Raw genomic sequence first — 72,089 nt, 5'->3', positions numbered from 1 at the left:
AAGAAAACTAGATGGCTGTTAGAACATGTAAGGAGGGAACATGAGGCAAAGAGATCATGCAGTTACTCACTACAATTACCTGAAAGGATGTTGTAGCAAGGTCCTGTTGTCTCAAGCTGTGCCAGGGGAGGTTCAGGCTGGACAACAGGAAAAATTTCTTCACAGAATGGACTGCCCAGGGAGGTGGTGGAGTCACCATCGCTAGAAGTGTTCAAGAAACAAATGAACATGGCACATAGTGCTATGGTCTAGTTGTCAAGGTGGTGATCAGTCAAAAGTTGGACTCACTGATCTTGGAGGTCTTTTCCTACCTAAATGATTGTGATTCTGTGATAATTCCTTCCTGTTCCCTCCACATTTCATTCTTTCCACCCCTCAAATAACATTAGGAGTAACAAAAGGTTTTAGCACTCTTTAGAAAAGGAACTTTTTTATTCTGTGTCACACTGGCCACCTAGGTGGCCAGAAATGATAGGATAAATCAAAAATCCCTTTTAATATCTACCTATTTTTTGATAGGTATGTGTATGGTTATCTGTCTGATAGTATTAACAATGCCGAGAAAAAGTATAGTCTGAGGTTTAAAACTGGCACTTCTGCTATGTCCAAGAAAGGAATATAAGGTCTACCACTCTGAATCCCTTCGGACTAGCTAACTGCACTAAAGAAAAATCCACAAAACCCCTACAACAGAAAAAAAACCCAAGCAAACAAAACAAACAAGCAAACACCTGAAAAACAAAACCACAAATCAAAAACTCCTCAGGACGGACAAGATGCAGCAATGAGAAAACTTCTTTGCATCTACTAGTGGAGTTTGCTGATAATGTTTTCTTGAGGCTGCCCTCCTAAAATGGGCAAAATCTACCGTGTCTTCAATACCAGTTTTCAAAGCAAATAAGTTTTTGGATAAGTGCCTTAGTAGAGGATTCCGAATAAGACCTGAATTTCTTCCTTTTAGTAACATATTTTCCAGTTAAAACTAAAGGAAGAAAGTGTGAAAATATGTGTCAAAAATATTCATCCAGCTTAATTTAAAGTTGGCTTATTTATTTGATTTCATTGAGTCATCCTGGCCTAATTATTTTTAACATAGAGGCAGTGAACAATGTTTTCTGTGGAACAGCTGCTGCTGGAGTCCTTACTAGCTAGCAAATTCAACAGAAAATGTGTGTGCCAGAACTGCGCTGAGAATCTGTGTATACCACAGCACGTCCATCTGCTGTATACAGCACATGCCAATCTCTTCAGTATGCACTGGAAAGGCAAGGGTGGGGTGTAGGGAATCAGAAGGATTAAATGCAGAATATAAATAAGACATATCATACATGATTACCACATACATTTCTGTTGTTTTGGGGTTTTTTTAAGGCATCCTTTCACATTTTGTTGCTAAGGTCATTGGCTATATGCCATTTTCTAAGCACAAGGCATAAATAATAACTTTGCACTACAGTGAGTTATTCATACTATGTACGCTAGTACCAAGATTTCAAAATTCCAGAAGAAAGCAGGATTAGAGCTGTCACCTTCTGCCTTCTGTGGTCACAATTTCTGGTTTATGTTTCAACATCAGAAATCTGGCTTTTGAAATTCTGGTATTCCATGGAAAATAGGACAACTTAAATCAATCATTACATATGAACCACGCTCTGTAAAACGATGAATCCTTTTGCATCTCTATGCTCCCATTGAGGATAACTCCTACTGTATATAGCACCCAACTCTGTGTGGAGGTCAATGAAGAGATGGTGGGCCTGTCTAGAAAAAGACAATCTTACCAACCAACCAAGCAACCAACAGCAACCTATTTTTTGTTTAGACAAAGTCTGCATAAATAACACCCTAGTATCGCTTTACTGCTATACAGTTCTGCAGCTGAAATTGATATGATTATTAAGGTTTGAATTTTTGCTTTATCCATCTGGGAAGTTCTTCAATTAGGACACAATCCCTAGACATACTCAGGCAGGAAATTGCACCCCTCAGAAAATGTATAGAAAATTGATAATGCTAAATCCCAGGGAAGAAATGCAATCACTTTGAAGCTCTGTCAGAAGGGTAATATAGAGCTCAATCATACAACTTAGGCACAACCTGGTGGTGTGAAACTACAGTGTATCAGAAGCAGCAAAGGAGGGTATTCATGAGATTACCAGTTCACTTTTAAGCAGTGAGTTCCCATCTTCACTGGAGATGAGTAAAGATACCAAGAGAAGGTAAAAGATACCAAGAGAAGGTAAAGAGTTCTTGCTCTCCCTGTAATTTTTTTTTTTCATTAGTTTCAGAGTTTCACCTTGGGAGGTTAGATAAAGAAGTATATTTCAGTACTCTTATCTGAGCGGCTACATTAATTTGTCATTTGTATTACAGTAGGAAACAACCTTGATGCAGTCTGGTAGCACAGCTGGTTTCAGGGATTTCCATCACTTATGCAAATTTCTGTGCAAGAAATGAAAGACAAATTGGTTTGACCAGTGGTTTTCATTACAGTGCCTGTGTTTTATGCTGACAACAGCAGGATGCAAGAAGAGATGTAACAATTGAAAGGTATATTGCATCTAAAATTGAGGCTCATATTCAGTGTTCATTTAGTTCTCATGAAAACAGTTCTGACTGATTGACTTCATTGGGAGATTTCAGTCTAGAGGGTCTGAGTTAAAACAGAGTGATAGTTTTCTGGAAAAGTTTTTCACTTTGTGTTCTCTTGGGCAGGTTAAGTATCTTTTTGTATAAGTGTAGACAATTTGTTTTAGAATACAATTTTCATTTTATAATAACATGTTCAAAATGACATCAGTTGCACAGTTTAATAATAACTGCATATTAAAACATAATTTTTTTTAAACTAACTTTCCTGTATACGCTCAAATAAAAATTCAGTAAAGGGAAATCTGAAGTCATAGAAAGATTCCTAAAAGAAATGTGAATCATCAGCATTTTCAGTTCATACTTGAATAAATTGCCATCCTTTGCACATAAACGTTTCTTGTAGTGTAAATATGCTTTTGTTGTCTTTGGAGCAGATGTTTGTTCATGGTGTTTTCTCACTCTGCAAAAACTCACACTATAGTGGGATACTCATTCTATTGTCTCACCATATGCCCTTAAAGAGGAGAGTTTCATGTTTTGATAGCTACTTTCATCCTCCCTATTTCATAATTCACTTTTTTATTTAAGCAAATAATGTAAAAAGTTGCAAAGAAGTCAAAGTCAAATTGATTTCAGTGACAGGACCAGACTCAAAAGACACAAACTGAAACACAGGAGGTTCCCACTGGACATCAGGAAACATTTTTTTTTTCTCTGGGAGTGACTGAACACTGATAAAGGTTGCTCGAATAATTTGTGGGGTGTCCTTCCTTGGAGACATTCAAAGTCCATTGAACGTGGTCCAAGGTAATCAACTCAAGATGTCTATTTGTGCAGGGAGGTTGGATCAGATAAACTCCAGAGGTCTTTTCGAATCTCAGCCATTCTGTGATTCTGTAATACTGAGTTTGCCTTTGAAAACTGCTTAACATTCCCTTCTGGAGCAGAACTTTAAGGATTTTCTTAAATTGGTTTTCTTTCCTTGAGCTTAGCTAACAGAATATTTCTGAGCTGGAAAACAATCCAAAACAAACACATTGAATGTTTATCTTTGCTACAGAATTACCAAACCCGGAAATTTCATAACATCTTTTACATCAGTGTGATGCTTAGTCAGAACTCATATGGAATACCAAATACATATCAAAGCAGGAGAGTGTATGTACTCCGTGCATTCAAGGCTTTTCCAGCTCACAGCTATGTTGTGTCAGTATAAACGCATATACTTGGGAAAGGAAAGAGGTGGTTAAATTATATGTGTCTATTTCTAACATTCCTTCAAATCTTTAAAAAGATTGCTTATGTCTGCCTTATTATTTAAGTTAGAAACTGTACTCTGAGTCAGTCAATGATCAGGGGTTTTTTATTGCTTCACTGTATTTTTTTTCCTTTCTTTTTTTTCGGCCATCCTGTTATGTATCATTGTCCTCATGGCATCAACCCTCAGACTCTTGTTGCTCTTCTTCCCATTCTAGAGCTTTCTCTAGTGTTTTACCTTTCCAACCTCCAGTATTGCCCCCATTCTTGCTCTTCTTAAAACTCCATAAAAAGTCTATTGCCACTGCTTGATCTGGCATCAAATATTCACCCAAAATTTACACAATCTTTCTCTGGAAATGGAAATCTTGAATATGTAATGGAGGAGGCTTTAGTTAAGCTCTTTTTTGCTATTTGCAGTATCTTCATTGCATAATTTTTGGATACTTTTTTTACAACTCACACCAAACCACTTACAAAAAAGTATACTGAATAGTCTAGCCCTATCAGAGAATCCAATCTTAGAAGTCTTGATCAGTAGAGAAGAGCTATTTATTTTCAAAATATGATTTTTCTTAATATTTTCTAACTTTTAAATAAAATGAAGTTATAATGGCCATACTGGAGTATAATTAACATTTTTTATTATTATTATTTCATAATTTTAATACATCACTAATTCTTGGCATCTCTAATTAAAACAATGGAGTCCTGTTTTTCTGTCATACTTGCAAGGCAAATTATGCACTTAAAAATGTCAAATAGAAATTGTAAAAAAATATTTTTGCAGTTACATGTACCTCTTACCCACTCTTGCTTTTAATATTTTATTTTTGTCATTTGGTTTTCCATTTGGACTTTTGCATGTCTCAGATGTACTGAGTTATGTTTTCTTGCTAGAAAAGGTCAATATCTGAAAATAGGACCCATAGCGATTTAAACACTATGAACGTGATTTCTAAGAATCTTGGTATACATTTATCTTCAGCTGTTTGACATACAGTATGAAACCGCTTTGCTGTAACCTTTTTCATGTAACTTAAGGGCTAAAGTGTATTTGTTTCCCAGTTCTCTTTCCCAGCTGGCAAAGTCTAATGAGGTTAGAAACTAGCATAAAATGAATCTGTTCTCACAAGGCATTAACAAGGAATGAGACTAGAACAATCTAATAATTTCTTACAACATCCTTTCTCTTGTTATCAAGATGCTTTTAGGAAACACCAAAAAAAAATATTTTCCAGAGCTCTATGATTGCAAGTTAGTTTAGGCACAAGAGAAAAGACTTGAAATGAAACATAGAAATTCTGAAATCAGAAGCACTTTCTGACAGGATGACCTTCACGATCTAACAAAGTATTTCAGCACATAGAGACTCCAAATATGAGTAGTGAAAATTATCAGAAGCCGCAAGGGATTGTGCCCTTCTCAGGCAATGTGACGGTCTGAATTTCTGACTCGTGAATCCCAACAATCTTGGACACTCAGAGCAGTGATGAAAACCATCAATAGTCAGTATAAGCAGGCCAAAACAACAGGACAATTTGACCTTCTTGTTTGGGAACACCTATAGGGCCTGCCCAGAAGACTCTGCCTTTGTGATCAATAGGAATGGTCACTTTTGATTGGGCTTTAGAAAAGGCAGGAAACAGGGACAGAGAATTGCTACCTTTGGGCAAGTACTCGTACACTTAGAGAGGCAAGCCCTGCTTTCTGTAATCAGAGATCATTAACTCACTGTTTTTTCCATTGCAGAATTTAGCTTTATCATCACAGAAAAGTTTAGCACTTAAAACTCCGCTTCAAAATATAATATGACTTATGATATACAACACATCAAGTTCCACATCAAATTCTTGTTGAAAAAGCTGTTATAATCGTACTATTGATTTCCATTAATTAGGAGAATTAATAGAAATATTGTCATTCTGTTTATGAACAGGTTTTTTTTGTGAAGATGTTGGGACAAATGGATGTGCTAAACATGTTACTTACTCTATTAGTATTACAACTAAAAGACAGAATCACTGACACTGAATTTTCTTATTCTTTTTCTCAATCACAGGTTACACTGACTTGTTTTAGTTCTTGTTGCTCACCTTGCCTCAGCATGCTGGAAGAACTAAGCAGTGAGAAGGTGAAATCTGGGATATACATTTCTGGGGATCTGCACATACAGAGAATTGTCTTTAAATATTGGTTCAGTTCTACTTTGTAACTGCTAAGTGTTTTGCTATACAATTTGCTAAAAGTTTAAGAATACCTATTGAAACTGTATGTGTGAAGATAAAAAAGGTAGCTGGTTTTACCCAAAAAAGAGTGAAAGATCTAAGAGGTCCTAGAAGATCATACCCTAAAAATTTTTGTCCTTTGTGTAACTGAGATTTCCTACCCTCTGACAACACAAACTATTAGGGAGAATCTAATATTCTTGAAAAGTTACTAGCAACATTCGAACAGAACTTGAATCCAATCTTTGGTAATCAGTATGAGCAAGTTGGATTACCATGCAAATTTTTTCACAAAAATTATAAGTAAAATATAAAGTTTTAAAGTGAAGGATTTAATTTAAAAATATTTTGCCTTTTCAGTAATAATCTGAAGGAAAATAAAACCTTTGGCTGAAAAATAAAGTTAGTTATTTATTAGAGCAGCTATTTAACAACCTGCTACGAAAATATCATCTAAGCAACAGTTTTGTATCAATATTTGTAAATCTTTGATATCAACATATATTACTATTGAATTATGGTTTTGTTTATATTTCTTAATGATTTATAAACTGAACTAAACTGAATGATAATTGTGGTTCCAGCTCTACTCAGATCCATTCTAATTTCAGAAAGTCTTTAATGTTGCAGTAAAATGGACACAGAAGTCTTATTTGACAGTCACGAGTGTCTTATGACTATTTAAAGACAATACAGATAGGATAAAGTGAGATATCCTATGGAAAAGGTGAGACTAGATATTACCATTATAGAATTTTTTCTCCATTCTGACAAAAGTGAAATGTGATAGAGGATATTGTTGAAAAACAGAGTGAGTTTGAACACATTTGTGTTCTGCAAAATCTTAGCACACGTGGTCATCTTGGATCCTAAAAATCACAAACCACACCTTTGCGCAGTTTTTGGGCTATATATCTCCTGTATTATCCTTTTTCCGGATAATGTACGTGCCAGTAGATCCTTTGTCTCATTTGAAAAACAACAAATTCAGCCTACTCTCTCCAAAAGTCAGCAAACCCCATCTCTGTACAAGGCTGCAACTCTGGACAAGACCATTACTGATAACAGTCCTGGGAGAGATCAGGTAGAACAACAAACAACTGTAAAAGTGCCAGGAAAGGTTGGCTGTGATGCTATTGGTACAAGGTACATTATCATGTGTGGTGTACTAAGAGAGAACTGTATAATAGCAGCTCCAGTAAATAGTTATCTTTTGATAGATGTCAAAATACTCTTGTCTCGAGATTGGCAGCCGTCTTGACCACAGTGACCATGAAGCAATAGAGTTTAAAATCTCTGTCGACAAGAGGAAAAGTGCCAGCAAAATCTCAACTCTGGACACAAGAAGAGCAGAATTCAGGTTGCTCAGGGAAACAGTAAGTAAGGTCCTTTGGGAAAATGGTTTTGCAGGTGCTGGGGTTCATCAGTGCAATAGACGGTATAGAAACATCATTGGCCTGTTACAGGATGAGGATGGTCACCTCACAAACAGAGCCAGAGACAAGGCAGAGGTGTTTAATGCTTTCTTTGCCTCAGTTTTCAACACAGATGACAGACCAAAGGAGTTGCAGTGCCCTGAGCTGAAGAACCATGACTGTGAGAATGATCAACTCCCAGTTAATCCTGACATTGTGCAAGACCAGCTGCTCCAGCTGGATCCCTACAAATCTATGGGGCCTGATGGAATTCATCTGAGAATCCTCAAAGAGCTGGCTGATGTAATCACAAAATCTTTCTCAATTATTTTAAGCAGTCTTGGGAATCTGGGGAGGTCCCAGCTGACTGGAAGCTGGCAAACCTTGTCCTGATTTTCAAGAAGGGAAAGAAGGAGGACCCTGGAGACTACAGCTCTGTCAGTCTCACTGCAGTGCCTGGTAAAGTTATGGACAAGATTATTCTGGAAGGCATTGAAAAATACCTAAAAGACAACTCAGTCATTGGTCATAACCAGCATGGCATCATGAGGGGAAAGTCCTGCTTATCAAACCTGATTTTCTTTTATGACAAGGTAATCCACCTAGCTGGTCAAGGAAAGCCAGTTGATGTAATCTTTTTGAATTTCAGTAAATATTTCAATACTATCTCTCACAAGATCCTTCTGGATAAAATGTCCAGCACACAGCTTGATAAATACATCATGGGGTGGGTGAGCAATTGGCTCACGGGTTGAGCACAGAGGGTAATAATGAATCAGGTAACATCTGACTGGTGACCTGTCACTAGTGGAGTTCCACATCGTTCCATCTTAGGCCCTGTGCTCTTCAACATCTTCATAAATGACTTGGACATAGGACTGGAAGGGATACTAAGCAAGTTTGCAGATGACACAAAACTGGGAGGAGCTGTTGACTCCCTTGAAGGCAGGGAGGCCCTGCAGAGAGACCTCCACAAATTAGAGGACTGGGCAATCACCAACCGTGTGAAGTTCAACAAGGGGAAGTGCTGCATTCTGCACGTAGGATGAGGCAACCCTTGATGTACCTACAGATTGGGGAATGAGATGCTAGAAGACAGTGCCACGGAAAGGGGCCTGGGGGTCCTGGTCGATGGCAAGTTGAATATGAGTCAGCAGTCCCCTGCAGTCAGGAGGGCCAGCTGTGTCCTGAGAGGCATCAGGCAAAGCATCAGCAGCTGGTTAAGGGAGGTGATTATCTCGCTTTCCTCTGCACTGGTGCAGCCTCACCTTGAATATTACGTGCAGTATTGGGCACCACAATATAAGAAGGATATAAAGCTATTTGAAAGCATCCAAAGGAGGGCAATGAGGATGTTGAAGGATGCTGAGCAGAAGCCATACAAGGAGCAACTGAGGGTTCTCGGTCTGTTCAGTCTCAAGAAGAGGAGACTGAAGGGAGACCTCATGGCAGCCTACAACTTCTTTGTGAGGGGAAGAGGAGGGTCAGGCACTTCTCTGTGGTGACCAGTGAAAGACCCTGAGGGAATGACTTGAAGTTGTGTTGAGAGGTTTAGGTTGGATATTAGAAAAAGATTCTTCACCTAGAATGTGATTGGATACTGGAACAGGTTCCCCAGGGAAGTGGTCATAACACCAAACTCGATAGAGTTCAAGTGTTTGGACAATGTTCTCAGGCATATATGGTGTGACTCTTGGGGATGGTCCTGTGCAAGGCCAGTAGCTGGGCTTGATGATCCTCATGGATGCCTTTCAACTCAGCATATTTTGTAATTCTATCATTACAGATTTATTTTTAAAAGGTATAAAAATAAACTGAATAACTTGAAAAAACATGTTCATTGATATCTAAAATAGATTACATAATTTAAACAGAATATCTGTCTATACCATGCATCCTGTATCAAGTAGTCATTCCACTGTGACTAAGTACTTGTGGTTTTGTGTTCCCAGACACCTTTATTGTGGAGGTCAGATGTGAAATGGTGGTCAAAATCATGCTTCTGAAATAAATAGTGAGAAGCAGAATATAATTCCTGAGAAAATAAACTAAGAGATCTGCATGGCCGTTTCCAGACTTCCTCTTTCTCTTGGAATAATCTCATCATCAAGAAATAGCATTATATTTTGACAGAGTATAAGATGTTGCCTTACAGCCATATTATGGATTAGAGAATGGAGATAGACAGAGATATGGAAAGAGAGAAGTATAGATAGATAGAGATATAGGTAGCTGTAGTTAAAATCTCTTTTTTTCAGGCTCACTTCAGGATGTGTATTGTTATTTCACTTCTCTGCTAGTCTGAGTCAAAAGAAAAAGTACAAAGTAAAAAAATAATAACAACACAAAACAGAAAACAACAATCCACATGCAATGAGGAAGCAGAAATAGATTAATGCAATGAGACATTTCAAGAAGACACCAGATATTCAGCTTGTATTAAAAGGGTACCATGTCCTGGACAGGTGCAGAATCTCTATAAAGGAAGATACTAGCCATCTTAATTTTATAAACACAGAGTCATTTCATGTTATCAACTAGCATATGGTAAAAAAATACTAAAGTCTATTTCCTAAAAATACAAAAAAGTTTTTTTAATTTTTTTCTAATTCCTTGTTACAATGAGTACTTTGTCACAAATGTAGCTTTAAATATTCTCTACTTTTTCATATTTTAAAAGAGAAAAATAATCCCCCAAATCCAAGAATTATTTAGAAAGGAAATAAATAATAATTTAGATCATATGATCCAAAGAAAAAAAGAAAATGTAATTTTTACAGGATTGAACGGTTTTAAAACTAGGGACCGTTGTATGCTTTTTATTTTGAGGATCAGATTTATTACCATAAGAATAAAAGGTATTTGAGACAATCTAGTCCAAAATGAATAAATCTGCAATCCAGAGAGAGCTGTAAGGAATAAAAGCTTCTGCATTGATTTACTAAACTCTTTCCCTTTCTATTCAGGTCTTTTTTTATTATTTTTTTTTTTTTACTACAATGAATTAAATATATAAATGAGAAATTTAGCTGCAATGAGAAAATCAATGGGCTGCTCAGGAGGAGTCTGCAGAATTTGTTTCCTTGACCTCAGTTTTGCCTTTGGTAATCCATTTGAACAGGATTCCTGCGTAATGGCAGGAGACAATTGAAAAGTGCTAAAAGAAATGCCACAATTTATTATACGTATGAATTAAATAGACAATGCTTAATTTTGTAGATCTCCTTTCAGAATGTTTTTCAGCAACTGCTTTTCACTGAGTGAAATCACTGTAGAAGACTGTGACAAAACAAGACTAATTTATTTTCTTTTCTCTTCTTTTCCATGAACCCCCCAGCACCTTTTTTTCCTGTTTAATTTTAAATGCATTGGCAATTCCCTATTAGGCTCAGTAAAGGCAGAGTAACAACTGCTAACAGAATTCCATAAACAATAAATTAGCTTGTAGATAAAGCTCTCTTCCATTATTTTTTTAAGGCTGTGATAAGAACTGCATGGAGCTCAGAGTGCTAAAATCAAATAAAAGCTATCCTTCTTCTTAGTGCCCAAAAAGAGAACTGAAATACATTTTTCTAATGGTTTCATGAGAATACTACTCTGTTGCGTCGGCTGTGATGGAGTTATTTTTCCACATAGCAGCCCTCACAGTGCTGTGCTTTGCATTGGTAGCTAGAAAGGTGTTGACAACACACCACTGTTTTGGCTACTGCTGAGCAGCACTGGTACAGGATCAGTGATGTCTCTCCAACCTTCCCCACACCACCAGTAGGCTGGGGGTGTTTAAGATCTCGGGAGGTAACACAGCCAGGACAGCTGACCCCAAATGACCAAAGGGTAATTCCATACAATACAGTGTCTGCTCAGACATAAACACTAAGACAAAGGAGGAAGAAGGGAAGGCATGCATTATTTATGATGTTTGTCTTCTGGAGCAATCACTGCATCTACTGAAGCCCTGCTTCCTGGGAAGTGTTTGGACATCTCCTGCTGATGGTAAGAAAAGAAAAAAATCTTGTTTTTCCTTTGCTTCCCTGTGCATGACCCTTGTTTTTTCTTTATCAAATTGCCTTGATACACGGAGGGTTTTTTCCATGTTATTTTCTCCCCCTATCCTGCAGAGGAGGGTAGTGACAGAGCAGCTTGCTGGGCACCTGACACACAGCCAAAGTCAACCCACCACAACTGCTTGGAAATCAGATGCTTTCTTTAAAGGTCAGAATCTTATAGTATGGTAAAATGTTCCAGAAATGGAGTGTCCTGAACTTTATCTGTGGAAAAAGCTGTATAAGCTAACAGACTAATCTACAGTGAGCTTGTGCCTAGGTTTTATTATAGCTATAGGAGTAGAGTCTGCTTCGTGTTCAAGAGACAACCAGTCCACCTACTTGCTCAGAGCACAGCCATCTATGAGGTCAGGCTAGGTTACTCAGAGCTTTGTCCAGTCAGGTTTTAAAACCTCAAAGGATAAAGAGGATACAGCCTCTCTGGGTAGCCAGCTTCTGTGCCTGACTGTCTTCATGGGGAAACACCTTTCTTATTACAATTTTTGTTCATTGATTCTTGTTACCTTGCCAAGAATAGATGTGAAGAGCCTGTCTTTTTCTTTCCAGCAATTTAATGTACTAGGGAGGTACAGTTTTATTCCCCCCAAGCTGTCTTTTCTCCAGGATGAGTCAGTTCTTTCAGCCTCTTCTCACAGGGTGAGTGCTCATCTCTGAGTGTTCCCTGTGTCCAGTTTGCTAATACATTTCTTATCCTGGGTGTTGGGAAAGGGAAGTGTCTCTACAACAGTTAAAAGATGATAGAGAGTGATCCTGGAGGGCCTTACAAATATATATATTCATTTTAGAATACATACACACATATATATATGTGTGTGTTTAAACATCTTTCATCTGTTCCTTTCGTATGCCTTTCAGAATTAAATACTTAGGGAGATACTATAACTAGAATGGTACAAGTGATCCTGAAGGGACTTGCAGTGACATCCTGGTTTTATTAAAGGTATTTTTGTAGATAACAGACACATTAGTTTATTCTTCCTAAGTTGATGTACTACCCAAAAAAGGAAAGATTGTTTTCCCTTCCTGCTATTCTTTCTTTACATTGAAAAGCTCTTTAGAATCAGAACAGGTTCTTGGTATCTCCTAGAATAATGCCAAGCATTACATGAAATCTGAGCAACAACCTCTACAAGTTATTGAATTGTAAACAATAAAGTATGTTGACAATAAAATGAACAAGCTGCTCTGACACTTAAGACTATGTTTAAATAATGTTGTACACAACCAACTCACCGATATCAATGAAATAATGTGATATTGAAGAACATTGAAGACTGAGAAAATCTGGGTTTTTTTTACTTTAAGCTTTCTTTTCATTGCTCAGTTAACAGGGTTCCTACTGTCATATAACGGTAGACGAAGAGAAAATGCCAAAGTATTCACATAATATTATATACATATATAATTTAATTAGACAATGTTTAATTTTGTAGAAAGTCTGATAAAATAGGATTGTATGGTTGGAAAAACTGTAATTCTGCTTTTCAATAAATAAATTTTAACAATTGTTTTTGTTACTGAAAGCACAGTAAGCAAACTTGGACTGCTTCTTTAGGAGCATCTCGGTTATGTCTGCTGAACACTGTGTTGTGACATAAAGAAAACACGCTTATAGCACCCTGCATTCAGTCATATTCCACCTCTTGTCATTAAAATCCTTAATTAGCATCTGCATTATTATGTAAAAAATACCCACAAAGTTGTTTCTCAAAAACTTAGATGGGCTCAGAAAAAAAATAAAAGTAAATATAATTTTGACAATCCACACTGATGAAACTTTTTGTTTGTTTATAAAGCTCCATATACATCAGTTTTGTCCAAAGCAGAACAGTAATCCAAAGAGTTATTAAAAATAATATAACAAATCATAAATAATGTAACAACATGCAGATTTGGAGGTCATAGGTATGTAGAGGAGTATATCCACTACTCCCTTAGTTTAGTCCCTGCATGACATCAGCTACAACTGCATTTGGATGGATATGCTGAACAGTTCTCAGAGGATGAAACTAGTGTTTTGATCTAAACAAACAACATGTGGCCTGTGCAGTTCTTTGGTCTTGGACCATTGAATAATGGAACATCTCCAGAAAAACAGCACAATAAATAGGAAAAGAAGAATCCAAAGAAAAGTTTGTAGCCTCTAAAGAAAACAGGTAACTCACAGGGGAAATCTTCAGAGAACCTCTGAACAAGTCATTTGCACTAAAAAAATAAATTAAGAATATTTATTTGAAGAACAAAATTCACAGTCAACATCTAAGTGTTTCTGTGAATAAAATGATACATTGAACAAAACAAATAGATTTTAAAAAATATTATATTTGATGTATTATTTTGAACCTGAAAATTATAAAATAATTAAAAAACCCCTTAATATTTTTTAAAATAAACTATTTAATTGGATTTTAATGTGGACAAAAGTACACGAAGACTATTAGTACAAAGGTTTCTGAAATCCCAGCAGTTGCAGCAAATATTGATTCATTGTTTCCTCTCCAGTGAAGTGAATTTCCCCCAAGACACCTGCAAGAAGACACATTGAAGAAATGCCCTCCTAGGATGGTTGTTGCCATGATATTCTGATGGACATCATTGTCTTCTTCACTTTTACCATATGAAGCAACGGATTACAAAATAGTAAATACTCATTGAAATAAATGAATAAATGAGCACTGAGAGAAATTAAAAAATGTGAACTGAACTTCTAATTTGATCACATACTAACATATCAACAGCATTAATGCCTTTGGATTTTTATATTTGGTGTGTCAACACAGATCATACTGTTTCTGGAGAAGGACAAATTTACAAAAGATGGTTACTTCATGATAACTGTGATTTAATTAAACAAAAACACAAAGAAAAACCCCAGAAGTGGAACACAAAATATTCTTTCAGTATGGAAAGAGACACTATGAAAGCAGTATCATGATACCATGCTATAAACTGATATCATGTCACTGACAGCAGTGTTTGCCTAGATGATGCTTTATTAATAATCTGAGGGTATATAAGTCATGATGAATATATTTTAAAAATTCCACAATCAAAAAAGTCTCACTGTAAAACAGCTTCAGTATATATTTCAGTATTTTTTTCCTCATTTTAAACCTGTTAAATAATTATCTACAAAAAATTTCTGCACCATGATAGAAATATAATGTTACATAGAAAGCAGACAGAATTTGTATGAAAAAAAAAAGCCTCTGAAGTATTTCTTGTGCACAGATATTCTCCATTTGTTGTTCCAGTTACAGTATAGCTACTTTTTAAATGAAATTTCTTTCAAAAGGTTAACTGCAAAAGTAACTTATTTTCATTAACAGGATAAAGCGATTCTAGATACCACTTGTCTTTAGTAATGGTGTTAGTGGAAGGTAATCGGTATTTGGGGCTAAAAGATATTTTTTGACACTATTTTTGTTCTGTGCTCTGGTTTTATACTTAAGCCAAAAAAGAAAATGTTTTCCTCTCAAAAATGTTTCCTTACTAGTTCCACTTCTGAAAAAAACTGCTCTTTTTCTAATATCCAAAATTATCATGTCTAGTTAAATGTCAAAAAAACCAGCATCCTTTCAAAAAGGATGTAAATCTTGTTCTTCTCTCCAATTACTGAACTCTTACGTCTGACGTCTACAGAAAGAAAACAGCAAGTGAAAACATCCACCCCTTACTGCTGATAATATACTGCAAATCCTCTATAAGCAGTTATGGCAACCCCATTATTGCCAAGTAAATTCATCATGATTAATTTTATTATGAAGATTAGCAAATGAATTAAAAATAATTAAATGGCTTTATGATGTTAACTACTAGGCTTTAAATACAATCAGATATAATTTTAGGAAGCAATTCTGCAATAGATTTCTAGAATTAAAATCCTAAACCTTCTAAAAAATATTTTAGCTTTCAAAATAGCAATGTATTCTTATAGGATATGAATAAATTACAGTTATTAAGAATTAAGTATGTGCACCTGAAGAGTTCTTAAGTGTATTTTATTCCATGGTAACTCTGGAAATAAATTTAAAAAAAAAAGTTAATCCTCCTTTCTTTGTCTCCTGTGCAACACTTCTGCTGCATTTATATAATGGAGACTAAGATGGATTGATGTCTTTCACATGGGAGTAGTTTACACATAGAATTCACATTCCCCTTCCACTCATTTCATACCATAATTTCAACTCTGATGAGGTAATGCTCTTTTAGCCTTCCCTAGTTATATTTTCATTGTGGGTTTTTTGATTATGTTAATTATACTTTATGTCTTTCCTAAAATTGACAAATTTTTAATCTTTTTCAAGAAACAAATTCAAAGCTGTAAAGAAAAGACTATGTCTACTAACTAAAATGTTAATACTTTTTTATGTAACATTCTCTAAAATAAAGTCAGCAAGATGTTGGGAACTTTGCTCACTGGAAATGTCATTGGAGACATAATATTGTGATCAAATTTATTTCTTCATAAGGCAAGTCATATAGATCATCACAAATCATGCATTGCTTCTCTTTACCTCGAGTCTGTATCTCAAGATATGATTTTCTGGTAAATCTCACTAGCAGAAGAAGGGCTAATAAGTATTAAGAGAATCTTAACTATCTGCATTCATACATCAAACTAGCCCAAAGAACTCTCTTTTTGATGGTTTCATTGAATTTATCCAGGAAACTGCTCTTTCTGTGATAAGGGTGATGGAAGTACTGCTGTTTCACTTGCCTTATAAATCAAGATTTGGTAGAGAGACACTATTTTTCTGCAAAACAATGTGACTTCACATGTGGCATCTCCTCCTGTTTTACTTACTGATTCTTGGGAAAAAAACTCAACTTCTTGACAATTAATTCATATATTGCTCATGATACTGCAGATCTTGTAGTAAACAAGTTGACCTCCAAATGTTGAAGGCTTCCTCAACAATCTCTTCTATCTCTCCATCTTGACCAATACTCATTCTGAATCACAATGCTTCAATTGTTGTGGCTAAAGTTCCTCTGATTAAAAAAAGTGGTGTGAGACATAAGAAGAATATCTTTTTGTGTTTGTGTGACACAGAGTTTAGAATGAGGGATTAATGCAAATATAAACAAAGCATTTTCTGTAAGTGGGAAATTATTAGCAGTTTCCTTGTGACCCTTCTTACTTGAAAACTCTTCCATATTATTAAGACTGAAGACAAAACAAAAGCAAAGATCAAAACCTAAACAAGCCCACCCTCTCAATTTATTTTTGAGCCATTTCATTATTGCTAGCTGGCAGCTTCTGCTGAAAAAGGGTGAATACTCTTTGTCTGTACTCTATTTTTCTATAAAAACTGGATACCTTTATAATTATCTGAAGACTTAACCACCTGGAGGCACCTACAAAATTTGTGAGTGTATTATTCCAGTGTAAAACTTCACTGAAACTTAAAGTTCTGCTTCTGCCCTTGGCACCTGGCAGCTTGAAATCTCTCTCATCTCTAAACCCCACTGAGAACTGTAAAGTAGGAATTCCTCAAACTACCTCACTTGAAGGAATCAATCCAGCAAGTGTCACAAGGTGACACATACCTTATGCATTGTGGTCACACTCCAGAGACTGCCAACTCACCTCTGAAAGATGAGTGAGAAATGTGTTTATATGGGGTCTTGAAACAGACAGATGTAAACCTTGACTTTAAATCTTGTTTCCAGGTGATTTCTTCCACTTATCAAAGAAAGACCTCAGGAAAATTAACACCAGAAAACAGCTTTTTTCAAAATTATATTTCATATATTATTGCATACATAATTTGCAATGCTTTATAAGAATATATATTGAATGTTGTTATAGCAGGACACATATTGTATTATTTCTGTTAAGGCTGTGGGAACTATAACCCCAGGTGGAACTCTGACTTTCTAAACCACTCTGAAATACTGAATTCTAGCTTTTGCTAGAGAAAAGGGATAATGAAATGCAGGAAAGGGCTGTTTAGTCTAATTCAATGTCCTTTAGCTCCATTACACAGAAGCCCTTGACGTGCTTTAACCTGAAAAATGCTTCAATAATAGAGTAAAAATGTTGTCAGGTGTAATTATCACTCTTGAATAGGAACAAATGAGGCAATAACTGTTTCGAGGTACAATGGAAATGGACTGATTCAGTGAAGAGAATATTTTGGATATATAAAAAAATCAATTTGTGGCTTTAGAAATTCCAACTAATACTTAAGAAATCAAAAATAAATAAAGGCACTTATTGATTACTTACTCAAATCGTTCAATTCCACTGACTTTAAATGGTATCAAAATGGGTATTTTTTTTTTTTAGGTTTGGGGCAAAATAAACCCTTCATGCTCTGAACTACAGTTGAAAAAATTCCTCTGTGCAGCAGAGATAGAAACATAGACTCTATGTGACGAGTTCAACTCAATTACGCTATAACTGAGTGAAGTCTGCAATGTGGATGAGATCTGTGTGGGGTATTCAGCAGTTCAAGGACTGAACCATCCAATTTACTGAAGATAATGAAATGTGTCATAATCATTCCCACTGCAAATGCTCATGTGGAGAGGATTTTTCATTGATGACAAACATATAGACTGACAAAGGGAGCAGGTGTGAAATTGACTTAGTTAAAGCAGAGCTTCAAATCTAGGCTAACTTCCCTTTGATATGTCAAACTAGTCTCAGTTCTGCCCTAAAAAAATCACACAGTACTTAGGATCACTAATAGTCATCGTAATCATGCTTAGTCCATACATAGGACTTTATCGCTTCAAAGTATGTACACATTTGCATTTCCATCTTATTTGTATGTGGTCTTGGAATTGATACTCCAGATGAGCATTGAAAATGTAGACAGTTTTCCGAGTGAGAGGGCTGCAGTTATTTATCATTTTTTGATGTGAAAGAAGGGTGAGGAGAGGCTAAGAAGGAAAGATTGGTTTCAGATGGGAACTGACAGTCCTTCCTTTTGTCTATCATCTCAGCTTCAGCAAGAAGAGAAATATCTGGAGTAAATGCTCTTTTCCTTTTAGGAGAAAGGGACATCGGATCCTAGCTCATCCTCCTCCTAATCCTACCATGCATCCCCTAATCCATCCATGCATGATGAGGGGGATAGAGAGAGTGATAAGGAGAGGTGGTGCCATGCTAGTTACAGAGTTGAACAGGACACACAGGACTACCTGAATATCAAATATAGAAAACAAAATCTCAAACAAGCTAAAAGCGGACAGAGAAGACAACTCTAACATTCAAGAACTGTGAGGAAAATTAGGTTTACCATTGCACAAAGAAACTTCTATGTGGGTTGCCTGCTCCTGGCTATGAGACACAGATGTCATACCGAGAAAAAAAGAGGGAGAAATAAGGGTAATAGGGTTGCTCTTACTGAGCAAGATAAACAGACAGTAGGAAAAAATGCTTGTTAGTGGAAACGATCCAACAGTAGTGGATATTAATCCACCCTACCAGATGATACCCTACCTCATGTTCCTGTAAAATAAAACCTGGCATAGATAGCATAACACACGGGGCCTTTTTGATGTTTCCAGACCTTTGGTGTTCAAATTAAATTGCATATTTTTAATTGATGGATGAAAAGAAGCATAAGAGGAAATGTGTAAAAAAAACCGGGGGGTATAAGTTATATAAAGTAAAAAAAGAGTTAAAAATTACATGAGGATAGTGTAGCTAAGAGAAATAAGAAAAAGAAAGGCTAACAGAAATTTAAAAAGTAATCTGAAGATAAGCAGAATTATAGAAAAAATAAAAATCTGTAATAGAAAAGAGATGGGAAAGTTAGAAACAAGTTAAAAAGCAGTCATCTTGATCTATAATCTATAAATATTCAGAAAAAAAGGGCAAGGAAGTGGGAAAATAAAACAAGTGGCATACAATCAATAACATTAGATCATTATTGTTTTTATCTACTTCTTCAGTATTATATATTTATTTTCAATACAGGTCTTGGAAAAGGTTTCAACTCTATAATGTATTTTGAACAGTTTTACTCTCACAGAATCGTATTTGACTGGGTCAGAATAGAAGAGAATGCTGTGAAAGTCTCACACTTACAGACAGTGCCTTTTTCCACCAAAGAAGCTCCTAAACACTCCTATAAGAAGTAATAGACCATATTTTACAGAAGAATTTAATGAAATATGTGACAAAAATGTCTAGACCTAATTAGTTGTGATTTTTCTTTGTTACTGATTTTTCACTGTGAAAACTCAAATCTGAATTATGTTCACTGAGATACAGAGATGCAGAACAAATAAGTAGAATCAAAGTGTAACAATACAGAATATAAATGCACCCACCTGTGACGTTTTATCTGTCTTACATTGCTCTGATGAAGGTATTTCTCCATTTCTAAAGTATTTCATGCAGGATGAGTGATGAGAGATATCTGGAGAAAGTTTATCAATATTTTTTCTTATGTCTGCAGTGTACCAAAATATTTGTAGCTTAACGTATAATATTCCATATGGGGGTTTTTTGTACTTGAACATGTTACTTATATCCTGAGGAAGGATGGAGATTCACCTCAAACTGTTATTGAGGCAACCAGTTTGTATATGATAAGTTGATATGACCAAGTAACACAGCTACTGACTTGCAGGGTTTTTCTTTTTTTCATCCTGTACTGGTTTTGGCTGGGATGGAATAAAGTTTACTCATAGTAGCTTGTACAGGGCTATGTTTTGGATTTGTGGTGAAAATAGCATTGATCACACTGTCGCACATCAGAGCAGATATGCATCACCTTAAGTGCAGCAGAGACACCTCTCAGTAATTATAGCAATAAGGCCTACTCCAGTAAGAGATGACCAAGTGGCAGAAGGCCTTATTATAAACACAAACAACATGGTTGTAGTTGTATCAGGCAGCAGTAACACAAACTGCTGATAGGTCTCATGCGTCTGTTCAACAGAGAGGACCCTATCTGTAAGGACGCTGAGGCAGCTGGTAGACTGGGGACTACTTGCACTGCATCTGACTGTACCTCCAGCAACAGGGTTTGAGACACTGAGTTCACTTATGTCTCCCACACAGGAGTATTTTCACAATTGACTTTGAAGAATCCCCAGAAATGTTCCCTGGGCAGGTTAGATTGAATGGAAAAGCTGTTTCAGCTCCCACCTTGCCTGAGGAGGATGTACCGCTCAGTCACAGAGAATTACCATGTCTGACTTTGACCCCTTTTGTTCACCACCTCCCCTACATGACGGGCTCCTCTGCTGCTCTCATTGTCATGGTTCTTAGAGAGAATTAGGTATCATATTTATCTTTCAGGTGTTTTTGTAAACTCTTATGGGCCGAAAAATCCCCTTTTGCTTGTAATGTACGGGTGGTACCTATGTTATAACTGCATGACACATTGCAAATAATGCCTCAGATCTTTGACATAGAATAAAACTGCTAAATATTAATAAAACAAAAAGACAGTAATCTCTTTACATATAAGACACATAAAAAAATAAACACAAACAATGAAATCCTTAATCCAGTTTAATAGTTTTCAGACATTTAAAAATGCATTAAGGAATATCATACAGTAAAGTTTATGGTCAGTCTTGAACTCATAAATCAATCTGTTGGAAACTCTTCATACAATGTCTGTATTGACTCTAGGGGATTTTACAAAATAATAGAAGCAGTTTAAATAAATGACTTTCCAAAAAACCAGTTATGTTTCATATATGACAGTTGAATGAATGTAACTACAACATGTGAATCATTTTTCTTGTTTTTCAAAAAAGTCATACAGGATGCTATCTGCTTAGCTATTGACAGCTTGCCAAAATTAAAAATGAACAAACTAAAAGAAATCCAGTTGCTACCTCACTCCTTAATGTTTTCTCAGATGATAGAATCAAAGTCATTTCAGCATTTCGTTTTATAGCTGTCTTTGTTTAAAGACAGACCTCAATTACTGGAAAGGTACCATTATAGCCAATGTAGTTGAGATCAGCCTATAGTGTATGTTGAGTCTAGGGCAATCTGCAAAGACAAATCATGTGTTTTCTCCTTCCCCTTCTCTAAGTTGCTTAGCATGATATTCATGAGAAGATGATCACAGACTTCATTCTTAATAATTGACCAAAAAGCATGTACTGTTCACAGGAACCCTCAATATCTTCACTTATTTTACCACAGTAGCTAGTGTCTTGAATTATATTTCTCCTAAAGTATTAAATGTATATGTGAGGAAGAGCAGGGGTGGGGGGAAAGAGTTTGGAGTGGTGAAGAGAAGAAGTGACCAAGAATCACTTCCATGACTAGGTTTAGCAAATGAAGATTTGGGAAGAATCACTTTAACCTAGGGAATAATGAGGTCATATAAAACACAAGTGCTCTTATGTCTTCCTGTGTATTCAAATATGTGTGAATACATGACATTCAAAATAGTGTTTCTGATCATAATATTTCAAAGTAAAAACATAATGAAGAGGCAAAGAGCAACCTAATATAGAATCAAAGACCTTGAAATATTGAGTTAAACCAACCACAGAAAAATCAAATCAATTGAAAGTCTTGAGGTAACTTGCATCTCTAATGTACTGTATATGCAAGAAAACACTCTGTCTCTGGAGTCTCTCTTCTCTTTGGAATGATTCTGCTATTATAATTTATTTGTTTTTTCTAATATTTCCCTAGGCAATGATATCAGTGGTATTTTTTTTTTTCTCGGATAAGTGAATTCATTTCAGATTTTACCCCTAGAGGACTTTAAGGAATCCCATGAATACATCGAAAAGAGGCTTCAGTAAAAAATCAAACCCTGCATTCTAAAAAAAAAAAAAAAAAAAAAAATAAAAAATTTGAGGAAGTAATTGAAATAGGAAGTACAACCCCTCCCCACAAACATGACACCTTTAGATTTGTTTAAAAATTGTACTTCAATCTCTACTCTTAGCAGATAAGATGAGCTGAAATTTTCTGAAGCCATCTCAGAACAAAAAGACAACTCAGAATTTTTATACTAACAAAAATTACTGATGGGCTTTATACCAGAGTTTTTCTTTACTGTCTTGAAGAGAACTCAAACGTGAAGCTGTATGTCAGACAAGGATTTTCTTCATGATAAGTAGCCAAAATCCTCTGTAGCAGCTAAAGGGACTTACAAAGGGAACAGACAAGTCTATATGGATAAAAACACCTCAGATTTCATCTTTAAATTTACTTTTGCTTTCTTTTAGAAACGTAACAACTATCCTAACTAACAGTGCTAAAGAACCATTCCATGATAATTTTTTTTCCCCATATACAAAATTGGATACTCTCCAAGAGTTAAAACTTGGCCTTTTCCCAAGAAAGTATCTAAAATTGTTCTGATGGTTCATTTGTTTCCATTTTCAAGAGCTACATAAGGTCCACTATAAGGTCTGGGACAGAGTTTTTTGGAATCAATGGGAAAGTTCCATTTTTTTTCAGTTTTGTGTTGTGTCCTAAGATAGGATGGACCCCTGAGCAGGCAATCTGGTAATTTCTATCCTTTTGTAAAATTGAAAACTTATTGAACCACTAGTTCCCTAATGTCCATAATTCAGAAACAGACATTTTGGTCTCAATAAATCTCCTTAATCTTAAGAAGAGGCTTCATCTTGATAAAAACATTTTTATTAAAATTGACGACATGCCTGATTTAAAGTTTACTTGTACCTGCAATAGATTGAGATAAAAATGAGCACGTTTTTATTCATATTTCAAGATATATAGTAATTTGTAATTGCATTTCCTAATCTAATTCATAACCCAAATCATTCTGCTTGAAAGTGTTCAGCAGATCACTTTACTTTTGAGTTCTGATAACTCTTTTATGGATCAGAAGTTCAGAACAATGGTACAAAAACTTTGAAGTCTCTTTCTGAGCTCAGGCATTTTTTATTCCAGCTGACTTTCTGGAGTTTAACCAGTGATCTGTAAAGTAAGCAATTTGCCTGGCAGCTTCCCTTTCGGATCTGATAACAGTAAAACAATGAAAATAAAATAAAATCATAGACAACTGACACTTACTAGCTAAGTACACAAACAAATAAATAGTAATTTTTCATTTTTCAGTCCAGGTTTATTCTATAATCCATATATTTTTCTTTTCATATAGTTCAGAAATAAAGCTAAAAAATAAAATTTGGTATCAGTGTACAGTGTTCTAAATACAAATAATGAGAACTAGATCACATCAAGTGATCAAGTGTGATAGGCTAAGAAATGAAGAAACACATAGGAAAGTCTGTTAGGTGTGCCATTTTCTCTCCTACTCTCAAGTATACCTCTCTGAAGCACACTCAGATTTTTACAAGGACCTTTACCATCCTGAGAAGGAAGGTTAGCTTAAGTCATGTCATCGCCAAAGTGAAGCAATTTGTTGAAGTTGTGTCTATTTTACAGGCTGTCCTGTGTTGGAATGTGTATTATCCTTGTACTGTGCTCTGACTCCATAGATCAAACAGCTACAAGGGCCACAGAGGAGTAGAAGTGCAATAGCCTTGCCTCTAGACTGTAAAGTAATGTTAGAGGAGTGTAAGATGGCATCAGAGTGGTGAGTTTTCTTGGCATCCTCTCTGCTGCTGAGACTCATATCAAAGCCTCCCACAAGAGTATGGGTGAGAAGGGTGAAATCAGAGACACAGGTATTCACTCTGATTCTTATCTTACTTTAGTCTCCACTTTGGCTCTGAAAAGCTATCCACAAAGCTAACACTTGTGTCAAGATGTACAAAGAGCCATTCCCTTCTTTTCCTTATCTCAGGCAGAGAAGTCTGTCTCAGGGTCAGGAGCTTTATGTGCTGAAAATATTCTTGGGCTGAGCAATACTAAAGATTTTCCCTTCCAGAGGGAGGATAATGCACAATCAGTCAGCTGCAGCCAGATTACATTGCAGGTTATTGATACAAGGTACTACAACTGAGACTAGAAAATTTATGGTTCAAAAAACCATAGATTTATCTTTAGTGTCTAGGGAAAGAATCATATTATGAAATGGAAAAAAACCCCAAAACATAATTATATTGATTTTTTTTTTTACATTGAGTTTGTTTTGAAAAATTGTTTTCATGACTCTTGATGTAGCTATTATGTTGCTAATATTTTCTGTATATGACTGTGATTTAATTATGATTTAATTAATATGTGATTAACTATGTTCTGTGCAATACTCTTAGATCATGTTTTCATGTAAAGGATATGGTACTTATGAGGGCTTTCTCTAATATTAACATTACTTAGACTAACTGATCAGAATGTCTGACAGGGTCAAGTTTTACCCGGTGATCTGATATGAAGTATGAAAGCTGGTTCTTCAAGTTTTCCTAATTTGTCTTTGATATCTGGAACTTTGGTCTAATTCCTAACATTCTCTGGGTATTTCACTATGACATTGCTGGAAAATGGAAAAAATGCCATGCATAATCATGGAAAGTAACGTTAACTTAGAAATTTTCTATAGTTTTTCATTATCTTGTTGTAAAGATCATTAAGCATCAGAAACCACAGAAAACTATGAGACCAATGTAATTCAACATTTTCAATGATATAGAATGGTGAAATATATTGATAAGACAAAGATGGAAAATATCAGTACAAGGAACATGGAAAAATCATATAGAAAGATTCAAAAGACATTGATACATGAACCATATTAAAAACAATGGGGTAAGATCAAGTAGTCCAAAGTGCAAAATCATTAAACTTGGATAATATTTGAGTTAACTTCTATAAACTGAAAGCAAAAAACAGATAGGAAAAAACTGACTGAATTATGTTACTGTTGAAGATGTAGTCAGGTTGGAGAGGATTCAGAAAAGGAACACAAAGATTATTGAAAAGCCACAAAGATGACCAAAAAACAAGGATGCTTGTCATACGAGGAAAGGCTGAGACAATTAGGTTTGTTCACCTTGAGAAAGTAAGGTCTAGAAGAGATCTTATAATCATGTTCTAGTATTTAAAGGGCAGCTACAAGGAAGGTGGAGATTCTCTTTTTACAAGGAGTCACACGGAAAAGACAAGGGGTATTGGGTACAAGTTACTGCTGTGGAGATTCCAGTTGAACACAAGAGGAAAATTTTTCACCATTAAAACAATCAACCATTGGAAAAATCTCCCCATGGAAGTGGTGGATTCTCCAACCTCACACAATTTCAGCTGGACAGGGTGCTGGGACAGTTTGTCTAGACCATGTTTTTGCCAAGAAAAGTTAAACCAGATGATCCTTGAGGTCCCCTTCCAACCTGGTATTTTTGATTCTATGAATCAAACAAGATTATGGAAAAGTAATCACTCTCATACAGACATCAAAATTAATAGCAGAGTTAGAAGGATATTAGGAAAACCATCTGTAGAAAATTATATATGGTGCTACACCAAGTAGAAAGGTAAACTGGAATCTTTTCCTAACCCACTTTCTATGAGTCAGTAGTCCTGGAGAGAATTATTTAAAAATACGGAGTCCAACTTTTAAAACTGAAACTTAGAAAATTGGAAGTTTAACCTCCAGAAAAAAAAAGGGGTCTTAATATGACCTCTCATATGGGATACTTGTTCTATAACAGAAACGGAAGTTCAGCAAAATGTAAATCAAGAAAGGATTTTGTTGTTCTTTGCGAAGAAACAGGAAGTGGAAAAACACCAAAGACATATCTAACTGAAATTTGAAGTTTATTTTTAAGCATAAACTTTTAACAATAGGCTGAGAAGCCACAGGCATCAAAGCAATGAGGTTGTGGAAGATTAAGAATGACGATATACAAAAAATGAGAAATTTTGTAACAGAGGTTGGTACTTGCAAGGAAAGGATGGAACAGTATGATCATCCACAGATGATAGATAAATCAACTCATACTTAAACAGAGTCCTTTAAACTTTATTGTCAACTTTATTTGTAAGTAAGTAGATCACAATGTAAGCATCATATTCAGATTCTTATATCTATACTTTAAGCAGGGACTGAATCACTTTTCTAAAGTGAAAAATTTGAGTTCAGAAAAACATTTATCTTGAATGAACAGAAATTTTTTTTCAGCAGTGACAAGAGTTAAATTTTCTTTAAATCTCTGTTTAATGTTCTTTGAAGTTCATCCAAGTTGTGCTGAGCAGTAGAGGAGCTGATATTATTTAATCAACTAAAATATTTAATATTTTTAATAGAGAATTTGAATTTATTAGTGTGTTACAGCAATACTTTCTTTGTAAATGTATCCTTGTAATATTTCCAAGACAAGTAGATCTTTACCATTTTTGGGGGATTCTTCTTGTTGTATATATCTATTACTGTTTTCCAGTAGAATGACTGTCCCTGTCAGTTCAGTTTGCTGGTTTTTGTCAATTAATCTTATCAGTTAAAAGATAATTAAAAGAAAACTTGCACATTTTGGAACATATTTTGGAACAATTCTGATCTCAGATACTAAGCTAAAAAAAAACACAAACTGCAAAAAATATGCTGATTCACAGCTCCGTAAAGTACCATACAGATTTTATTGTGCTTTTCTGAAAAGCAGAAAAGCTTCTGTATATAGTCATACATAGTAATGCACACATAGCCCAAGCTACTACTACTTCTCAAAAGAAGAGTATGTTCAATAATAATGGAAGTGCACATTTTGCTTAATATGAAACACATTTGTTGAAACTGAATGTGGAAACTGTAACTGCTGGGTTATGAAAAGATTGTAAAATAGAACTAGAAAGTAATGGAGGGGAGGGCTAAAAAAAAAAGAGTAGATAAAAAAGCAGAACATTTGGAACAGAAAATAGCAAAGCAAAGAAACATAGAAGAATTGTGGGGAAAAGGCATTAGGCAAGGAGAGAGCTCTGACAAAACTGTCTATATTGCACATGCAAGTTAGATTCTGATTATGCCTTAGAGACCTAAACTCTAAATATCCATATACTGTACTACATATCCTACAACCTTCACCATCTTCTCTCTTGTTTCTATCCTAGTTTTTGTTGAATCCTTGGGAATTTTAACCTTATCATTAGAGTTTCAAATATATGTTCCTATTTCCGAAATGCGAAACACTGGGGAAAAAAACACACACACACAGACACAAAAAAAATCAATAAACATTAGACAGTCTCTTTTATTATGCTAAAAGACAGGTTTTCTAAACTGCTTCGGACTGCAAGATCATTTCAAGGTACCATACATCATCATCTGTCACAAATTGGCATAGCTATTATGGAAGCAAAGGAGATATGATTTGTAATGATGAAAATCTGGCCCTATGAAGTTCATAGATTCTACTTCCCTCTGAATAATATTTGAAAAAAGAAAACTCTTTATTATTTTGGACATCCGATGACCTCACTATCCAATTAAATTGCTTTTGTGCTTTTCTATCCTCTTGTCTTATTCTTCTTCCTTTTACTTCTGCAGATTAGTTGTCATCTAACTCCCTTCAAGGAAACAAAGAATTTGAAGACTGGTTACTAACTACATAGGTGTGGTGGGTTGACCTTGGTTGGCTGCCAAACAGCCACTCAGGTGCCCTCTTGTTCTTCAGAGGGACAGGGAGAAAAATAAATACAGAGAGATCATTTAGTAATTACCATTTCACAGACAAACCAAAATCCATTTAGGGGAAATTTATTTAAATTTTTGCTAATTAAAATACATTCAAATGGTGAGAAAAAAACCTAAAGCACCACCTCAACCTTTCTACAAGGCCTGACTTAACTCCTTCATTCTTGACTCCTCTACCTCATGGCCAAGTGGAGCAGGGTGATGGGAAATGGGGGTAGTGGTCAGTCCATAACAGTTCTTCTCTCCTGTTCCTTCCCTCTCACACTTTTACTCCACTCCATCACGGGTCCTTCCCATGGGATGTAGGCATGGACTCTCCACAGATTGCATCTTCCTTCAGAAAATATCCACCTACTCCAGCATGGGGTCCTTCATGGCTTACAGTGTGGATATCTGCTCCAGTTTCTGCTCTGCTCTAACCCCTGGACCACCTCCTCCCTCTCTGCCTCTCACCTTACTGTCTGCAGGGCTATTTCTTGCTCTTTTCTTTCTAACTCCTCTCTCAGCTCCGGTGCAGTGTTTTACCCTTTCTTAATTATATTTGGCTGAGGGTCTCAGCTGTACCCTGCAGTGGGTCCACTGGAGCCAGCTGGAACCAACTGCATCCAACACAGGAAAGTCCCCCCTCTTTAGCCATCTCACTGCCAAGGCATTGCCACCTACACCCATTACACTAGGTAAAATGTGGGGAGAGGTACAGCAAAAATACTGATGCCAGGATGTTTTCTTGGCCTAGTTCTTCGCCTCAGACCTTTTCTAGCTCTTATGAGTACATTTCCTTTCTCTACCTCATGCAGAGACAAGTTATGAATCTAATTTTTAACCAGATTGTCGTTTCTTTAGCTGATAACAAGAAACTGAAGATCAGTTAGAAGCCTTATGTTTTAAACATCACATTTCTTGGCAGAGCAACCAGGATACTATAAAACTGAAGATATTCCAATATTTAGGAATTAGTGCTGCTGAAATTATAGTCAGAGAAGTGCCAGTAAATTAGTGTAATTAGTTCTGAGAAACTCTCTGACCTATTTCAAACGATCTATTCCTCTCCATTCAAACTTTTTTGGAAGAGTCACCATGAATTTTTCTTCCTAATGTCAGTGAGCAAGAGAACTGTATCTTTGGCTAATTAAAATAAAATCAAAGGAAGACTTAGCAGATAGGAAAATCTAGGATGAACTTTTATGTTTCCCTAACTTGCATGCATAAATCATTTCTGGAAACTGCCTTATTTTCCGTAAGACACCACCACTGATAAAATCAAGTGTCAGGGTTTTGGTTTTCTTTGGTCTCTTTTTTTTACCTTTTCATATGGAGAAGTGTACATTTCCAGTGTACAATCCATTCAATTATCATGTCTTCAGACTTTCCCAGTCCTGAAGTGGCTAAAATATACTAAATAACAAACAAGACATCTTTCATCTTCTACCATACTTTTCCTGTTAGGTAGAGAAAGAAGGGTAAAAAAAGTTTTAACACACCTTTTTTTTTAACAAAAAAAAAGGTGATATTTGCTAGGAAGATCACATTAAGTTGAATTGTCTCTGCTAGTGTTGAACCATGATCCATAGCTTGCAGTAAAGGTCAGGCTTGGGCATACAGCTTATAAGAGAAAAAAATTCAACACAACTGTGGGATTCAGCAGGAGCTTAGACAGCACCGATGAAGACCAAACTTTCCAGTTCAATCACTGTGCTGCACAGTCCAGCAGCAACCGCCTCAAATTCAGCTTTTTCTCATAACACACTTAAATACTGCCAGAGCGAGTCTATGATAAAGTTATTCCTTCATCAGGAACTATATTGAAGAGTAATGGTTTCAAACTGAAAGAGAGGAAATTTAGGTTAGATATAGGGAAGAAATTCTTTACTGTGAGAGTGGTGAGGCAGTGGAACAGGTTTCCTAGAGAAGCTGTGGATGCTCCATCCCTAGCAAAGTTTGTTGGGGCTTTGAGCAAGCTGATCTAGTGAGAGGTGGGTGCCAACCTGTGGCATGGGGGTTGGAACTAGGTGATCTTTAAGGTCCCTTCCAACCCAAATAATTCTGATTTTATGATTGTATAGAAACCACATGAGTTATGAGGCATTGTATGCTAAAGACTAATCTTCAGTCGGCTATATAATTGGCAGAATAGGTGTTTTTGAGAACTAAAACTGAAAATATCAAGGTCTTATGAATCTAACAAGGAAGTCAGCATCCAAAAATGACAAGGAAGAAGAAAGAGGTTGTGCATGGACAAAATGGTAGTGATATAGCAGCTCAATGTATATTCTGGACAAAGAACAGTGAAAAAGCATTCTCTCATGGAAATAAAATGAGGTTTCATACCAAAGTATCATCATTCTACCTTTAAAAAATTGCCATACTCAAAGAAGCATAAACCTTCTTTGAAGATTTCATATCCAAGTGTAATTTTTCATTAAAAATTTCACCTATTAATAATCATCATTTTACACAATTTCAAAATAGCCAAAAAACCCAAAACATCCTAGAAACCCCCTTTTCAATATTAGAAATAAGTGAACCAGATGAGCCCTGCCCACACAAAGAAATTTGAAAAATCTTCATTACTACACAAATGTACACAGCATATTGAGAAAGCCTATGTTTGAGGAGCAAATTGTCCTGCTGGGAAGTAGCTGTACTAGACTTTGTAGCTTCTGTTACGGAATATGAATATGGTAAGCTATGGGATGTCTATTATTAGTGCCTCAGCACTTTGTAGGATTCCATGTTACATAGACATGATACGAACAGAAAACCCTGTGATAACGTTGGTAGCATGTGTCAAATGTTTTATATCATCAACATTCTCCTATAATGGGTATAATACACTATTCACATAATCTCACAGTGCATTATGCAATATAACCTTCCCATTATGTCAGCTGGTGATTCATCCATCTTATGTTACAGATAGTGGCAGCTGGTAAGAAATAAAGTACTAATGAACTTTCTCTAAACTGTTTGCGACCTGCAAAAACATGGTTGAACAAAAATAAGAATTTTTATTTATATATGAAAGGGAAAAAGTTGTGCATCACCACACCTGAGGGTTGACAAACTGCTTCTTGAAGTTAGTCTGTGGGTTTTAATATTTTTAATTCATAATGTGTGTCTTTAAATATTTTCTTTAGGTTTTTTTTTGGTTTATTATTTGTTTTTTTGTGATACTCTGCACCAAACTGAATTACCATAAGCCAGTTAAAATTACCTAATTTTATTTGCTTCAGAGAAGAATAAACACTAGAATATAAAGAAAGCAGTCAAAACCAGCCCTGATTTCTGTTGAAGTCATTGATACAAGTCCATTTAAGGAGAGGCTTGACCCACATAACATAAAGAGTATGCATTCTCCTAAAGCATGCACACCTTATTGGACTGCACCACAGTAGTGTGTACTAAACTATTAGAATATCAGTAATTTGTAGTAAAGATAGAACATCAATTAGAGTGATGGAACATGAGGAAAGGCTGAGAGAATGGGGTTTATTCAGCCTGGAAAAGAGAAGGCTTCAGACTGACCTAATTGCAGCCTTCCAGTACCTGAAGTGAGCTTATAAGGAAGGAGAGAGACTATTTACAAGGGCGTGTAGTGACAAGACAAGGGGGAATGACTTCAAACTATAAGAGAGTAGGTTTAGATTAGATATAAGGGAAAAAAAATTTAATCATGAGAGTGGTGAGTCACTGGAACAGGTTGTCCAGAGAAGTTGTGGATGCCCCATCCCTGGAGGTGTTCAAGACTAGGTTGGATGGGGCTTTGAGCAACCTGATCTAGTGAAAGCTGTCCCTGCCCATGGCAGAGGGGTTGGAACTAGATGATCTTTAAGGTCCTCCCAACCCAAACCATTCTATGATCCTATAGTTTCATCACTGTCACAGGAAGAATAATTTAGGAGAATGGTACATTAAATTGCTTACAGGGTGATACCTACTTACATTGCAGCGTACTTCAAGCTATTCTGTACAAACTTACTTGATACTGCTGACAGTGTGATAGGATTGGGATTGGCCCAGATGATCTCTTGAGGGTCCATCTGCTATTATTTCTAAGGTAATAAAGAAAGAGCAAATTTATTTATTTGATGTTTTCACAGATTGTTTTTTTGCTTTATGCTTAAACAAAAAACAAAAAAAACAAACCAACCAGACAACCAAAAAAACCCAACCCAAACCAAACCAAAAAAAACCAAAAAACCCCAACAAAACAACAACAACAACAACAACAAAACCACAAAAAAACCCCAGCAACAACAACAAAAAAATCCAAACAAACAAACCAAAAAATTAAAAAAATACCCTTTACTGCTCATGAAAATGTCAGTCTAGTCTCAGTGCTGGCTATAAGCTAGTCTGGACTGGTGCTGCACTGGTGTAGCCTCACTTTGAATATTGCATGTAATTTTGGTCAGTGCGATATAGAAAGTTATTAGGTTCTTAGAGAACGTCCAAGGGGGGCAACGAAGATTGTAAAGGATGTTGAGCAGAAGTTGTATAAGGGGCGGCTGAGGTCATTTGGCCTGTTCAACTTGGAGGAGACTGAGGGGAGATCTCATCGCAGTCTACAACTTCCTCATGGGGGGAAGAGGAGGGTCAGGCACGGATCTCTTCTCTGTGGTGACCAGCGACAGAACTCAAGGGAATGGCCTGAAGTTGTGTCAGGGGAGGTTTAGGTTGGATATTAGAAAAAGGTTTTTCACCCAGAGCATAGTCGGTTGCTGGAACAGGCTCCCCAGGGAAGTGATAGCAGCACCAAGCCTAATAGAGTTCTGGAGACACTCTCTGGCACATGATGTGACTCTTGGGGCTGGTCCTGTGCTGGGCCAGGAGCTGGACTCTATCATCCTCAGGAATCCCTTCCAACTCATCATATTCTGTGATTCTGTCATTCTATGATTCTGTGATGATTTCTGTTAGTTCTTGTTAAGCATCAACTCCATAAATTCTGTATTTAGCAACACATAATTAAATATAATTCTTCCTAGTGGTGTTACTTGCTTTCTCATATAACTGTCAACTTGTTTTCCAACATCAGCTATACATTAGGCAGTGTGCAATCATGACATAAACTAAACAGAAAAACATGAGAAAGCCAGTCTGATTACCTGAATTTACAGTCTTTGTGTTCTGGTAGACTCTTGCAGGTTATAGGATAGCTATATTTTCTGTAAATTTTCTATGGAAGTAATTTTGGCATTGCTTTGAAATCTGTATTAAATTTACTGTCTATACCAGACAAAATTCATATTAACACCTTTCTAAAGATACTTAGAATTTAACTGTTGGTATTACACCATATACTGAACTGTTCTTTAATTACTTTAAATGTTTGGAATTAAAAATTACATTTTTAATAGTCTTAGTTTTTTATTTTCTGGAATAAAAGCTGAAGTGTCTTCCTTACTTCATTGAATAATTAAAGTTTTCTGCTTCATGTCACCATGCACTTTGCTGTTGAAAGTTAACTTAGATCCTAAATAATTTTGGAAAAAAAATAGTATGACATTTGATTCTCCTTTACAATGAGAGTTATATATTTTACCTAAGATATCACATTGTTAATTTTTCTTTTGCATATACACAGAGAATATATCAACATTTGACAGGAAAGCTGCAAATCCTTATTGCTTAAAAAAATGTATATACTGACAAGTTTTTCAGCTGGCGTAAATCACTGCCTTCATGCAACCCATGCAGTTTCTGTGAGTGTTATCACCCAAACTACTTTTCCTAACCTTCTCTTGTTTTATCCCTGTATGGTATATGCATTAATATGAATTAAATACAGACCCTGAAAAAGAACCTGGTACAGCCAATTAGAAAAAAAGAGCACTAGAAATTGATCATGGTGTGTTTTGGATGAGGTAGTATAACAACTTTCCCTTCAAATCTCATTAGGAATTTCCTTTCTTCGGTCTGTTCTGTCTGCTTCTGCTCCTGCCAGTACAAAATGTCACACTCCTAAAGATGTGCAGCCATTTTAAAACTTTCTGTCACACGCCTTCAACTCAACACATCATGTTTTTTAAGATAACTATACTTCTCTTCCACTAATGATGGATTATACTTGTATCTGGTATAATGCTATTTTGGGTCACAAGCCTTTCTTTAAATCGAACATGCTTAAGCTGTAGGCAGAGTCAGGAAATGCATTTTATGCAAACATACCCTGAACTTGAATGCCAAGTCCTTCACAAATCTTCTCTTTGGTGCTCAGTATTACATTTATCAGTGTCCATGTTTAATATAAATATATAAATGTATAAAAATAATATATTAAAATTATGTTGTTAAAGAATATGCATAACATTTAAGAAATTCTTTAACAAAACTGAATTTCTCTTACTTCTGTGAATTCTCTTATTTTTATTTAGCTTTAAAAAAAATAAAAAATAAAAAAAAAATAGGGGAAAAAATCCAGTCAAGAAAAGAAAGACTTCTAATCTGTAATGGAAGAAAAAAATAAAAAGCTCTAATAATTATTTTTAAATCATATCAGTATACATATATATATGTATATATTTATTAATATATGTAAACACAGTTATTCCTCTGTAATTTCTTAGAGCTCTTCAGGTCCCATAACTATGGAGGAACTGTGGACTTGCCCAGATTAAAAAAAAGTAAAGTGCGGTAGGTAGAGAACATATAGCACAGAAGCTACTTTGAGCTAATTGACTATGTTCTTTATTTTAGTGTAAAAAAAATAGCGTATTTGTAAAACTAACTGACTTTAAAGTGATTTATTCAATATGTGCTTGATATTTCCACACTGGAAATGAGCCCCCATTAGCAATAACACATCAATTTAGCTGTACAGGCAAATTCTCTGAGGATATGTGAAATTAGGAGTTTAAATTATATGAGTTACTTATAAATTGAGGTCATGTACCCTATAAACAATGGGGAGTGAGCTTAAGTTTCTTCCTTCCACTAGATGTCTTAGGTTTCTACAGCTTTCCTCATCTTTTTGTTGCCACTATAGCATTGTCTATATTCTTTCTATATGTGCAATCTCTCCTTATATATATGTGCGTGTGTATGTTTATATATTCCTACTGAGTTTTGAGATTTTAGCTGCAACCATATGTGCTTAAATGAAGACGTATTTAAGTTGATGTATCCACTATTGTGTCAGTCAGGGAACTCCAGGAACACCTTTTTCTGGGAGAGATCACCTTCTATCTCAATCTGATGACAGCTGTTACTCCAGTTTCTTCAGTGTGTCAGATTTTTTATTTTAAAGATCCAGGGATAATTTTGTAAGCCAGTTACTCCTTTCTCCCCCACTGTTTCTTAGGCATTTCCTATTTTTTGAATTTTATTTTATTTTACTAAAATGAGGCTGTGACCACTCAAGTCTTATTCCAGGTACCAAACAGATTTCTGTAACATGACATCTTTTTGCAGTGGTAGCCAGCAGCAATGGTATTTTTCTGTTCAACAGAAGGTGTTCTAATGATACACAGCAGTAGCACTAGTCAGAGCCTAAGTGGCAGCCAATGTAGCATCAGTCCAGTCACTTTAAATTAAGTTTGGATGATGAATCCCTAGAACTGCAGAGCTTATGAGGCTGAGACACAGAGTTTATGTGATTACTTCTCTTTTATGTTTTTTCCCCTTTTCTATTACATTTGACTTTTTAAATCAAACCATGATATACATGGTTAACTTAAGGCTTCTAGATGGAAAGATGGAACTTAACTGGGATATAGAAAAGATACAAAAACATGTGGGAAAATTGAACTTACAAGCCTGAATGGGTAGTTGGTGGCTGAAACTCTGTTGTAAATGAAGATTCAGAACAGGAGCTACTCAGAGTTTCATTGCTACACAGAAAAAAACTTGTTTTGCCTAATGTTCAGTATCCTGGGAAAGAAACCTAAGAAAAATGAAGTTAATATCTTGTTCTTAAAGGAACAGTATTCTCTGTCACATCACTTTTATTTCTGCCAAACTTGTTAAAAATATGGTAGTCTTGTAGTAATTTTGGGAGAACTGAAAATATAATCACATTACTTCATTCAAAGAAGAACAAAAAACAGACCAACCTAACACAAAATATTTCTTTACCGTGATCATTTACTATGTTATAAAAACAGGTATAAAATACATCTGGAGCATAACCTACATCATGGTATATAAAATCTTACTTTGTGCTTCTACAGTACATTCAAAAAATCACCAAAAAGTCACAAAAGATATGTATATGCAGCACAGTTTTCTAGAGAACAGATATTTTTTCATCTCAATTTGCAAATTAAAACCTTCATGTCACAAAAGGATTTTGCTTCAACAGGAATAAAATTTGGATCTCTAGAAAACAGGCTTTACCAGCATAATTTTTTTGCTTGGATGTCTTTTCTTTTACTAGTGACATATTTTTAGGAGTCTATAATGGGTTACATTCTCACTGTATACCAGTGCATATATTTTCTGTTATTTAGATAAATACAGTTCATTTACAGGTGTTTTTTATTTAAATAACATTTTTCTGTGATATGTCTTTTTGCTTATAAAGGAAAAACAAACAAAATAAATCCTCTCATTTATAACTAGGTTTGTGCTATTGCCACTGTATTTGTACACAGAAGACAAATCATAGAATCATAGATTCTATGATGATTCTATGATTATCAGTGAGAGAACTCATATGGATCCTCCCAAAGATGTCATCCTGGCTTCTCAAATCATAAGATCATAGAATGTCAAGGAGTTGGAATGGACCTTGAAGATTATCTAGTCCCAAACCCCCGTGCCATGGGAAGGGGCACCTCCCACTAGACCAGGCTGCTCAAGGCCCCATCCACATGTATAGGTTGGGTAGAGAAGTAAGTGAGAGCAGCCGCACAGAGAAAGACTTGGGGATGATGGTTGATGAAAAACTCATGAGCCAACAGTGTGTGCTCACAGCCCAGAAAAACCAAACAGGTCCTGGGCTGCATCAACAGGACCATATACAGGAGGTCAAAGGAGTTGATTCTCCCTCTCTACTCTTCTCTTGTGAGACCCCACCTGGAGAACTGTGTGCAATTATGGTGCCTCCCAGCATAAGAAGGACATGGAAATGTCAGAGCAAGTCCAGAAGAGGCCATGAAGTTGATAAGAGGACTGGTGGACCTCCCTTACTAAGACAGGCTGAGAAAGTTGGGGCTGTTCAGCCTGGAGAAGAGAAGGTTGCGTGGGGACCTCATAGCAACCTTCCAATTTGAAGGGAGCCTACTACAGGGAAGCCCCAGAGGGACTCTCCATCAGGAATTGTAGTGATAGGACAAAGAGTAGCGGATACAAATTGAAAGAAGGGAAATTTGGGTTAAATATTAGGAAGACATTCTTTACTGTGAGGGTAGTGAAACACTACAACAGGTTGCTCAGGGGAGGTTGTAAATGCCCCAACCCTGGCAGTGTAAAATGGAAAACACAAACGAACTTAGGCTTCAAAAACCTTGCATAAAACTGTAATTGCCTCAGGATGAGGGATTAATAAATTTTGGAAATGTATATTTTCCACCAGATCAGTTCCTGATGAGTACTGTTAGTCAAAATAATAAGTAAAAAAATCTCACTGTTATTTACTTAAAACAAACATTTCCATTAAAATTCTAAGATCTCATGAGGAAGAAAATTATGGTACTATCTCTGTTATGGAGCTCTATTATGAGATTTATGTTATTCAGTCAGTTAAACAGGAAAAATGACCACGAATCATTCTTATGCAGTACAAGAAGTACAATTCTGTGTTATACTATTAAAAGTTCACAAGTCAATCATAGAATCAAATAATCATAGAATGATTTGAGTTGGAAGATAACTTAAAGATCATATAGTTCCAACTCCTCCATCTCAGGAGGGATGCCAACCCCTAGATCAGGTTACCCAGGGTCCTGTATCTTCAGGAAAAAAGTCTTTAGGAAAAGTTTCTGTAGTCATGCATTTGAGTCTGATATTTTCAACCTCTTTTGGAGATGATACAGTGTAAATGACTCCTATAATATAAACCTAAAACTACTTGAAGGTTTGATCAATTAAAAACAAAATTGGACTTCACAGTTTTTTATTTAACAGTTTTGACTTTATAATGTCTTTGTAGGGTCCTGGGCATATTATATGCAGACAAGCATCTACATTTACATGCGTACTTATAGTTGCCACACACTTCAGGAAGGAAGGTCAATTAAAAAATATCTCTGGGCTACAAAGTAATGTTAAGAATATACAAGTAATGAACATATAATAAATATTTCACTATTATCTTGTATTTTCAAATGATCAGTTTTCATTCAGGTTTCATTCAGATATAGGCTTTCATGTTTACTTTATCTGGTAAATGCCATGACTTAATGAGATATTTGTATTTCATTTTTATAATTCTCCAAATTAGTTGACACTGGAAGCATTTTTATAATACTCCATACGTCTACTCATTCTCTGTTTAGACCCTAATACAAATTGACAAGACCGAGAAAATAGTCCCACATATTATAAGAGACTAAAATTTCCAGTTAAAACTTTTTAAATTATTTAATATTATTTAAGTCTCAGAAAAAAAAATTCTCCAGTTTAATGTAAAAAAATGTGAAGTAAAATCCTGGGTTTATTTCTCTTGTCCTTTTCCACAATTCACTCTGAGAAAGTTTTGTGCATGTCTCTTGACTATCCAGAAATATTTTTCATTACTTTAAAATAATACTTGTTTAGTATTTGAACAAAGAATCTCAAAACAATCTTGTCTTAATATATTAGAACTGCAATAGAAAGATTTGAGTTCTTTTTTAATCAGGAAAAAACCCTGTAAAATAAAATTATATTCAAATTTTATCTGTATGTAACAGTAGGTATGCTCACATAAAGTAAAAAGTGATGTAGCCTACAGAGAAAACATCAGGTCTTCATTCAGCTCCAAAGCATATCATCAGTATAGCATAGCCAGAATTAAGGATATTAATTCAGAATCAGGGACATTAATGACCAATTATCAGCACTATAATACAGTCTTTTCCTCCATCCAGGAAACAGCTAGTAAAATTTTAAATTATTTTCTGCTTATTACTTGAATTGGATAGGTAGGCAATACAGCTAAGTGTACTCAGGTTAATGTTTTCGTAGTAAGTAGGATATATTTAAAGAGGGAGAACTTGCTATTGTACTTTCTGCAAAAGTTGCAGTTGTTACAGCTGTTGCTGCAGTTGAAACAACACAACCAAGAAGAATTATTTCAAGCTTTGAGCACATTTCTTATTTCTATTTGACATGGGCTCAATACTTTGTCATATATCACAGAAAATCTAGGTTATCAGCTTTAAAAAATAGCAAACAGTTTAAGGGACCCAGTGAAGCAATACAATGACTTACAATTGAAAATCTTCACAAACTTGTTTTGAAGGAAGAAAAAAGTCTCTATTCTTACTTTTTCCCCCATATTACCAGTGTTATCTTACTCAAATGCATATTCACTCTGCCTCTAGGGTGTTGGGTTTTTTCCCTTCTGCACATGAAAAAAATCAAAAGAAAGAATCCTTGCTTTCTGTTTTCTTAAACTAAATATAGATGTCTTTGAAATATTTGATTTTCATATCTGGTCTTCGGTAAAAAGATAGAAAAAATGCCAGTTATTTCAGTTCACGTGTATATGAATATTTATCCTTTAGAAGCATCTTACTTCAATAACTGGACCATGTCTTTCATGGTAGTATTTAAAAGGTAAACAGAAATGTCAGGTAGTAAAGACACAGTGTGTCTAAGGATATGAGGTGGCTGAAGAAACTTAGGTAACTAAGAGTAAAGGTGACTTCAATGTAGCCTTAGGTGACTCCAGGATATAAGGAGACCAAATCTAAAATAAAATGAAACCTTAAAGGCACCAAATTTCTTAAGCTGAAAAAAATCATAAATTATCAACAAATCTTTTAGGATTTGTTTTTTGGGTTTGGTAGGTGGGGCTTTTTTGTTTGTGTTTTATGGAATAAACTTTATGATTATTTACAAGGACTATTTCCTTTGCTAATTTCTTTAGTTAAATCTTATCACAGTCTGCCTTATGAAAGTGTAGTATCTCTTGTCAATTACTTTAGCATGTCACCAATTCTGTCTGCGGCACACAAATTTATCATAAGTAGTTTTGGATAGGGGCAGTGCCTCCTGTTCTGGAATTAACACGTTTTTGTGACACAGAAGTACTGTGTAAGATAGCCAGTCTTCTGGAATTGAAGGAGGGCATTCAGAGACGTTGTGGTCTACACTGCAAATGTGCTTAATCTTGCTGTTTCGGTGTAACTTTATATACTGAAAAAAGAACTTAAGGCACTATGTTTACTTTGGTAAAATCCTTAGGTTTTCTAAGTCAACAAGCTGTATGCATCATATGTAGTGTGAAAGCTACAGCTAGAAGTGATGAATGCTGATCAGGTTAGTGCTTTTCTATTGTATGAGACATACAGTGCATTAAATGAGTATTTTTATAATCTTTTAAAATTGTGTAAGTTATTTCCGAGTTCTTGTTAGGGCCTTTTTTTTTTTTTTTCATGAGTATCCAAACAAAATTACAGGCATTTATATTGAACACATGGATATCAAGGAAATTGGTTTCCATGGGAACCTTATCCACATGACAGTTTTCAAATGCTTTTCTGCTTTCCAGGTGACATTTCAGTAATTCTAACAGTATTAATATTGCAAGTAGACACGAAATATATGACATAAAATTATTTGTTTGCGTGCATGTGTGGACAGAACCTAAGCAAACAGCATATTGATTGAACAGCTTTTTCAGCTCTGTGACTGTGACAGTTTTTTTGGAAACTATTCCCAAATATCTCATTTTGGGACAAATCTGAATATCATTTGTTCTGCCTCTAAGTTTTAAGCACACATATACTTCTAGAAGATAGGAAATTAGTTTCAGCACAATGCATAATAAGTTTTATTACTATGGGATTTATTATTAAGGGATTGCTTCATTATGAAGCATTCACATCTGAAACCAATTTTCTTCCTGCAGGAGAAGGTTACATTAAGAGTGCTGCAGACTAACTGCAACATGGCAACAAAGCTGGAAATCTGTTCGGAAACGTGGCAATTGGTGAACCCTGCTGCCTTGATTAGCACATTAATTACAAAGCAGGTGTTAGCGGACTGTGTTAATGGGCTGTATAAAAGGTCAAGAGGGCTTTTTTCCTCATCAAATTATTGAATATTTATTTCACAACTCTTCTGATTTGACTGTGCCTGAGGAGGATGGTTATCTTCGTAAAGCAAAGCCACTTTTTCCTTTTTTCTCCCATCTCTTTCTTCTTCATTTTATTTGTGTCAGACAAGGGGTCATTTTGAGTCAAAGTATGTTGTAGTTTGTCAAAATGAAACTGTTTAGCAAAAACCAAGGATTAACATCCAAGGGGTACACGCTTTTGTGTTAAAATCCTACCAATGCATTTATCTGGCCTGAATGTACATCTCAGTGTGTTTCTTTGTAGCAAAGGAGACAATCCTGAGGTTATGAATACAATCTTTAATATTTTTTCATGAGGTAGATGCTTAACAAGTCTGCTATTTCTCTATCACTTTAGGGAAAATTATGTTTTTCAGATCAAAATATTGAAGTTAATGTCATCACTGGACAGGAGAAATATCTGCCTCTCCTTCCTCTTTGAGACTGGGAATGCACATCTGCTTCTGGTTTGAAGACAGTCACCTGTTTTTGAAGAAAAAGAGAAAACTATTTGAACAATCTATTTAAAGAAGAGTGACAAGGGCAGTGTTTGCTGGAAAATTAAGTTAGTAATCATCATTTATTGCTAATGTATAATGGACCAAATAATTCCACAGTACAGTAAAATATAGGGGAAAAAACAACACAGATATAGAAGATGGCAGTAATAAATGGAAGGAAAAGTTGAGGAGGTTTAACAGAGCCAGGAAAAAGTTACCAAATCACAAAAAAAAAAAAAGGCATTTTTTAAAACATATAATTACTTAGAACACAAGATTGATATTATCAGAGAACATCAATGATCTAAAATTAATAACTTCAAAAAAGCATTTTCAGAGTTAATTTCTTGATATTTCAGGAAATCAAACCTTTCTGGGATATGTACACTGTACAAAACTTTGCATAAATAGTGACAATGAGGTAATTAAAGTTATATCTGGGTTAGATATTTCCAACCTATCTTCATGGATGTAGGTGAGCAAATATATTTCTTCTGTTTGGGTCCCTTCATAGCACAAAAGCAGTGCTGTAATATTTTTTAAAATCTGAACCAATCTTCTCTAGCACTTTTTTAGTTCTATCATTTAATGAAATATTTATTGACCATTACTTACAGTTTCCTTACACAAAAGCTTACCTCCTGAGTCACAAACCATTCTGGTCTTCTCTTGAAAGACATAATATAAAGATTTTCTTTCTGTTCTCTAGACATAGCAGAATGCTCCACTAAGAAAAATGTTGTCTTTCTTCAGTGTGCTGGATGCTTGATGCTGTGTTCTTCAACAGAAATATTTACATAGGCTCAGATGTGAGATACATCTTCCAAGTCTTTGAAAGCTGCAGTTTGGTTTATGCTGAGGGTTGTTCCAGGTGAACGTACCCATTTTTGCCACTCACATTAGAATGTCATGTGTGAATGCAGAGTCCCATGCAGATTCCTATCAATGAAGAAGAAAAAGAACAGTATTTAAGAATAGTAAATAATTGTAGCTGCTTGTGCCTTGCATCTTGTCCGACTAGAATTTTATGTTGTGAGGCATCACTGTTATTGTACTAGTAATTTTCTTTTAAAACTTGTGCATTCAGGTTTCTTTTCTGAACTACTGTCTTTCTGAGAATAGTCTGAGGACAAAAAGATAAAAGTGCGAATAACTATCTCAATTTAATTACCTTGTTTTGAAAGGTGAGACATACTTCAAATTTAAGTAAAGGTGGTGGGACAAAAAGTAATTAAACTGCCTGAGGAGTTTTTTAGACTTCATGCTTTTCCAGATACACATTAGAAGTCTTTCCTTTTCTTAGAAAGGACAGTAAACTTGAACTGGAAATCAGATTAATTTAATCTGATTCCAGATTTCAGCCTTTTAAAGGAACACATAACCAGTCATGTAATATCTTCTTTTTTGGGGGGATTGATTTTCTTTTTTCAGTGTATACAGGCATCCATAACTTACATTCTCAGTGGCTATAAGAAATCTAATATCCGTTAATTGCAGCAAGAATTATCTTCCTAAATATTTATTGAGACTGAATGATATCTGATCAGATTTCTGTTTCCAATTGTTTTTCAATAGGCTTTTAAGTGATAAATCACATAAAACTTCTGTTCTGCAAAAGTCAAGATGCTATATGCAATCAACCCTTAATTTGATTCTAGAAAAGGTGACACTAGAAAACCAGCCATATAGTCTTGTGTAAAATCCAAATTTGGCTTTGTCATTGCGCATAAATTGTTTGTAGCAACTGTTGATTTATTTCAGAATTCCTATTTCTGTCACCTATTACATTTTAAGGGGAAAAAACACAACTTTTTTATTTATTTTAAAAGAAAATTCCAAAAAATTATAAATCTTATTTATTGTTTCCTAAGAGAAATACTTCAACTTTGCCTATATTTTTGTTAATTTCAGAGGAAGGATTAAGGATAATTACCATTTGGGGGCTGGGGAAAGAGGATCCAAGGACAGGGGTATACTTTTGTTGAGTGTCTGATGACTATAGAGGCAATCAAGTTGCCCTGGTCTTCTTCTGAATTCTAAGGAGCAAAGTAGGTTTTGAGTTCATAGAATCAGAATCAAAGAATCACAGAATGGTTGAGTTTGGGAGGGACCACTGGAGGTCATCTGCTCCAGACTCCCTGCTCAGGCAAGGGTACAAAATGCTGATTGCCCAGACAGACTAAGAATATCTCTGAGGAGGCTCCAGAACCCCTCTGGGTAGTCTGTTCCAGTGCTCAGTCATCATCCCAATGAAAGTATTACTTTACAGTACCCAAAATAGGACACTTTTATGTTGTTCACAAAAGGAAATTTTTCCCCTCACGCTAATTATGAAAGAAGCCTTGGGTCGTTAGAAACTAAAGGTAAACACTGAAAACTGTGTGTGAAGGAATTTAATTTTTGTCTATCACAAACATCCAAATAAGTGAGACTGCCATAACCAAATCCAGACCAAGTATGAGGACTAATAAAGATGCTTAAGCTTTGGCAAACTGTTATATAATCTTGCTGGTCCAACATGGTAGTCCTTAGAAATTTTCTTCTGAGAAAACAATCACAGATTATTTTCTCATACTGGACCATGCATAGCAGTTCTTAATGTACCATTACACAGTATATGGAATGCTGTTATTTTAGGAATTATATTACTCAAGAATAAGTTTTAAATGCTTGAGAGATCTGGTTATCAGTTAATCGGCTTTCTGGAATAGGAAGAACCTTTGTGACCTTAATGTTAAAATTTGCAGTTATAAGTCATCGGGGTGAATATTTCGTAGTGCTATGAACTATGTCTACAACAATAGAAAAAAAAAGGCAAATTTTTAAATTATTTGAAACATCACTATTTCAAATTATGCCTATAGCCACTGGGGACTGATGTGCTTCATTTTCCCAGTTTTGAATTGTTTAAAATTAAATTCAAATGGAAGTGTCATAGAACCACGGTCTTGTGGATCTTGGTACTATCAGGTTTGTCAAATGTACCATTCAAAGTTTGTCCAACAAATCTGTGTTTTGACTTTATTCCAAAATCAGCTAACATTCTTACAGTTACAGCTGTGGGTAGGAATGTGTGATGTGCAAAGCATATATGCTATTCTTATATTTGCACTTGTTTCTTTCTGCAAGGATTTCTAAAAAAAAATAGCTTTCAAAGCAACTATTTCCCCCAGTGCATTCTCTCTTGCTCTATCTTGCCTACCTTACTACCACTGCTTGGTACTGAGTGAGTCTTATCAAGGTCTCTTTGGTATCCATCAGCTCCAGTTTGATTGCATAGAAGCACTTGTTCTTTTTCAGTGCTGAATCAGGTCAACTGCAGAACATCAGCAGAGTGATTGTGTGATTGACAAGCCTGCCTTTGGGATACCAGCAGACATAAGAGTATATTGGTAGAGAAGGCTTCAATTAATTTGATATAGAAACAGGACAAGAACTGAGGAGCTATACAATCTTATTACATGCATCTTAAGAAATAACTAGATAAATATGTGCAATCTCAGAAGCAATCTTTGGAAATCAGTCTGACATAAATTATCTGTAAGAAATGTTGATCAGGGAAGGGTTTTGCTTCAAGCTCACTCCTACAGCATTTATCCCTGGTGGTTCATTTATGATGGTCTTAAAGAAAATGTTCAGACAAGGTTAAAACATGGACTGGAGTTACAGAGAAGTTGAATCCATTTTGGCACTTAGAGAGCAAGTTTGTTATTTAGTTTGATAGGTGAAAGAAGGCCAAGCCTGCACTAAACCAATCCCTAGTGCATTACGTAAACAACATTTCCATTTATGATCTAAGTTATCTACTAGCCCAGTAACTCTAATATCAAGGATGGGGCAAGCTTAAAAGTAGCTCTACAGTACTGAAGTAGGAAAGGTAATCACATGTTAATTTTAATTTTTGCACCAGATTGTAGACTAGTCAGAGCAGGTGGAACTATATGTTCAGGTATCTTTTAATTTTCTGAGAGATTTCTAAAATCCAGCCCTTTATTTCCTTTACAATTAGACTACAACTACTGAAATTAGCTTCAGACTCTACTATAATATGTCCATATAATCCTGCAATACAGGCAGACCTTTGCCTATCCTGACACAGTTTTCAGAATTCATTAAGTCTCATTTCATACACTGCAGTGATAGTGGCTGAACTTCAAGGTGAAAATAAGGATTCTGATATATACTGAGGTGTGTTAGTCTAAAAGGCAACTTTGTTTGAAATCATGTATCTTACATCTAATACACTAGTGTCTGTCTCTATGAAAACTGTGCATTGCTTCCATGAAGGGTATTGGTATTAAAACTTGGAAAATAATTAACAAGTTAATTGTTAATTAGCTAAGTGTGAATTGAGTGACTGAGATCACTGGCATCAACAGAAATACTTGAAAGAGCCTAATCTTCCTCTATTCTCCCAAAAAGGTATTTAAAATTGGAATAGACCTTTGCTTGAGTTTCAAATTAAGATTAGCACTGACTTCCTGTAGAGAAACTGGAAAAGACAGAACAGAGCTAGAAGTAAACCCTACAAATTCCTCAGACCAAACATCCCTCCTGAAGCTCATCACAGCTCTTTTACATAGTTACTGATAGGTGATTGCACCTCCTGTTTCCACAGATAAAACAGAATACCTCACAAAAGCTCAGAGGTTTACATTAAGCCAAACAGTAGCCAAAGACCTTCTGTCTTTGATGCAAACTTCTGTGACCCTTAACATGAATTTTGCACACTGTTCTGCAGGTACTTGCTTTCTTGGCATTGAACTTGGCATACTGATGCCCTGCCCAATGTCCTATTTGAGACACATCCAAAGTCCACTGAAATCTTTATTTTGACTAGAAAAATAACTTAAATTCTTAATTTTTTTTGTTTTGGAAGGGACCTTAAAGATCATCCAGTTGTAAACACCCTGCCATGGGCAGGGACACCTTCTGCTAGACCAGGTTCCTCAAAGCCCCATCCAACCTTGAACATCTTGGTGGATGGGGCCTTGAACACCTCCTGGGGTGGGGCATCCACAGCTTCTCTGGTCAACCTGTGTCCTGGGGGGCATCAGGCAAAATATCACCAGCCAATTGAGGGTGGTGATTGTCCCACTCTGCTCTGCACTGGTGTGGCCTCAAGTACTGTGTGCAGTTTCAGGCATCACAACATAAAAAAGACATTAAGCTATTGGAGACTGTCCAAAGGAGGGCCACAAGGATATTAAAGGGACTAGAGGGGAAGCCTTAGGAGGAGCAGCTGAGGCCGCTTGGTTTGTTCAGCCTGGAGAAGAGGAGAGTGAGGGGAAATGTCATTGCAGACTACAACATCCTTGTGAGGGGAAGCTCAGTGACAGGTACCAATCTCTTCACTCTCATGACCAGTGACAGGACTCAAGGAAATGACATGAAGCTGAGTCAGGGGAGGTTTAGGTTAGATATCAGCAAAAAGGTTTTTCACTCAGGGGGTGGCTGGGCACTGGAACAGGTTCCCCAGGACAGTGGTCACACTACCAAGCCTGTCTGAGTTCAAGAAGAGTTTGGACAACACACTCAAGCACATGATGGGATTCTTGGGGCGTCCTGTGCAGGATCAGGAGTTGAAGATCCTTATCACTCCCTTCCAACTCAGCATATTCTCTGATTATATGAATGTAGCCATTCTGTAAAACAAATGTCATTTTCACTGGGTAGCTGTGGATTCAAAAAACTTCTCAAACTTGATATATTTTGAAAAATTAAAATTTTTACTAGATTCAGAAATGCTGCTTGGCAGCTACCTTTCTATAGACATTTTTACATCACTCTTACTACTGTGTTGGGCAACCAGTCCAAGCACTCACCCACAATATATATGACAAACTTAGTATAGAGTACTTGTCTTCAGTGGTGAATGTCAGTATTCTTTTGACTTCAACACGCAATTATGACTTTGTTTTTTACCTGAATTCCATTTCATGTTCTGGTTTGAGCCTTTTTCATTTGTGCCATCTGCCTCTAGGCAGGTTTCAAAGTGGTCTGAGAATCATTTTTTCCTATGCTGCATTTGTTAATACATAAAAAATGTCTTCGTTAAGTGAACTTCATGCTTTGAATGTTTCAAGTTAATTAACTTGAAAAGAATAAACTTAAGTTTTTCAAAGACTTTTTACATTCTTAGTGAGTTCTTTGCAGCACAGGTTTTTTTGTCCTATGCTACTGAGAGTGGAGTCTGCTGAAAGCAGACTGAAAGAAAATTATTTTGACACCCTTGCTGAAAGAATTTTAAGATCCTTTTTGTCAGCTGCAATTATACTGTTGGATAAGGACTCTAAAACCAATGGTCTCATTAGTAAGTGTTTCGGTAAAAACTGCCATCCGTCGTGACAAGATATATTAGATGTTATAAATTCTCTTGCAGTCAATGATAGCTTTTGCATATATAAAAATATATTTTCCCCATGCATGCCAAAAATCTCTCACATTTTTGTTTAGATCATCACAAATTAAATTAGCAATTAGTTTAATTCTCAGAGATAATCTTTTTCATATGATTACATTGACAATGTGATTTCTGTAGGATTGAGTAAACTTCTTGACATGAATACCAAATACAGCTGCTCATGCATTTCATATCCATGCATAAAAATATATACCAAGTGCAGAACAATTTCTCTTATCTTTATATTACTTCGATTACTTTTACTTTTTATACTTTTGGCAGTATGAGTTGACTTGTGCTGACCCTCCATACATTCTGTTATCTGATCCACCTAGCCTCATGATCCCCTAAGACTGGTTTGTTTGAAATAATTTGATCTTATACCAATAACGTATCTTTGATGTAAACTAATTGCAAGAGATGATAAAGAATTTGTTGAAAAGGATGTGGAATAAATGTTGAGAGATTTGTACCCTTCTTAAAGTTACTTCGAGGAACAACAAACAGAGGTCAGAAAAAAGTGCAGCAATCTGCATTTTGAGGTCCCCACCATAGAAAACATGGAAAGTGCTGAACACTGTGAACTAAGAAGAACACCCTAGAATTTTTTTTTAATATGATTATTTAGCATGATACAAAAAAATCACTTAACACCTGGTGAGGCTGGCTCTTATAAGTTAATAAACAAATAACCTTGTCCAAACTTCCTCATCTTAAATCTGTGTGTGACTCAAAGTGAGTGCTATATTGCTGTACTTAGTCCTACTACAGTATGATTATTTGGAAATCTGCATTTAGAAACATTTGCTGATAAAAAATACAAGGTTGTAAACAGCATGAAATATACTCATTTGCCTTGAATGCACTCCAAATATCTTCACATAGATTAAACTAAGTACAGCAGTTGATGATAATCTGCACATTGTTTGCACATACATCTTATTCCTTGATCACACATTTTATCCACTGTTTGAATGTACCTACCAAAGAGAGGCTGTGTGACCCATGACTGTCCCAAAGTGGATTCATAGTAAAGATGATTAAAGCAGTATCTTGTTTCCTGGAGAGTCTTGCTGATGCCCTGTATGCACTGATAGTCATGGATAAAGAGAATTTGTCATCTTATCCCTTTTCATATGAAGATGAATCCCTAAATGCCCTAGCATGTAACATACGGCTGTCTAATGGTTTAATCTATTGCTTATCCTTAGTAGTGCTTCAGGAGAAAATGAACGCCAGCAATTGCAGGTGACCTACCTATAAAAGCCTCACGGGGCACATATTACCTGTCCTTGCCTGCTACCCTCTGTCAGTTGGTCAGCCTGTGTTGCTCCAGAACTTCTATAACCTAGATATGTTGTCACTGTAAATCACCCACAGACAACCTGGATAATGCCTGACTGGAAAACTGATGCAATCAATCCTAAAGTCTTGCCAATCCTGCACTGACTCTCAGAGGCTGTGCGCAGCAGAACTCCAAAGCAACAGATAAGAAAAGCTGGCAAGGGATGTGCTGTTTCTTTGCAGGAGTTTTCCTAAGAAAACTGCAAGGGTAACCACTCCATACTTGCATTGTTAGCACTTAGTTTAAACCTAATTTCCTAAAAGTACTCTCTTATCCATCTGGTTTGATGACATCATGACAGAGACTGAGGAAGATCTATAAACAGACCGAGATAGCAAAGACTGTCAAAACCCAGACAAAATATATAGTCTTGATAATGGAAAAGAAAAAAGTGAGGCTAGTAGGTAGAATGTTACTATTACATGTAGCAGAAGTTACCTCAATGTTGAGTTCATGTCAATTTCTTTTAATGAAAACCGCTAGCGCAGTTAAACATGGTGTTTGTGGTCTTGAAGGGTCTGGTTGAATATGCAGAGAGACATATGGGGCATACATCTAACCACCATAACCAAGAATTATGGTTTGCAAATGTAAACACTCTTCCATGATGGAAGAATAGACAACATCAATGCATACTCGAAATGCCCAGTCTGATTTGGCTTAATGAGCAGGGAAAACTCCCTGGGCTGGATATTTAAAGCAGTACACACACAGTTCCTGTGCTAAACTAAACCTCCAGTCTGTTTGGAATCCACATAACATTTGACATTGCTTATTAAAAACTTCACAGAGTGCGTTTTAGTGGACAGTCTTTTCCCTGGTTATGACAGCATCTGAGTTCATCAGTTGTTTTGTGTTGCTAAATTTATTTAAAGAAAACATGTCTGAAACTAGTATGTATTGAAGCTTGATGAAAAGAGAGTTAACATGATCATACTTTTTCCACAAGGTGTACTTCATTGTACATATAGTTTGAGAAAGTTTCCTGCTTAGATATATGTTACTTTGCTTTCAATTTCCTTTTTAGTTTTAAAAGATACATTACAAATTTATGTACCAATACATAACCTGGATACATAGTAAGTTTTCTTTTGCAACATGAATGATATGTATTTTTCTTTCACAGTCAGCTTACAAATTACAAGTTATGTCCCTTTTGGTGCAATCTTTTAACCATTGAATTCCTTTTACCTTCTTGTTCTCATTTGGAGTTTGTTGATCACAAGTTCCATAAGAGCATATCTGCTGAATGTGAATAAAACTGTGATTCTTATTCTGGATTAGAAGTCTCATTGTCTTCCAGTATATATTTTTCACTTCATTTGTGTTAAAAAACAATGTGTAAAAAATAACTACTTTAGGCACCTTGTCATCCACTATACCTCCTCTGATAACAATGCGAATTCCATCTTCATTGCAATGTTTTAAATGACATATCTGCATCTCATTGATTCTATTCATGCAAGACATCATTATTTATTTTTTTGATTCAAGCTCTTGTATTTCAATTTGGCCCCATCTTGAAGACTTAGAATACTGTACTGGTTGAGCTAATGCAGTTCTTTTTCCTTTCTTTTATTTTTTTTAACATAGTCAGTATGCAGTAGCAGAACTAATGTTAGTGAATCTTTAATATTTCACTCTTGTTCTGATTTTATACAACATGTAGAACTGGAATATGGCTAGACCAAGGGAGGTCCCAGAAGGACATTAGAGAAAACCCACATCCCTTGAAAATCCTGTTCTCGGAAAAGAAGTATTCTCCAGACAAAATAACTCTTCTTCTTGCCAGGAAAGAAGAGAGATCTTTGTTCATTGCCAGGAGAATGGGCTGCCCTTGATAAACTTCCTCTATATTACCTATGCATAAATAATAACCTGCTTTGATTTTGAATTTATTTCTTTTGTCAGACGACCTGTGGGATTTGCTTGTGAAAAACTGGTAATAATTAATATCTTCAATACTGATGTGTCATTTTGATTAATTTCCTTCCTTCTGTACTCAAGGGCTAATGTCATGCTTTCCATTTAGGGATGTGTTTTCCTTCCCACATTCTGCCCTCATGTAGCTTGTAGAAGCTGGATGGGTTTATAGTTATTACATCATGTTTGTTATTTCCAGAATCAAGATGTGTTTTCATTTCCTGGCAGGCCATTTTATGAGAATTGTCGAAATTCAAAATGTAATGGATCTTTTTCTTCCTCTACTTCCACACACCAAAACAAAATAATCTCCCTCTTAGTGAGTCTATTTCGCCATTTCCTTTTTCAATTCTAGAATGAACATGAATTTTCTGGTTTTGATATTCAAGGGTTTTTTTACTTAAACAAGTCCCAATGGCTTTTCTTATGATCAAAGCTATGAAATTCATTCTCCTGATTCAGCTTAGGACTCTTGTCAGCCTTAGATCCATTTTTCCTGTCTTGTCTGTTCAAACGTTTAAAAATAACTGTTTTTTTTAATTTAAATACATCAGACATTTTATGAAAAGAACCATCTTAGAAGTTTTGAGAATAGGTATTGAGAAACTAATAGCATTGAGGTAAATATCTCAAGGACACCTCTGCTGTCTTAATTTATATCTTTCCCTTATAATGTGGACAAACCTCTGAAATGCAATTTGCAGGCACTACATTCCTCGTAAGGTCACAAACCATCATGGTTTAACCCCAACCAGCAATTAAGACCCAGGAAGCCATTCAACCACTACCCCTGCCTCCAGTTGAATGGGAGAGAGAATCAGAAAACTAAACGTGAGAAAGATTGTATGTGGAAATAAAGGTAGTTTAATGGGATGGAAAAAGAAGACAATAATAATAACAACAATAATAATGATAAAATAATTAGAATATGACAACAAGTAATGCAAATGAAAACAGTTACTCACTACTCCCAGCCAGTTGCCAAGCAGTGCCTGCCTGGCCAGGTTTCCTCCCAGTTTACATACTGAGCATGGTGCTGTATAGTCTGGAATCTCCCTTTGGTCAGTTTAGGTCAGCTGGTCCTGGCTGTGTCTCCTCTCAACTTTTTGTGTCCCTCCATCCTTCTTGCTTAGTATGGCAACTCAACAACAACTAAAATATCTGTGTGTTATCAACATTATTCTCATGCTAAATCCAGAACACAAGACTACCAGCTACTAGGAAAAAATCAACTCTATCCCAGCTGAAACCAGGACACAGACTAACGCTGTCAAAATTGTTTCCTGTACTGTTACAAATTCTGAATTAGATCTTGCATTAAATGGGGTAACAAATTAATAAATTTCTCCAGTTTAGAGAAATGGTTATTAAATGCAAAGCTATGAGATTCTAAAATACAAATGCTATCACTACACTGTTTCTTGAGCAGATTTGTTAAGAAATTTTAATTTCATCCTGTTTCATAGGTCAAAACAACATGTTGTTGGAAATTAGGCATATGTTTACTTTTATGTAAATACTGATTTGATTAAGTATCCTTCATGAAGCAGCACGTTCCAGCAATTGGGTTTACCCCTACCCTCATTTTTTGGTCATTAGCTCAGGGTAAGAATCAGCTCTTATTACTCATGTATGTCTTTTTTTGTTTGCATCCAAAAAAGACCTGTGAAAAAGACTAAAACACATCTTAAAACCAGATCAAGCAGTTGTTTCTGCCTTTTCTCTACTGCTTTATGCATTTAACATTAAAAGAAAAAGGAAAATTTTACAAATTATATGTTTTCCTCCTCTTACATTAAGGCTATAGTTGTCAAGAGATAAGCTGAGAACTCCTAATAACATAGACTTTTCATGAAAAGCCTGTCAATTGTTTAATAGTGGTCATAAGTGATTATTATAATGACACCTCAAAATGTTATCAAAACCAATCACAAAACACTTCTCTTAGGTCAGGAGAAGTAACTAAATTGTTAAGTTACTAGTCATTAAGCTCAGTTACATTCCCGTTTCTTTGTACAGGGATAAAAATGGAGCATTTTGATGAAAAAGTCAATGTCAGAAACACCATCAAAGTTCATCTGCACCAGCGATATGCTTTTCCAGGGGCACCTTTTGGTTCTAAACAGCAGTTATGATGATGGTAATGATTCCAGTGCATCTCTGATTCGAAGATTACAGAAAGACTTGTGTTACAGGTAATAAACCTGTAGTTATTATTTGTTCCACACTCCCTATTAAATATTATGAGTACACATACTCAGTCAGAAGCACAGCAGAGAAAAATGTGTTATATCAGTCCTTGCAGTAGGGACTAGACTGGGGTAAGCATGCCTTAAAAGTTCTAGATACTATCTTTTCTAAACATCTGAATCCTTGGCAGCTGATGAAGTCAGAAGGCCAGGAACAATTGCAGGAAAAAAAGGAAAGCTTTTCACTTAAAGTTAGTATTCCCAGGGCAGAAATTAACCTCGAAAGGGGAAAGGGTAGCGTCCAGCATGCACACAGATTGCTGAAGATCTCACTTTAGCATTTGAGATCTACAAATAGGACCTGTCTGTGCTTAAAACTTACTGCTTACAAAGGGGAAAATGTGATTTTTGGGAGCAAATATGAGAGGTCTGGTGTAGTGAAGATTTAGCACCTCTCTGAAAAGCATTAAATCCCAGTCACAGTAATCATAGAAATAGATGCTTAAAAATCTACCTCTGTTCACAGTTTAGTTAGTATCAGTGCAGAAAATGAGAATAATACACCAACCCTTGATTCTGTGTGAAGGGCAAGCACAATCTAAACTTCCACTTAAGGAACAGACTTTCCTCTACCTGTTCCATGAAGAGGTTTTGGGTGGAGCCACCCCACTTACCAACTTGATTTGTTACTGTTGGGTTCCAGCCACCAGAGGATCGTTAAATCGTACAATGGAGCATCGCAGTGCCCTTCTGGGAACTGCATAAGGTCATGTCACATCCGAGAATATAGGACTGAAGGGAATACGAAATTTGTGCTTCTTATGAGGTTTCAGGCTGCATTGCGTAAGTATAACTTGAGTTGAATATGAGTCCTTATCAAAACGGATATCTAACATTCTAGTATGAAAATGCAGGGGCCTTCATATGAGACTACAGGTTTTTTAGAACCAGTGCACATGTGGATAGAGCTATATATCATCTACATCATACATATTTTTTCAGACACACACATCAATACACATATACATATGCATCAATATGAACAAAGAAATGTAATAATGATGTACATATAATGTAAATATTTACACATATACATTTTATGCTGTGAGAAATGGCTGTGTTGGCTAAAATGCCTCTTTGGAGATATGGTTTTTGGAATAGATATTTTGCCACATAAAACTTCAACTAGGATAATTATAATGCATTTCAATATCAAGGCAAAGCATACATCAAGATACTTTACAGTTTTGCTTTTAAAAAATCTCCTGAAAACTCTCATACGTACAACTGGCTTTTAAGATATATGAATGTGTTTAAAAAGCTGTGTTTCATTATTGAAAATGTTGTTGGTAATTCATGGCCCTTAGCAGCTCACACATATTCATCCTGGCAAACCTAAGTGTTCTCAATATTGTTTGTCAGCTACGAAGGGATCTAAATTAAACAAAATGTACAGGTAACATAACATGAGCATTAGGGACTGTGGAGATTTTTTTTATGTTTCATGAATGTTTCAGTGTTTCTTCGACCTCTAGATAAGTTAGGTATCAAAATTAAATTACCCCACTGAGTTATACTGTGAAAAAAAAGTTGAGAAAAAATGTGTGACACATTTTATCTTTATCTTATCATATTTATATGGGGAATGCCCACATTCTCCTTTTGGAACCTCCAGGGGGGACTTGTGACAGCAAAGTAGCTTCCATTGTAAGTGGAGGGCAGATTCAGAATCCCTTGATGAAACTGAATTGCCCAAGTCTATGGAGCCTGATGACATGCATCCCATGGTGTTGAGGGAGCTGGCTAATGTTGTTGCCCAGATACTCTCTATTGTATTTGAAAAGTCATGTTAGTCAGGGGAAGTCCTTGTTGACTGGAAAAAGGGAAACAACAATCTGATTTTTAAAAAGGAAAGAAAGGAAGCCCCAGCAAACAAACCAGTTAGCCTCACCACTGCACCTGGGAAAATCATGGAGCAGACCACCATGGAAACAGCATTAAGGCACGTGCAAGATAAGGAGGTGGTCCATGACAGCCAGCATGGCTTTACTAAGGGCAAATCATATCTGACCAGTCTGGTGCCCTTCTATGATGGAACGATTGCAATGATCAACAACAGAAGATTGACTGATGTCATCTATCTAGATTTCTGTAAGGTCTTTAATACAATCCCAATAGTCATCCTTATCTCTAGATTGGAGAGACATAGATTTGAAGGGTGGACTATTCAATGGATAAGGAATTAGCTGGATGCAGCCAGAGATCTGTGGCCAATGGCTCTATGTCCAGGTGGAGGCTGGTGACAAGTTGTATCCCTCAGGACCCTATCTTGGGTTCAGTGCTCTTCTATATCTTCATCAATGACGTGGAGAGTGAGAGCAAGTGCATCCTCAGCAAGTTTGTAGATAGTACCAATCTGAGCTTTGCAGTTAACATAACAGGATGGGATGCTATTCAGGCTTGTACAGAATATGTACAGGCTTGAGAAGTGAGCCCATGAGAACCTAATGAGATTTAACAAGTCCAAGTGCAAGTGCACCTGTCTGGGACAATCCTAGATATGAGTAGAGACTGGGAGAGGAACTCATTGTGAGGAATTCTGCAGAGAAAGACTTGAGGGTTTTTATGGATGAAAAAGCTGGACATGAGCCAAGAGTGTGGCTTATAGTCCAGAAAGCCGACCATACCCTGGACTGAATCAAAAAAGAAGTGGCCAACAGGTTGAGGGATATGATTCTTCCCCTCTGCCCCCACGAGACCCCCACCTGGAGTGCTACATTCAGGTCTGGGGTCCTCAGAACAAGACAGACATGGATCTCTTAGAGGGGGTCCAGAGGAAGGTCATGAAGATAATCAGGGGATTGGAGCATCTCTCCTATGAAAACCAACTGAGAGAGCGGGGGTTGTTTAGCCTGCAGAAGAGAAAGCTTTGGGAACAATTTATAGCAGACATCCAGCACTTTAAGAGGGCTTGTGAAAAAAAGACAGGGATTTTTATATGGGTAGATAGTGGTAGGACAAGAGGGAACAGTTTTAAACTGAGAGAGGTTTAGATTAGATATCAGGAAGATAATATTTACAGTGACGGTAGTGAGGCAGAGGAACAGGTTGCCCAGTGAAGTTGTTAATGCCCCATCCCTGGAAGTGTTCAAGACCAGGCTGGATAGGGCCTGGAGAAATCTGATCTGGTGGGTGACATCCCTGCCTATGGTGGGGATTAGAATCTAAATGATCTCTAAGGTCCCTTCCAACTCAAACCATTCTGCAATTCTATGATTAATGATCCATTTCAGGTCAAATCTTCAGATAGTATAAAATATAAGTTCTATTGAAAGAAAACATTGTCTCTATATGTTTTTTTTCTTTAACATGAATGTTTTGTTAATTATGACCAGCTCTATAATTTTGGTTATAGGAAAATATATACATTTATATAGGTTAGTAAGATTTAGCTATGTCTCACAAATGTTTCTGAAAGCATTGAATTATTGTTGTGAGTTAAGTTTTCAGAACAAATTCTATCTGACTTGTTGAAGAAAACTTTTTATTTTTCTTTAAATCTAGGCTTTTAATACCCCAAATATTATCTAAGATGATGCTGGCAAAACACTCTTGAGTAGTTTGTCTATTTATTCCAGCATTAGACCAAAAAGAAAACATCAGATTTCAGACAATCAAAAAATCACAGACTGGTTGAGATCAGAAGATCATCTTGTACAGCTTCCCTGTTCAATCAGGGGCATCCAGACCAGCTGCCCTGGACTATATGCAGAAGACTTTGGAACATGTGCAAGGATAGAGACTGCACAAAGTCTCTGGCAATCTGTGCGCAGAGAAAGTGTTTTCGCTAATTCAGCAGGAAACTCCTGTGTTTCAGTTTGTGCCTGTTGCCTCTGGTCCTGTCACTGAGCACTATTGAAAAGAGTCTGTCTTCATCCTCTTTGTACCCTCCCTTCAGATATGTAGATACATTGATAAGATTCCCCTGAGTCTTCTCTTTTTTGCAGGCTGAGCAGTCCCAGCTCTCAGCAGTCTCAGCTGTTTCTCATAGGTGGTTCAGTCCCTTTATCATGTTTGTGGTCCTTCTTTGGACTCTCTCTAGTATGTTCATGTCTCTATTGTACTGTGGAAGCCAGAACAGGCTAGCATTCGAGTGTGGCTTCACCAGTGATAAGTAGAGGGGTAGGATCCGCCCCCTCAATAGGCTGGCAATACTTTGCTAATGAAGCCCAGGATACCAATGACCTTCTTTGATGTAAAGAAGCTCATGTAAAGATGCATCTGACCTTGTCTGGGAGCATGCCAAGATATAGACATACATAGACAGGATAATCCAATCTGAAGTATATAACAAAATATACAAATTTACCAACATAGTTATTTGGGAAATAATGTCCTAAAGGAGGTTTTAGTTCTAAATATTAGTTATTAAATTACTGTTGATTTACTGTTGTATTTTGAATATCATTCCACTGATAATTCTTCCCATTTCTTTGATGTCTGAAGGTATATATGAATGTTATAAAAGGACAAAAAGTATCTATTATGGGAAGATATCAGGAAAATGGATATAGATAACAGCCTGTAGAGATATACTTATCTAAACTGTTTGTAAAAATATATCTGATGTAGCTTTTCAAAATTATGTCAAACTTTTATAATATAATTTAAATTTAGTCATTTTTTTTTAATATAACATAAAGTTAGCTGGATATGGAGAACTGCTGCTGTCACACTGTACGCTTTGTTTTTCTTATATAACTTAGCTTTTTGGAAAGTGTTGAGACTAATCTAGGAGGCCAGATGTGGGTGAACTGGTAACTGCTTGTAGGATCCATATTTAGAACAGTCAGAAGAAATCAAGAGCTTGATTTGATCCATGTTGTACAAATACTGGGACAAAGCCTGCCTTACAGAGTTGCAATCTAAATAAAAATGACAGACAGCAAGTAGCAAGAACATAATAAGCATCAAAATGCCTTGGTGTCAGGGTCAGAATTACAGTTCAAAGTCCAATCCAGTTATCTATTATCGTTCATAGCCACTTTCCAAGTAGGCTGTACAGAAAAATAATTTATGCTTTATTCCTTCCTACTATTTATAGATCTATCTCTGATTAAACACAAAGTTGTTTTCGTGTCATCTTTTTTTTTAATCTTGTGAACAGGGTTATCTATTTGTATGTAACATGCAATTTGATATCAGATGGTATTTACAATCAGAGCTGATTGAACAGATTGCGCTTAAAATTTGATGAAGATGGTAGCATGGTTTAAACTTCATCTTAGACCTACTTATTGCTCTAACCTGCAGAATATTTGAAAGAGAATTAAGATAATAGAAATAATTTTTATAGGAATTTGAACATATTTTCTTCACAATGTTTACAAATAACCTATTTAAACCAGAACTAGGACAGAATCCTCACAAAAGCTTATGTAATTGGAGACTTCATATCATTTTAATGAGTGACTTACAGTAACATTTTGCAGAATATTCAAAATAAATCAGGTGAATATGAAAAAACATCTAGCCTTAACTGAAATTTTCTTCTCTTCACCTCATTGAGTTTTCTTACAAACAGGTTCTTCCAAGGTAACTGTGTTAGGACATTGACATGCATTCCTGAAAAACTTCTAAAGTTTCAAAAATTATTATGATTTATAGTAAATTTTAATGCAAAATAAAATTCCCTCTATTTATTATAAACTTGGTTTATAATTGTGATCATTTTTGTTGTATGAAACAGTTACAGAGGTCATCTCCATGCGCTGGTATCATCCTTCAGCCTAGAATAACTGCAAAGAATTGTGCAGAAAGTTAACAGCAAAACTGAATGTTTTCTTCCACTAAACTGATGATTATGATTTAGACAAAAATTTATATAAAATTATGTTAGTCACTACACTAAATAACTTAATAAATTAAAGTAGTTTGGAAGATAACTGACAAGACCATTTTGTTTTTCTTTATGTAACTTTAATTTTCAGGGAAAATAAATGTTTTTGAGTTACAGATATCACATGTAACTGATTTGTGACTGACAAAACTGCAATGAGCAATTTAGAGAAGAATGTTATTTTACTGTTAATAGGAAGGGTTAAAAAATTTAAGAAACATGCAAGCATAAACTATCTAGCACTATCCCCATTCAATAGGAACATCCTGTAAAGGTAGAGCATGAATATAAATGTTTATACAGTCCATGATGGGAGCATAAAAAATCCTGGATATGATCATTTCTCAATCTACTTCTTGTTCTTCTCTAAAGCTGTTTCTCCTAAGAACAAGTAAACTTTGTAAAGCAAGTTTCCTGATATATTTTCTTACAGCTTTTAAAACCTAGCGTCAAAATTTCAAGATATTTGGTGCAGCTTTCTGTGCTATATTTTATTTTGATTTTGACAAATCAAAGAATATATCATAGAAAAGAAAAGAATCTAACAATCAGAAATGTATGACATTTTAGCATTATACCAGTTACCAAACTGTCTTAAAAAATAATCTTCACCTATTTTAAGAAGTCCTAGAAGCGTGAAGAGAAAATAAATCTGCACAGCCTTGTTCAATCAGAACTATCTAGGAAAAGTTCTGAGTATTAAACACATATATTGAAAACATTAAGGTTTCTCAATTCAAAACTTAAGAAGATAGTAAAATACTTTTTAGTTTTTGTCAGAATTTGCAGGCAATAAGAAACAATTTCAGAGAAATTTATATGGTTTTATTTTTATCAAACTAATGAGCTGAACCTTTATGCCTCCAGATGTACTCTTCAAGGGTGAGAAAAATATTATGATGTCAATGCTGGTGATTTAACAATTTAGTAGTTTGGAGATATATGACCTGAGAAAAATATCTCTTTCTGGTTTCAATCCAATTTTTGCAGTGTCATTACAATAATCACTGGTAAATTAGTAGTGGCAGGTGTTGGTAGTTGCTGGAAAAATATGGATGTACACAGTTCATTATACAGCAGTAAGATGGCCTTGTTCTTAATCTTCTTACCCTTTAATATAGAACCACAAGAAAAATTTTCTTATATTCTTTAATAAATTTATGATTTTGAAATCATCCCGATGAAAGAATATTTAACACTAACCATTTTGAGATAGAACACTGAAATAATAGTAAAGTCCCACTATCTGTGTTAAGAAGGCAATTTTGACAGCATCACTAAAACCAAAAGGAATTAAAGACTTGCTGATGGAGTTCTATTTAGAACAGAAATAATAAACCCTACAAAATAAAACAAACAAAAAAATGAACAGGAAAAAAACCCAACACCCCCCACCACATATAGATTCTGTAATGTGATTCTTTGATTTCTTATTTGAAACAAAAGCCTTCAAATACTTTTCACTTAACATTTATATTTCTCGATTTCATTTTTCATACAGTTTGAAAAACAAAATTTGAAAATACTTTTACCAAAGGATGGTAAAACCTAAATATAGAGGATAAAGAATAATTGAGAATGTTTAAACAGATACATTCCTTTCCTCTGGAGGAATCTGCTGCTGCTGTGAATACTGATACATCTTTTGACACTGAGAGTGATGAGTTCGGTGTAATTTCAGATCAAGAAAGCGGACTATAAGGTCAAAATCTATCCACTTGAGATAAATTTTGTGTCACCATATAGAAGTTAAGAACCTTGATTTAGAAATTCAGTAACATAATAAGCAGAGTATTATTGCTCTACCATTTGTGTGCTCATTTTCTTTTTAAATTTACATCTGACAGAGGTGATAGTTATGATTTAACTTGGGACAAAAGGTAACAGAATAAAATAGAAAAGCCAAACCAGAGCTCTTGTAATGCCTTTGGATCCTAATCCATTCAAATGAGACTTTCTAAGTAGACACACATGCTAAAAGCAAACATTCCATGAAGTGCCCCTAGTGGACCTGAACATGGTCCCAGCCTCAGCCACAGGAACCAAACTAATTTACTGCCGGGCCAGGTATCTCTGTTTGGAGAAAGAAAGGTTTCGTAACTTGTTCTGAGGGCATGAAAAAAGAAACCACAGAAGAATACTGTGAGCAGCTCCAATAGGAATGATCAGTCCCACTCTGTGAAACTTCCCCAGTATTACCGGCTTATGGTGTATCTACTCCTGCTGGATTTGGAATTCTACTACCTTGGTCAACATTTTTTAAAAGAAAAAGGCAAAAAACCCTGATTTTTTAAAAAACATATATGAAAGCTATTAGAGTCTGAAATTTCTATTAGGGTACAATATCTCCTGTAGTTTTCTTTCTAAATATATAAATATTGGATCCTCACTGTCCTCTTTGTAACCAAGGGGCTCAGATGAATTTTGCTCCCATTAAGGAGAAATCAGGTTTCATCAGTAAGTGTAGACAGAGAAGAAACCATAAGACCAAAAATTGTATCAGTAACTATGTTACTAATCCAGAACTGCTCTGAGATAGTGAAATTTAGTTCCCAAGTAAAAAAAAAGGTACTGTTTTTCTGTATAAGTAAATCTCAAAAAGCACACCAGAAAATCCACAAACAGGGTCATAAAACCATAACACCTAATAACTGCATGTCAGTGCATTGTTGCATTCAATAACATCAAAAGAATTGCCAGCAAAATCTGCACAAGAGTTTCAGTAATCTAAACATGTGGCCAGAAAGAGAGGGAAAGAAAATACAACACTCATATTTCACTGGGGTCTCAAAATTCAGATTCCGAAGCCAGAATTCATGACCAGTCTTCGCGAATGAAGATTTGGGAAAGGTCATTACCCTTCAAGCCTGCGCAGTGGATTTTTTAGGTGAGACACAGTGTGTGCTGAACTGAGCCCACCCTTTAATCCTAAGGTTCATCTGCCGGGGCCGAGCAAGCTTGGACAGTGGCAATGAGGTCCTCGGGATGTAGGTTTGTTTAGAGTGACCTTCTCTTAGATGGAGGGCTGTAGCACTAAACCTGCATTATATGGGAAAACTGTGGTTTAAACAGGTTTTAAAATGGCTTTTACCTTTTTGCAGAGTCATTACCCCTTCTTCCCAACACCCCCCATGGTAATGTTATCTCAGGAATGTCCTGGGAAGGTGTCCTGAGGTGTTTCCCATTGGCCTTTGTCAACTCCTTCCTGTGATTGGGTGTTCCTGTAAGCCCCTTGAGACTTGTAATTGGTTACTCTGTGAATCCTCCTAAACCCTATAAATGTAGCATCCCCTATAAATAAAAGTCTCTCTTGCCTCCTCTCCACGCCCGGTGTCCTGTCTCCCTGCCAGCCATGGGACCACGTGTGGGGGGGAGGGGGGGGAGCACCTCTCCCCTCCAGGCTCAGGGTCAGAAGAGACCCCTGAAGAAAGCCCTGGAGTTCTCTTTCCCCTTCCTTCAAGACGTCGGAATGGTTCTTCAGATGGAAATGGAACTAGAACTGGGCTGCCCCACATCGTGGGTGGGGAAAGAGATCAGAGATGGGCTGAGGAGCTCCATCTGCCTGGGGGAGTTTCCCTGACCAGGAACTGAACCCAGGCGGTGAGAGCGCTGCATCCTAACCGCTAGACCACCAGTAATGAACCACACTGGTGTGTCACTCACCATCTACATCATACTCAGTCCTGACAGTGACTGAGGGTGATTGAAATATGTTTAAAATATGCATCCTTAAGTTAGTGTAAAACAACGAGTAAAGGATATAGCAAAGCTTTTCTGGTTTTAAATATGTGAAAATCCATGTTAAAGTAGTCTCACAGAACAGGTAACATCAAAGATTTTTATTAGAGATTATCTTGTCATTATTGAAGTAAAAGTTAAATTAATACAATGATGAAATAGTTAAGACTAACACGCTGTTTAGTTACTAGAATCAGCCAAGTCTGGTAGCAGATGCTTCTAAGTGCTGAGGTAGAGATTTGGCTCCAAACTGGAGACATATGAAGGAGGACTATTTTCTGTAACTATGGAAATTTAAAGCAACCACTGAGACCAGCATACTTTATTTAGCTCAGACCTAGAATCACTGGCTTGTTTGCTGAGTCTGCCAGTCAGGGTGCTAGCTGACATCAACCATAGTTTTAACCATTATTTTTTTCTTATTCTTATTAGTTTTCTGATCCTTGTTGGTTGCATTCCCCTTACTACTCATATCTGCTTTAAGAAACATCAAGGTTTAAGGCTATAGGTCTTTGATTTGTTTGCATTTCCTGTTGTTTGCAGCTGCCCTAATAATTTCTTTTTTCTTCTGTAGCCTCCAGTGGAGACAATCCGGTAGAGTTTGCCCTGGGCCAGGCAGAGTAAGCTTCATTTTTGTCTTAAAACACAAGCATGCTTACCAGGTGGCTTCTGAAGGTAAAGAGAGTTACAACCAAGAGACTGAAAAAAAATGTTGGCAATGGCTAGGAAATCAGAACATAACCCAGGAGTACTCTCTTTTTCATTAGATTTCTACATTTCTATATCTCAGTTGGCATTAAACAATAACATAACAGAGGCTTCAAATGTTTCTTAATAAGCGGAATATTAATAGCCTCTTTCACTACCAAGAGTCTCAGGATATGCTGGAGTATCAGATGACAATCAGGAATGTTTCGTCTCCCATTCATGGTCCAACCCCAAAACAAAACCTGACCGCACTGCTTGTGGTAATGCTGGTACAGCCAAAATTAGCTATCTACAGTAAACTAAAAATCAGTAACAGATACAGAAATGTATGTGTTATGGGTAGAAGGAATAAATTAGATGTTATTATGATGTTGTTTTTAATTCTCAGCAGTAACCTTAGAGTTAAGGTCTAACTCACATTAGAATATCAACTTCTAATTTCTACTGGTTCTCTAATGACAAGGTTCCTCTGCTCCTCAAAAATCTGTGAACTATGTTCAATAGTACCATCTGATGGTGAAAACAGATCACAGACTTACCAAACAAATAAACATTAATAGTTAAAATAATTCATTGACTTGGAAAATGTGTTACAATCTTTTATGTTTTTTAGCTTTTGTTTTCTGTGATATTCTCCCTACTTCTGTGGCTTGTGAAAACAAAACTCATCCGTGGCTGAATCTAAACTTAGTGCATGGGAAAATAGCTGCTTGATTCGTCTAGTACTCCTGATCAGCTTCAACAGACCTTTTAATTTCTCTCTCAGATTAAATAAATCATGTGCTTAAATGCCATTGGAACTTAAATTTTCCTGACATTAAACTAATTCCCATAGTTTATATAAGAGAATCAACTTTAATAATGTAATTCTGACAGAATAATATTGCCATAATATCAGACATTTCTAAGTTTTTTTCCTCACTTTTCAAGAAGGAAGTAAGGGAAGGGAGGGAAGGGAGAGAGGAAGGAAGGAAGGAAGAAAGGAAGGAAGGAAGAAAGGAAGGAAGGAAGAAAGGAAGGAAGGAAGTGACTTTTCTCTGACCTTCAGGTAAATAAAAATTAGTTGTTCTGTCACTGAGCTGACTATGTATGTTTGTGTGACAGAGACAAGTTTTCCAGAGTTTAGGAAAGATAAATATTTCCCTACATATTTAAATTATTATCTCCCCTTTCTACTTGAGTGAGGACAGTCAGGAGAAACTTGTTAGTGATAACATTTTCAATCAAACTCAGATTGTATTTTTGGAAGTAAGGTGTTTACTTTAGTTTGCACAAATGAGCCATTCTTGTAATGGTTCATCTGAGCTCAAGTTTGGCTTTTATTTGCATTTTGGCTAGAGAACAGCTTATTTTCTGCCACAGCATTACATTATACTTTGCACATAGAAAAAAACCCAAACAACTTAAGAATATAACAAAACAAAAACAAACAAACAAACAAAAAAAGAACACAAAACAAACAAACAAACAAACAAAACCAACCAACCAAAAACCCAAACTAAAACAATAAAAACAACAAAAAAACAGTTCACTTGCAGAGACTTCTTCTACTGTGCAATGACACTCTTCTATTTTAAAGATAATTTATAATGATGACCTGGTAGTCTTTCTTGAATGAGGTTCATTAAGATCTAGCAGACTTAAATGGAATACATTTTCTTAATGTTGTATGTTTTGAATCAAAAAATCAGCTGTTAATATGACAGAAATATTAGCAAGTTACAGGTTATATCTTCAGACTTATTATTACTGCGCCATATAAGAATACTTTTTCTTACAAATTCATAATTTTTCTTCTCTCCACCAATACGTTAGGAAATTTAGAAGATTAAAAAAAAAAAGTCTGTGCTGATACAGAAAAATTTATCCTAACCCTCTATGAAATTGAAGGTTATTTTAGGCTTTAATTTCCATCTCTCTCCAACCATTTAGTGGTCTATTATTTAGCATATTCCTTGTATTATACGACTATTAAATGTGTAGGTATAGTTCACAAACATATTTTTTTGTACATATTTATTCCTTTGTGGGGTTTCTTCTTATGCGAATGTCAGTTGTGCAGATATAACACACCCCCCTGCATATGCAATTTTGATTTATTTGATTACTTTTGCTAGCCTCCAGCTATTCACATTACAAGTACCTATTAGCTTTCCTAGACTGAGGATATTAAGAAACAAATACATTTGTATATGATTAGTCTTTCAAAACATAGAATCAATCATAAAACAGTATAAAAGGATTTTTTTTTCTGTGATGGAGGAGAGCCTGATTTTGTTCAAAGTTTTTGAAATGGAAATTATTTTCAATGAAAATAGAAGCCAGACTGAATAAATCAACTAGTCTTCATCTTTTTGCTTAGCTCTTAATGTATTCCTCCTGTATTTGTATGATAAAGAACATTTATTGAGCATCAGTACCCAAATTATGCCAGTTTTGATTTTGGATCCTAAGACTGTCATCTAGTAAGTAATAAACAAAAAGTATCTGTGAGCAGTTGACCAATAAATTGGACTTCATCACAAATTCAATACCATCCAGCAAAGCATTGGGATATTGTTGGCTTCAATTTATGAAAAAGGATTTTCAGAGACAGTGTGCCAATCATCCAAAAGGATGGCTGGAAAAAACTGTTGGATTGGCATATTAATGACCACAGGAGACCAATGTAAATGTCATGAACTATCGGGAAAGAATAAACTGAGCTCTAATACTAGTCCTCATGTGTCCCAGTGTGCACAGATAAAAATTTTATCACAACAAACAGCATGGTAGTTTGCATGAATTATTAAATCATATGCATACAAGAGGGTTCATAATTAAACAGGAAGACTTACTGAGGATTATTGTAACTGACAATGTCTAGAGCCTGCGAAGTCCAGCTATAAGTCAAGAGACTAACATGTATGGTTGCTTTTAATTTGTACAACAATTTGTGAGTTATTAATTTATAACCCCTTTAAATGTTGTCAAAGAGGAGAATAATGTACAATTAGTCTTTCAGTATGCATATATCAAACATGAATAAAAAATATTAAGCATATAGCACTATTTATATGCAATAACTTTTGTCTGTCATAATAGAAATACTAGTTTAAATTGACTATGTTGTCCTTTATGCATTATTATGTATGAACCCTTCTAATATGCCTTCTATTTTACATTTTTAGTAACAGAATCACATGCTTGAAACTCTCAAGGGCTTATTTTGTAGTTCAGTGATGAACAATTCAGCCTTAAGGTACTTAATTCAGATTATAAGGCCTGTGACATTTAGAATAATACTGGAGGTTCCTTTTCATCCTATTATGTACACAAAGTCTTGCAGTGTGCTTATGTATGCAGAAGGTCAGTAGCTCTCTTTTGTTATTACCCTCCACCCATAAAGAAAATCAAGACTCTAGTTTGTAGAAACAAGTAAAAGTTCTCAATTATGTTTTGCTTTCTTTTGTAACCTGAAATATGAGACATCAAATAGCTTTATATCTTCTTCACTTCTTATTTTACCTACTATAACTGATTAAGTTGCATTATTCTTCTCCCGCAAACTGGTTTGGGGCAATGCTGAAGCTGTTAAATAGCTGACTGTCACTACTGTCACTGAAATATGGTCTCTGGGATACAAGCACTAAGGAACCCAACTCTGAGATTCCCAGCATGAAACCCCCCAAAGGGAAGAAAAATTTGCATTCCTTTATGAAGTGCCTAAACTCCAGTATTTATACCATAAAATACAGTTTCATCATTCTAATTTGACACTAGTTTAAGGTAAATTCGTTTCTGTCAGGACTGGAGAATTTCTTCAACATATGTGACATGACCATGCACACTGTAATTGCCGGTTCATCCTGAGCTTCTCATCAACCAACACCTCCAACTCCTTGTCCTCAGAGCTTCTCTCAATCCACTCTCTACCCAGCCTGTATGTGAGCTTGGGATTGTCCCAGCTCATGGGCAGGACCTTGAACTTGGACTTGTTGAACTTCATGAGGTTTGCATGGATGCATCTCTCAGGTCTGTCAAGGTCCCTCTGGATGGCATCCCTTCCCTCCAGCGTGCCAGCTGCACCACATGACTGAATGTTGTCAACAAACTTGCTGTACATGCACTCAGTCTCACCATCCTTGTCACTAATAATGTTAGACAGCACTAGACCCAGTGCTGGTCTCCAATACTGAGGAATGCCACACTCACCACTGGACTCCATTTGGACACCGGCCTGTTGATAGCAACTCTTAAGTGATCATCCCACAGACTTCTTGTTCACTAAGTGGCCCACCTGACAAATCCATGTCTCTCCAGTTTAGAGAGTCACACGGTACAGTGTCAAACGCTTTGCACAACTCCAGGCAGGCGATGCCAGTTGCTCTTCCATTATCCATCAATGCTGAAACCTCATCATAGAAGGTCACCAAATTTGATAGGCATGATTTGATTTAGTGAAGCCATGTTGGCTCACTTCATCATTTTCAATGTGCCTTAGCATAGATTCCAAGAGGATCTGCTATACATGCTCTACTGAGGTGACACTGACCAGTCTGTAATCCCCCAAGTTTTCCTTTTTTCCTTTTTAAATATGGGAATTATGTTTCTCCTTTTCTAGTCAGTGGAAAAATCACCAGACTGCCACTGTATGATGGATAGTGGCTTAGTCACTTCATCTGCCAGTTCTCTCAGGACCTGCTGATGCATCTCAAGTCTCATGACTTTTTCACCTTCATCCTCCTTAGATGGTCCAACCTCATTTTCTCCTACAGTGAGTGATGTTTCATTTTCCAGTCCACACCTTTGCCTTCTACAACCTGAGCAGTGTGTCTGGAACAGTTACCAGTCAAGACTGAGGTAAAAACATTTGAGTTATCTGTCTTCTCCATGTCTCAGGTAACCAGCTCTCCTGCTTCTTTCTGGAGAGGGTCCACATTTTCCTTAGTCTTCCTTTTATCATCAATCTACCTATAGGAGCTTTTTTCTTGTTGCCCTTGACATCCTTGGCCAGATTTAATTATTTCAGAGTTTTCCTAACCTGATCCCTGGCTGCCTGAACGATTTCTCTGTGTTCCTCCCAGGCTACTTATCTTTTTTTCTACCCACCGGAGGCTTCCTTTTTTTGTTTGATTTTGTCCAGGAGTTCCTTATTCACCCATGCCAGCCCTCTGGTGTTTTTTCCTGACTTCCTCTTTGTTGAGATGCATTCTTCCTGAGCTCGAAAGAGGTTTTCCTTGAGTATTAACTGCCTTTCTTGGGCCTCTCTTCCCTCCAGAGCTTTATCCCATGGTAGTCTACCAATCAGATCCCTGAAGAGGCTGAAGTCTGCTTTGCTGAAATACAAGGCAGGGAGCTTGCTGTGCGCCCTCCTCACTGCCCTAAGGATCACAAAGTCTATCACTTCATGGTATCTGCAGCCAAGCCTGACATTCAGCTTCACGTTCCTCACCAACCCCTCCTTGCTGGTGAGAACTGGGTACAGTACCTCTCCTTGTTGGCTCCTCCGTGACCTGGAGAAAGAAGTTATCAACAGTATATTCCAGAAGTTTCTCGTATTGTTTATGTCTTCCTGTGTTGTCCCTACAACAAATATCAGGATGATTGAAGTTCTCCATAAGGACCAGGGTTTGTTAAACTGAGGCCTTTCCTATCTCTATATAGAGAGTTTCATCAATTCAGTCTTCCTGGTGTGATGGCCTGTGGCAGACCACTGCTGTAATGCTAGCTGTCCTTGCCCTCCCTTTAATCCTGACCCATAAATTCTCAGTTCATACTTTATCCATCCCCACACGGAGATTCGTGCATTCCATTTGGTCATTGACATGGAGGGCAACACTCCCTCCTTGTCTCCCCTAATCGTCCTAAGGAAATTTTACATCTAGCTTTGCTGCCTACAGATGCTACGAAGAAATTACATTTCATCTGTTTGTACATTAATTTCTCTTTTTTTGTCCTACTCTGTGATATCTATTTAGCTCAGGTTTAACTCTAGACTGTCTTTTGTTATTAGATTATGAGGCGCTTAGCAAAGAAAGCCTTAGCTTTTTGTACATCTTAAGTACAACTGGAATTCCATAACAACACATTTCCGTCTCGTGTTTACAACACCAAAACTTGGACATGATGCTTTACATAAAAGATAATATTAATAGTTTCAAATATTTGGCTATTTTACAAAAAGCCTCACTTACACAATGAGCAGAGATCTCTCAGAGATGACTACTTTTCATTTTTCAGTATTGCATTGAAATATGCCAACCCATGGGCAGGACCTTGAACTTGTGGGATTTTTTTATTTTTTTATTTTCCGTTGTGTATTTGAACCACAAGACATATAATTAGGGGCTATACCTAAAGTAAAGAACTATTATTTATTTTAGTAATAATTTATTTTAGTGCAGGAGCTATTACACTGTAATACTGCTTCCTTCCGAGTAATAAAACAACTATGTACAACTCAACATCTAATTATATAGTCCTTTGAAAACTCACGTATTTTGCAATGTTAAGGGGTTAATTGTGCTAGTGCGATCAAATCGAGTATAATTGAACAACTGAAGGAGAAATCTTTATCTGTCTAGGTTTATAGGATTTTTTAAAGCAAACAGTTTATGCTCTTGAATAAAATATCTGTCTCACACAGACAAGAAAAAAATCTATATGGAAGTCAAAAGATAAATGTTTCCCATGTAAGGAAAAAAAGATGCTTAGTTATACAGGCTGACTGTCAAAAATATTATTATGAGCTTTCTTATGTATTTTAATACAAGCATTTTCCCATACTTTTAATTATACAATAAAATCAGCTTTGTTTTCATTGTTTATCCACTTATTTGGAGTTACTGTAACCTGACTCATCAAAAAACTTTTTGATTAGCATCTTCATACTTGTCTAAGAAACATCCACTATCATCCAAAATGGAAGTATTTAAATACAACACAATCTTAAAAAAAAAGGTCTTCAGAGAAATATTGCACAGTAAGTACTGACTTATTTGTTGGGCATTTGTTCTTCATTACTTTACCGTGCAAGCATTTCTATGGTAGTTTTCATGCTTTATAATATCAATTGCCATAAAACATACAAAGGCTGTTCCATTCCCTATCATTGGATAGTTACTGATAGTCTCGCACAAAGTTACGACACGGATGCAAATTGTCTCATATATATTCATTTTTTTATTAATTTTTGGTTTGTTTTATTTTGTTTTGATTATATAAGTTGAATGGCATGAACTTAAATAGGTAGTGGACTTCAGTACTCCAGCATGTGTTAACATTGGAGGATAAATACCTGTGGCACTTCAGTGAGTCCTGGAACTTGGATGCTCTGTGTCTTTTCTTTCACTGTGTGGAACAGAGGACTTCAATGTGAAACACTCAAACAATCCAGCTGTGACTGCAAGTTGCATTATGTCAACTTAGACTCATCTCACCTAAGTAGCTAGAGAACAGGTATTTTGTATCTTTTGCTTCATTATCTCTCTCAGGCTGTATGGCTTCTTGTTGCCCTTCAGACCTCTAGGTCTTCATCTCAAATGATGGACTTCCTTGTAGACTTACCATGATACTTAAACACATCAGATTTGCAGAACATTTTCATGATGTTCTTCTCACAGTATCCTCTACATTTTCCCTCCTGCTCAGTGCTACATTCAACAACTTTTGGTATGTTTTTGCTGGGCATACAGGTACTCTCCCTACTTTTGAACATCACTGATAAAAAACAAGTCTAACAAAGTAGTAAAATTTCTAAAAGGCAGTACCAATCTCATGGTTAAAAAAGCTCACCATCCCCTTTGTGCTAGATATATACCACAGAATATAGTCCCTATCTGTTCTAAGTCTGGAACAGCAATGCTGATCAGAGGGGAATTTTTTCTTGGTGTTATCCATCACTATCAGCAGGGTAGTTTCTCACAAATTATATTCATCAAGCTTTGAAAGTGTTGGTAGTGTCAAAAACAGTTATGAAGCTGTATTGAGTGTTATAAACAAAATATAATATGGGGAAATTGGTTAAAGGATGAGAAAACACAGGCAGAGCCCCATTCTTACTTCTTCCCCCTTTAAAAGTGCTCTGAGAAATAGATACACAGAAAGTACCCCACCTGAAAGCCCTCCTCAACAA

At 36.0% G+C, this 72,089-nt stretch overlaps 1 long non-coding RNA gene across 1 annotated transcript; it reads left to right on the top strand.

Moving 5' to 3' along the window:
• Positions 1-23,928: 23,928 nt before the first annotated feature.
• LOC113950767 lies at positions 23,929-52,269 on the top strand. The gene is made up of 3 exons (XR_003528874.1): positions 23,929-24,074; positions 27,915-28,022; positions 52,144-52,269. It is a non-coding gene; the product is annotated as an uncharacterized LOC113950767 (long non-coding RNA).
• The last annotated feature ends 19,820 nt before the right edge of the window (positions 52,270-72,089 follow it).

The sequence above is a fragment of the Corapipo altera genome, unplaced genomic scaffold (genome assembly GCF_003945725.1).
Source record: "Corapipo altera isolate COAL_440 unplaced genomic scaffold, ASM394572v1 24, whole genome shotgun sequence".
NCBI classification, from domain to species: Eukaryota; Metazoa; Chordata; class Aves; order Passeriformes; family Pipridae; genus Corapipo; species Corapipo altera.
This window is presented reverse-complemented; position numbering and strand designations above follow the sequence as displayed.